The sequence below is a fragment of the Brassica oleracea genome, chromosome C1 (assembly GCF_000695525.1).
Source record: "Brassica oleracea var. oleracea cultivar TO1000 chromosome C1, BOL, whole genome shotgun sequence".
In the NCBI taxonomy this organism is placed as follows: Eukaryota; Viridiplantae; Streptophyta; class Magnoliopsida; order Brassicales; family Brassicaceae; genus Brassica; species Brassica oleracea.
In genome coordinates, this window is record NC_027748.1 from 643247 (window position 1) to 712434 (window position 69188).

Sequence of the window (69188 nt, forward strand, 5' to 3'; positions counted from 1 at the left end):
AAAAAAAGAACCATATATGTACATTATTTACTGTTGACTTTATCTATAGAATGTCTACTTATTGTTTGATGCAGACTCTGATGGAGAAAGGTTATGAACTTGTTTCTGGTGGAACTGACAACCATCTAGTTCTAGTGAACCTGAAACCCAAGGTCATTTGATCTTTACTTGTTATATAATCTTCTTGCTTAAAACTCCTTTTTTATTTATTTATCTGATTTTATTATTTTTTTGGTTTTGCAGGGAATTGATGGATCTAGAGTTGAGAAAGTGTTGGAAGCTGTTCACATTGCATCAAACAAAAACACTGTTCCTGGAGATGTTTCTGCAATGGTTCCCGGTGGAATCAGAATGGGTAAGAATCATTTACTTAATGCTTTATGTTTTAGAACCTTTCCCTGAAACTTTTCTGCCATTAGGTACACCTGCTCTCACATCCAGAGGTTTTGTTGAGGAAGACTTTGCCAAAGTAGCTGAATACTTTGACAAAGCTGTGAAGTTGGCTCTCAAAGTCAAATCTGAAGCTCAAGGTTGATTCATTTCTCTGATTCAAATGATTCTCTATGGTTTTCAGTTCATATAAACAAATGCTAGATAACTTGTTTGTTGTGTTATAAAAAAAACAGGAACCAAGCTGAAAGATTTTGTGTCAGCAATGGAATCATCTTCAGCCATTCAATCAGAGATTGCCAAGCTGCGCCACGACGTGGAGGAGTTCGCTAAGCAGTTCCCAACTATTGGGTTTGAGAAAGAAACAATGAAGTACAAGAACTGAATATGTATTTATCCCTACAAACAAGTCTTTCATTATGATGATGCTTTGAACTTCCATGTAATGTATAGATAATGATGCATGTACTCTATCTTATGGTATGTGAAAAATATTGAACTTTCAATATGGATGCAAGATTTCTTAATATCAGTATGGGCAAGCCTCGGGTGCAGTTCAATACTAGCATCATTGAAGGTGGTGGAAATATGGTCAGACTCAAAATGAAGATGCATAGTTAAAACAACTCTATACCAAAAAATAAAATTATGTACAATAGAGATTACCTAAAACATATTATACTTTTGTACTAGATAAGACCTGCGCCTATCGTATGGAACAAAATTTATATTATTGATCGAATTAATATATTTGGCTCTTGAACAATTTTTTAAAACTTTTTTTGTTAATTACATAATTTGTTTACTAATGAATTGATCCCATTTTTAAAAATATTTTAGGTCAAAAAATTATTTATCATATAAAAACCTAACGTTTAGTCCGAATAATCTCATGTCTACTATTTGGTTACAATGAAACTATGTCAGCTCGATTTTATATCATGATTTAGCAATTTTAAAATTAATTATGGTTAAGAGAAGTTTACGTCCACGTGTCAATCCTATCTATCTTCGATATTTTTTTCTTTTTTGTATCATTTTGGTTATTGCTCGATATAAATATTGATTTTTGAATATATTCTCATTTCTTTCTTTTATTTTGGCATGAGATTTAGAAAATGTTTAAGATTCAAAATTATTAAAGAGATACATACTTAGGTTAAGATTTGCGCCTTGTGCAGAATAAATACTTATTTTATATGTTTCTGCAGATTATAAAATAATAAAATAATAATTATATATTAAATAACTAAGAAATCAGATAGTATTATGTAATAAATTGGCTTGCACATATAAATCATGACCGCTCTTGTTTATTCGCAATCATTTTAGAATAAATAAATCAAAACAATCAATCTTATCTATCGTACATGATTTATAATTAAATTTAAACGATATAAAGTATATATATATATATATATATATATATATATATATATTAATATAAACAGTTAAACACCTATTAAAATAAAATTATTTATTTATATGATTTTATTATTATTGTATCTTATTATAGAAAAAAATTTAAACATTGATCACAAAAGTTTATGTGAGACTTTTAACAGTTTTAGTAATTTATACTCGTTTTGAAAAATTCAAAATACAACATATAAAAAAAAACTAAAATTTTAATATATAATTAATGTAATTGTGTAATTTATTTTAATAGTAAAGAATTAAACAAAAATGATAGAAAGTATACAGATTATTAGCAAATCTCTATTATCTAAAATTATTAATTACTATATATATCATAATCACATTATGTAATTCCATAGGTTTTATTTAAGGAAATAATATATAATAAATAGCCACTTTGCTTTAGTTAATATCATATGATATCATATAGTTGGTATTAAATGTTTCTAGTGAGATATAAAAATCGAATTGGACCAACATGTTTTTCAATTTCAATGCGATGCTGACACGTAAGACTAATTAATTATCTAATTGATTGACACATAAGCAATAAATATTTTTTAATTATTAAAAATTGAGGTTATATCTTTTTCAAATGTTCTTCAATATGGGTTTATGAAATGCTTTTTATAATTCAATTATTTGTCTCTTCAGGTGTTACTATATTACACTTTTATAAATTTTAAAAAGATGCAAGTTGTGTTAGTATTCACAGTTCTGCCCCAAAAATTTGTAAAAGATTACAAAAGATTTTTTTATTTCACAAAGACAACCCGTCTCTCTTCTTATCCTCTGCCACCAACGATCCGAGAAAAATGGCGAATTTACTGGAAACATCAATCTTCTTCTCGTCGGCGGATAAGTTACTGTCTTACCCTCCCAGTAATCCTCAAACCCTTCTTCTCCCTTCCTCTGCTTTCATCAACGGAGGAAGAAGGAGACGCAAAACCTCAACTCTCACCTTTGCTACCGACACTGTCAGCACCACTCCCAGTAAGCTCATAAAGTTCTCATCTTTTCTGCTTAATTACCAATAAAGTTCTTTCCTTTAAGTTCCAATTTAAAACATCTGTGGATTCAGACAAATGGGTTTTGTCATATTACAGAAGATTTTTGATAAAGATGAAAATGGTGTTTTAGGTACGGAAGTGAAAAATACTGTTGAGGTTATTGTTGAGGATCCGATGGAAGCTGAGGTTGCTGAAGGCTACACGATGGCTCAGTTCTGCGACAAGATCATTGATCTTTTCTTGAACGAGAAGCCCAAAGTTAAAGAGTGGAAGAAGTATTTGGTGTTAAGAGATGAGTGGAACAAGTACAGTCTCAACTTCTATAAGCGTTGCAGAACACGAGCTGATACCGAAACTGATCCTTTGTTGAAGCAGAAGCTTGTTTCTCTGGAGAGTAAAGTCAAGAAGGTTGGTGGTATCAATCTCTATTTTGTAAAGCGTTTTATTGTAGTGACTTAGGAGAGCTAATGAGAGTGTTGGTTTGCAGATAGATGAGGAAATGGAGAAGCACAATGATCTTTTAAAGGAGATTCAAGAGAACCCAACTGACATAAACGCAATCGCTGCCAAGAGACGGAGAGACTTCACCGGAGAGTTTTTTCGCTATGTTGCTTTGTTATCAGAAACCCTTGATGGCTTAGAAGACCGTGATGGTATGTAAAACACTAACTATGGGTGTGAATGTTACAGACCGTATCCGTACTGTAGTTAATAGTAACAAAAATCTCTATATATATATATATATATAGCTATGTATTTATGTTTTTTTTTACTATTACGACCGCACCGCGGTTGTTCCGCAGTTGTCATGTTGCTATTAGGACGGTTTCTACAGTTTCATGACTGTTTTTGTTCTGTTTGATGCAGCTGTTGCGAGGCTTTCAGCTAGATGCTTATCTGCAGTGAGGGCTTACGACAATACACTGGAGAACGTTGAGACTTTAGATAACGCTCAAGCGAAGTTTGATGATATCTTAAACTCTTCTTCCGTGGATGCTGCTTGTGAAAAGATCAGAAGCCTCGCTAAGGCCAAGGAGCTAGATTCTTCGTTGATCTTGTTAATAAACTCTGCTTACGCTGCTGCTAAAGAGTCTCAAACCGTTACAAACGAGGTAACAAAAAAGATTTGATCTTTACAATCTTCTCATACCTCCAAAAAGATGAAGAAGCTTTTACTCTTTTGTGAACAGGCAAAAGACATAATGTGTCGATTATACAAAGCTACAAAGAGCAGTCTTAGAAGCATAACGCCGAAAGAGATCAAACTGTTAAAGTACTTGCTCAACATAACAGACCCGGAAGAACGTTTCTCTGCACTAGCAACAGCGTTCTCTCCTGGGGATGACCATGAAGCCAAGGACCCTAAAGCATTATACACGTAAGTAACAATCAACATTCCAAAACCTTGATGTATCATCTTTAACCAATGAACACACACACACAGGACGCCAAAGGAGCTGCACAAGTGGATAAAGATAATGCTTGACGCTTACCATCTCAACAAAGAAGAGACTGACATTAGAGAAGCTAAACAGATGAGCCAACCCATCGTCATTCAGCGGCTGTTCGTCCTCAAAGACACCATCGAAGAGGAGTATTTGGACAAGAAAACGTTTGTAGCTGATGGAAACACGAAGAAGGAAGAAGACACTACTACTTCTACTTCTGTTGATGAATTTTTGAACTGAAGGGGGGGGGGACAGTGTAATTTTGTAGAATAAACAGCGATATTTGAAATTACGTCTGAATACAAGGACTTGCTTTAATAAATTAATATTTCTGATGGGCCATGGCCCATACTAATCGTGGAGAAAAGTCAACATGACTTGTAGCCCACGAATATTTTTGTCCTATATATCACTTAAACCCTACGCGCAGCCCCACACATTCACATCTCCGACCTTAAACCCTTACTCCAAGCTAAAGAAATGGCCTCCGTCGCGATTCTACGCGCTTTCCGCCGCCGTGAAGTCCAAACGGCGTCCGCCTCTGCGTTTAGATCCGTATGTGTTTTTTTTCCCTCTCGATCTTTATTTTTTGCTTGAGAGATCACTTTTTCGGATCTGTAATCGGAAATGGATTAGGGTTTGAATGAAGTTATCAGATGGATTGAATCGGTTTCTCAGTGATTCGGATCTAGAAGCTTAACAGTGTTAGTATTGGATCTGCAGATTGCTTCAAATGGAAAGACGAATTTGATTGGGAAGTTAGGTCACTTGGCGAGGCCTTTCTGGTAAATTGAACCTCTCACTTTATAGTTATCTCTCTTTGGAGTGTTTGCTTCTCATTCTCTTTGTTGTTTTTGTGAATCCAGCTCGAGGCCTATTGGGAATGATGTTATCGGTATTGATTTGGGAACCACCAATTCATGTGTAGCTGTGATGGAAGGAAAGGTATTGACTTTGTATTTTTAGTGTTTTTGAATAAAAAGGAAAGGTTTTGACTTTTGATAACGTTTGTGTGTAGACACCTAGGGTTATTGAGAACGCAGAAGGAACAAGAACCACACCATCAGTGTTTGCTATTAACCAAAAGGGTGAGCTTCTCGTCGGAACACCAGCTAAACGTCAGGGTGTTACCAACCCAACAGGCACGATTTCCGGGAGCAAGCGTTTGATCGGGAGAGGTTATGGTGATCCCCAGACGCAGAAGGAGATGAAGATGGTTCCTTACAAGATTGTCAAGGCGCCGAACGGTGACGCTTGGGTTGAAGCCAACGGGCAGAAGTTTTCTCCCAGCCAGATTGGAGCTAACATCCTCACCAAAATGAAGGAGACCGCTGAGTCTTACCTCGGGAAGACCATCACCAAGGCTGTTGTTACTGTCCCTGCTTACTTCAACGATGCGCAGAGGCAAGCAACGAAGGATGCTGGGAAAATCGCGGGTCTTGATGTCCAGAGAATCATCAACGAGCCTACGGCTGCTGCGTTGTCGTATGGGATGAACAACAAGGAGGGTGTGATTGCTGTCTTCGATCTTGGAGGTGGAACTTTTGATGTTTCTATCCTTGAAATCTCAAGCGGTGTTTTTGAGGTGAAAGCTACAAATGGAGATACCTTTTTGGGAGGAGAAGACTTCGACAACACTTTGTTGGAGTATTTGGTTTCTGAGTTCAAGAGATCAGACAACATTGATCTGACCAAGGACAAGCTCGCCCTCCAGAGGCTGAGAGAAGCTGCAGAGAAGGCGAAGATCGAGCTTTCTTCCACGTCTCAGACCGAGATCAACCTGCCTTTCATCACCGCTGATGCTTCTGGAGCGAAGCACTTGAACATAACCTTGACTAGGTCCAAGTTTGAAGGTTTGGTGGGCAAGTTGATTGAGAGGACAAGAAGCCCGTGCCAGAACTGTCTGAAGGATGCTGGAGTCTCGATTAAGGAAATCGACGAGGTTCTTCTTGTTGGTGGAATGACACGTGTTCCCAAAGTGCAAGATATAGTCTCTGAGATCTTTGGAAAGAGCCCTTGCAAAGGTGTTAACCCCGATGAAGCGGTTGCCATGGGAGCTGCTATTCAAGGTGGTATCCTCCGTGGTGATGTCAAAGAGTTGCTTCTTTTGGATGTGACTCCTCTCTCACTAGGTATCGAAACACTTGGAGGTATCTTCACTAGGTTGATCAACCGAAACACCACCATCCCCACCAAGAAGTCTCAGGTAAAGGATCTTGGAGAAGATAATTGTTGGAGATTGTATCTTTTGATTGCTAATTGTGGTTTGCTTGTCAGGTTTTCTCCACAGCTGCAGACAACCAAATGCAAGTGGGAATCAAAGTTCTTCAGGGAGAGCGTGAGATGGCAGCTGACAACAAAAGTCTAGGAGAATTCGATCTCGTTGGGATCCCACCTGCGCCTAGAGGAATGCCACAGATCGAAGTTACGTTTGACATTGATGCAAACGGTATCGTGACTGTCTCAGCCAAAGACAAAGCAACGAATAAAGAGCAACAGATCACAATCAGATCTTCAGGCGGTCTCTCAGACGATGAGATCAACAGAATGGTGAAAGAAGCTGAGCTCAACTCGCACAAGGATCAAGAGAGGAAGCAGCTTATCGACCTTAGGAACACAGCTGATACCACGATCTACAGTGTTGAGAAGAGCTTGAGCGAGTACAGAGAGAAGATTCCTGCTGAGATTGCCTCTGAGATTGAAACTGCAGTGTCAGACCTCAGGACAGCAATGGCTGGTGAAGAAATCGAGGACATAAAGGCTAAGCTTGAAGCTGCAAACAAGGCAGTGTCGAAGATTGGAGAACACATGTCCAAGGGATCCGGTTCGTCTGGAACCTCTGGTGGTGAAGGTGAAGGTTCAAGCGGGACTGAGCAGACACCTGAAGCTGAATTCGAAGAGGCGAGCGGTTCAAAGAAGTGAGGTAGCGAACCGGTTCATACGGTTTGTTTCCAAATAAGTTGACATGCATTATTATTTAATCCCTCACAGATTTGATTATTTTTGTGTATTTTAAAACGTCTTTGGAGAGATTATTCTTGAAATCTCTGATACTCAATGCATTATTTCGGATGTACTTCTTGGTTACTTTGTTTGGTTTCTGGTTTTTATCATCTTTAACCGGTTAAACCGGATTGGATAAGGCACCTATTGAATCAATTTTCAGATTATTCGAAAGTTTAATTATTGGAGCTGATCCGTACATTGAACTACTCTCTTCAGAAAAGCTCGTTCATACCAATGTCTGAAGCCAAGAAGAAAAGTTACAAACTGAATATTGAAACAGTAGTAAGCTAATTTTGGAAATGTAAAGAATTTCTATATTTAGAAAGTTGGAACAAACACAAACACGTTCTTATGGATGGGATGTCCGAATTATCTAAAACTTCCCTGATGATTTTTGTACATGAAAACCTTCAACGAAACAGAACACAGCAATACATTCCAACACCAGTCAGAAGTATAACTGCTTGCACCTTGTCGAGTCTATATCGGTAGGACAATAAGGACACTTGAAAGAAGTCTTAGCGCCATTCTTCGACATTCTGGTGATAGTCTGCTTGCAAAGCACGTGGCCACAAGACATCATCATCGGAGGATTATCCTCGCTCGACTGTTCCTTGGAGACGGGGCAGACAAACACCGAATGAAACTGAAACTCCTCGGGCAGCTCCACGGCCACAGGAAGCTGCTCCACACTCTGCCAGTCGAGCTTCTTGTTCGCCATCACGTTAATGTATTTCAACAGCACAGGCAAAGCTTGCGTACCAGCCGTTACCGTTACACTCAACGGACTCTCAGATGATTCGCTGAGTAGGTTGCAGTACTGCCTTGTCATCTCTCTCACCGCGTTGTCCCACAGAACGGGAGAGAGAAACTCCGAGTACGGCGACTGTTCGAGGTTCTTGTCCCACAAGAGAGAGCAAACGAGCTTCTGGATTTCATAAAGACAGCTATCTGCGTACACGGCGAAATGCTTTCTCGCGTAGCTGAGAGCCTCTTGCGAGTTTTGCCCTTGAGATATCTTCAAAAACTGTAAGCTGTGAAGCTTCATCTCCAGATCAGACCTCGCTTGCTTCAGCCTTTCAGAGTTAGCCCCTGCCCAAGTAAGAGCCGGTTCAAGATCTCTCCTCTCCATAGCCTCCAGTATCTCATACATCTCCACGAAAGACTGCCTCGTAGTACACTCAGATTCGCCAGTCTCGGCAACGAAACAGTCACCGATCTCAAACATCCCCTGACGGTAGAAGAAGTTAGCGATGATCTGGTTCACGATATGAGTATCGAACTCCGCATTGGTTCTGTAAGCCTTCGATATCTCGGGGTTGAGCTGCTTCTCGAGGACTTTGGGGTACTTGGTGAGAGCCACGTTGAGTTCTTTCTCAGCGGATTCGAGCTGAGCGGCTGGAGACTTCTCCGTGAAGAGTTTCTTGGCGTCGACGAGGATAGATTTGTGATCAAGCTGAGTATCCTGCATCAAGCTCAACGCCTTGTCGAGTTCTTGAGAAAGCATCTGAACGATCTCGTGCGTTTTGGTGTACGAGAGCTTGTGCTTGTTCGCAACGCGATCGAACGCGTCCTTGATGCTCTTTAACTCCATCCGCAAGATAATCAATGTTAACCTGAGGATCAAAGATTCTTCATCGCAATACTACAAACGTTTCGGATCTAAAATGAATCTTCAAATCGAATCTAAGCATCGCTACGAAACTACAATCGAAGAACGATAACAAGAATCTAAAAGGAATCAAAAGATCTACGTCGATTTCTGTATAAGCGATTCACGGATTAGGAAGTCATCGAGAGGAAGATCAGAGAGATTACGATACCTGAGATCGATCGAGAGGTGGGGAGATGAAGATGGTGTGGATCAAAGTCGTAGAACCGTCGAACGAAGGAGGAAACCAGATTATTATTATTATTTTATCTTTACGGCTTGCAAGAGACGATAACGTGCAATGTTATTGGTGACGAATGAATCTCAACCGTTGGATCAATCTAATGTTTTTGGTCTGGACTGGTCACTGGGCCATTATTTATTTTAATAAGCGGAAGAGGAGGCCCAAATGTTAGTTAGAGAGGCCCAAACACTTTGGGTTTTTTTTAACTTTTTTTCAGTCTATGTTTTTGTGATTTATTTTAACTGGGAGCAACCCTGAAAAAGTGAAAACGAAAACTCTCTCAACCTCCCTCTTAACCCATACCAATCTTTCAGAGGGATTGAGAGTTTTTCTTTGTTTTGTGTAACATATTCGATCTACGATCGATTTTTATGTTTCCGGTTGCGGAATTTTGATTCGCTAGGCGAGTTTCTCTTTTTGTTGTGTTTTTTCAAACAAATCTGATCTTGTTCTTCATGCTTACATCTTCTCAGATTTAGTTTGAAACTAATAAGGTATCTGATTTTAAATCGGATTCCATGAAGTTCTGATCTTGATGATCGGATCTGGTAGCAGCTCTCGGTGATTCCACTTCCATCCCGTCCGATTTCTTTTTTAATCGATGAATCTCCTTGTGCTATGGAGGTAACTTCGTGCTAGCTTCATCAATCAATCCTTAGTGGGGATGTTAAAAAGTCTCAGTGCTTAGTTCATCGGAGACGGCGGCATGTTTTCCATCACTAGAAGAAGAAGATTGAACAAGAGTGAAGAAGGTGACAGACGAGGAGCTGCTAGAGTTGTGGTCGGAGAATTAGAGGCGGAGGAGAAAGGGTTTGAATCGATTTGAATTCATGGCGGAGAAGCTCTGGTCGGAGAAGGAGCGTTGCGGAGGAGAGACAGGATCACTCCATGATCGACGCATGTCATATAACGTGGCAGTTGACTCTTCACAAACGGAGCATGTGAATCTTTTTTTTTTTCGTAAGTTTTTTTTCATTAAATAGAAAAGGGCCCGGCCCAAGATCCTTACAAAAAACAGCCCACTGTCCGATTAACTAAACCAAAAACAAACTAAAAGATTGGGTTTAAAGCCTAAAAGCCTATCACCGACACTGCCCAGATCCAGAAGCACTTGTCGGTTTATCCTCTTTTTGTCTCATCCCGGCGGTTCCGCCGAACCTTGAACGGCTCTACACCATCGAACTTGTCACGGAGAGCGTCATCGGACTTACCGAGAGCTCATCCCAATCATCACACGCCGCCTACTGGGCATTTTAAACCCGAGACTCGAGACCTCTGCTTTCCTTCTCTTGTCGTCGTCGCCGTCGATGGAGAGCTTCATCTTCTACCGAGATCTCATCCATTCTGACCCAAACAACCATCCTGGCGACAAGAGCCACAACGCAGCTTCCACCAAAGCCAAACTAGTAACCAAACCCCAAAAGACTACGGGTTCCAAAACCGACAGCGTAGAGCTATGTGATCCTCTACCCTCCGGAGCCAAAACCGGCGAAGACGGAGCAGAGAAAACCTCTCCTTCCCGGGAACTAGAACCGGCGGCGGCGAAGCTGAGGGAGCCTCCACCTCCCGGAGAAAAGCAGGCGTCGGCGGATCTGTGATAGCCTCCATCTCCCGGAATCACCACTTGAACATGCAAGCCTATCTTCTCACGCCATGAGCCTCCACGCGAACGTGTCTTCTCTCCAAGCGAGGAATCACCGTTGGAGAACGGCTCCAATCCAGAATTCAGACAAGGCATTCGGTGAGAGACGACGAAGAAGAAGCAAAAATAAACCTCTTTGAGAGTAGGAGAAAGGTTCCGGCGACGGCACGAACGCTCACGCGCCGTCCGTACGCTGGATCCGATCTCAGATCTCCTCTCTCCTCTCTCTGTTTTCTACTCTTGTCACTGACCAACGGAGCATGTGAATCTTTAAGTAGGTTGTTTTAAGAAAGTAATTTTAATTTTTGTTTCCTTGTAAACTCTTATTGGGCTTTAAAAAGTAAACATTTTGGCCCAACTTGTAATGGTCTTTGGACCCTTTCATTTCAATGAAATGATGCTGTCGACAGAAAAAAAAAAAAAAACTCATGAAAAATAATGCGTTTAATTATGACATCGGTAGAAAACTCTTTTTGTGTGCAGTGTGAAAATTGAGATATCCAAGAAAAGAAAAAAAAGAGGGAAGAGTGAATAAGCCTCCCCCGCAAGGAGACAAACTTGGAATCTGTAATGGAATATTTACAAGTTTACAATTTAATATGAGAAATAACCAATGGAAGAATCAAAAAGTTAAATTCAGAGTATATACATAATAATACTACTAACCTACTCCATTCCACATGTTTAAGCGTTGGATTCCATTAACAAGTTTCAAGAAGATATTCATGATCAAGATGGAAAATAACTAGGAGTATTGAACTCTTTACTTTTAGGTTTCTATTATTGGTTCAAAAAGTACCAATGCCCAATAGTGAGTGCTGTTTAAAATGCTTTGTCCTCTTTAGCAAAAAAATGCTTTGTGCTTAGAAATTGTGTGGTTTAAAATAAAACAGAGTTCACATGATAACATTTAAACGTTTTATTTGTTGTTAGATTATAATCTATAGTCTTTACCATTATGTAAACGAGTTTAAACTCATTTAACCTACCTAGTTACTTGAATATAAGAAACTAGAATTGAAATAAGAAATTTTTAATTTTATTATACAAGAAACATGAATCATTTATATACATACCTTCACTATGGATCTTTATAAGAAACTGTCATTTAGCTATGTTAATCATTCATAATAGAAAATGTAAAAAGAAATTTGGTTGTTTTGGTTAGCAGTTTTTTTTTTTTTTTAAGTTTTAATGTAGTTTAATATGTTTCTTAATTAATACAAGGATATTAACTATAGTTACCAAAAAAAACTATAGTTACCAAACTCAATACTTTTTCAAAAGTTGACAAAATATGTAGCATATAGCTTTCCTAATATATTCAGCATTGAATTAATATTCAAATTAATAATAACTTTTTCTTTTCTTTTTTAAATTTAGATCATTGATGTGAGCATCTATCGGTCACGGCCAAGACCGACAACCAAAAAAAAAATTCATGGGACTCTCTCTCTCGCGTTAGTTGTGAATTGTGATCTCTCTCCATCGCGATAACGTGTGTGCCAACCAGAGACTTCTTCTCTTTCCTTTAACAACAATAAACTCTTATGCATGGAAAGCTCAAGTCCAACGAAAGACTTTAATCTCCCTAAACTCTTCAAACTTAGCCCCATATAGTCATTGCGGTAATTAAAAGTCTATAAACATTTGTATCTTACTAGATATTTATGCATATTCTTATAGGTAAAGATAAGTTGTCATACAAACATCTCTGTCATCAAAATGCGAACCCCGTGTTACATTGTGATATTACGTAGCGCCTACTTTATGACAATTACATACACCTTTTTTCATTTCACAATTAATACGAATTTAGCCATCACAAGACTTTTATTTGTTTGTTTTAAAATCCGAAGGGTAGATTCTTGGCCCCAGCTATAAACTATTTAATCATCGATTTTCTCTCCTCTTCTAGACAGAAAGTTCTCTCTCAAACAATCTTCCTCTCTTATCTTTATAAAAAAAAAATTCAGAGAGATTAGATATTGTCTTGAGAGTGAGAGAGACCGTCGGATTTTTTGGTTTCCGGTTTCGGTTTTATCCGACCGGCTCTGCCTCCGGCGTTCTCGCCTTCTTTTCTGGCGATGGACGGCCGGCTTTGTTTCTGGGAGGTGATGGCTCCTTCAAGCATCGCCGGCTAAAGTCCGGGTTTTTCTCTTCTTTTGGGCTTTATGTTTTTTTTGCTCTGAGCTTTAGTCCCTTTATAATATTAACGGATGGAAAAAAAAAGATTCTTGGCCCCAGCTTTTTGAAATGGTTACAGTCCGTTTATTATCTTGTACTCATTACCCTGCGCCCATGCTTGCATGCAAATTGCTACGTCTCTGATAACATTATTCTCCTTCACTTTTTGGGCTCGGAAAGCTATACTCTATCATTACTGATAATTGATACAATCAAGTGATTTGACATAAACAATCAAATACCAAAACTACACGTGATGAAGGTACTTGTAATTGTAAATTAACAATCATAGCGTAACCTTGTACTTGTATGTTCCTGACATATCGAATTACAGTGCGAATCTAATTATAAAATTAGTGTTCGTATGCATCTATGTGTTTTCAGCCTTGCGTGTCTTCCTATGAATCCACTTGCTTTGAGATGCGTGCCCATCTCCTAAAACATAATTGTTTTTGATATTCCGCTTTTTCTTCCCTAGAATTTATTAAATGTACATAGCCCAAAAGACAAAACTCAAAAACACGTTACAAAGAGGACAGAGAACCCAACACAAAGGGCAAACGAAAAGACTATAGTGGGCCGCAGCCCAAACCCCAAACCCGTAAGCGCCATATCGCACCATGCGTATTTCGTGGTCGGAACACGTGTTAAGATCCTCACCAGCGAAGAATACGTGTCACAAAGCCGCCACCTGTTATCGAAACCTCCACTCGAGGGCACGTGTCATAAGATCAGATTGCCGCCGCTCTTCACCGACATGCAAGACTCTGCCGACACACTAAACGACATCCACCGGAAGCATACCGGAAAACAAGATGCCGAGATCGGACACCACGCATCGGATGGTGAAGAAGATCTTCCACCATAGTCGGAGAAAGGCGCGACCCAACACCGTCCTCAAGCCACCAAACCCACCGCCGATCCACGCTTTGAAGAAATAAATCAATCATCTACGATCAATCCAAGAACAACCAACATGGAGTCTCAAATCAAGAGTCGATTGAGCGAAGAAGAACAAAAGCGAAGATCGCAGACCGAGAAGCCGGAGAAACAACGGTGCTTCTAGAGCCACCGATTCCCGGAATCGTAAGCCGACGAAACCGATGCTATCGTAGCCACCGGTTCTCGGAAACTAAGCTGGCGACGTCGGTGTATAGGAATCACCGCCTCCCAGAATCGAACCTGATAGACTGGAACCGGAACCATAAGAAACTCCGGCCAAAGTTTCATCTCCTCCTTCCTCTGTGTCAGATCGTAGAGAGGGAACAAAGCTGAAGGAGAGAGCTTCTACTTTCATTTTTTGTTTTTGATATTCCGCTTAAACGATCAAGCGAATTTCAATACTATTTTACTTTATCAGTATACAGTATAACCTTTTTAAATTAATAATCTATAAATTAATATACACTAAAAATCTAAAATAATATAATTTTATAGTCTCAAATTGAGTTTTTGGTACAATTAGTATATCGATAAATTAATATCTTTATAAATTAATAAAAAAATTATAGTTTTGATGTAATCCCAACATTATTAATTTGTAGAGGTTTCACTGTATATGATGAATATGACAAGTCGAAATATAAATACTATTTTTTGAACATTAAAAAAAAAAACTGAAAACTATTTGGGAACAATATTAGTTTCTCTTTCATTTTGTTGAAGTCTATTAAGACATAAAGTCTTCTTAAAATCATGAAAATGGTTTGATAAAAAAAAAATCATGAAAATGATTTCACATGCAATTGTATAGTCGTTTTACTGTAAATAGCAACATTAAAATTCAATATAAAGTTTTTTTGCTAAACTAAAATAAAGAGTTACTTTCTTTTATTTTTTTGGTATCGAGCCCAACGTCAAGTTGCCTATGATTTGTCTTCCTTTAAAGTCAGTTAGGGTTGCATACATTTACCACAAAATGATCAGATTGGCAAAATATCACGGTAATGAGCATAAAACGGATTGGTTTATTTGATAATGATAGCACACTCAGGGGCGGATCTACAGTATTAGGTATGGGGGCACGTGCCCCCGACTACTTTATCAATTTACTTAGTTATCTATTTGCATATTGAACTTTGGTAGAACAATTGGAAAAGATGCCCCTGTTAAATCTGGCCCTTGCAGAGTTCGAAGCTCCATCTTTGTATATTTTTCTTTTGGCTGTATAATTAATGTGTGGTCTGACACGTTACTGTGCACCTTTCTTTAGTTATTATAACATCATTTTTCTACATTTTGTTTTGTTGCTAATACTACTCTTTTTGTATTGTTAGCATATCTTTTCTTTATTGTTTTTCATAGTTTCTATTACATTTTCATGTTTAGATTTCAATTTGTTTTGAAACACATTTCAAGGTTTTAATAGTAGACATTCACAATTGTTAGTAAATGAACAAGTCTAGTCAATATATAAATAATAAATAATTCATCATTTCAATTTAATTCTTAGAGTTTAGTTCTCTAAGGTATAATGACATTGACATAATGTTATATATATATATATACAATAAAATTTGAAGACCTTGTTTTCTGTATATTTTTAAATTAATTGTAACGTGTTGTAACTAATAACATATTTTAAAAATATATAACTTTAAAAATTAAAACGAGTTGAATATAAATAGTGCTATTGTTGTTTTCACAGTTTAAAGTTGTTTATCTTTTATTATTAACAGTTTAAAATATTTAATATTTAATATTTTTTTATTAATCTAATACTAATATTAATTATGTTCTCCCGTCAAATAATTAGTCTGCGTCAGCCACTGAGCACACTTGCGATATCAGGAAACAACTTGATAAAAATGACGCAAAATTATTGTATAATCAATCAAACTTTCAAGTAAAATCATTGCAACTCACAGTTTTTTTTTCTATTCCTTTTCTAAAACAAGTTGAATAAAACCAAGTTGCTTGCTTATTACACGTTAACTTGGTTTCTTAAGGATTTATTTCCCATCAAAACTATTATAGATAAATATCTTTTATGTATGGTTTAATAATAGTTAACAAAGTCATATCTTATTGTTGATACCCAAACTAAAGTTGAATTTCATACCAACTACGTGGATTTCAACCGTAGGAAAGCTATCAAGTTTTTTCAAACAAAAAATTTTCACCAAAAAATTTAGCAAAACTATCTTACATTATCATCCGGACTTGATAGTCCAGTGGTACTTGGACTTCCGTCTTGAGCTCGGCTGGAGGTTGGGGGTTCGAGCTAGGCTGGAGGACTCTTAAGCGGGGAGGCGTGTCCAGGGCTCTAACCGGTACAGGCGCAGGCTGGCGTCGGGTCTACGTGGTAGACTGGCCGAAGGCTGGTCTAACACCTGGTTAATCAAAAAAAAAAAAAACTATCTTACATTATCTCGTAGGGGCCCATAATAAATGGTATAGTCATCTTTATCAGACCAGCGGCTATGATGTTAAGAAGAGAAAATAAAATATTAAAAATGGGCTCCTCCTAGGATAGATCTTAACTATAGTTAACTCTCTCAACCATTGATCAAAGGTTAAATTCTAACCATGGTTTAAAAAATCTAACCTTTAAAAAGCCCACTTTGGCTTCTCTTCACTTCGCATCATTTCATCGTCTCTTCCATACACTTCAAATGATCTTCTCCTCTAATCATTAATCTCTTTGATCTCTCTCAAGTCTTCTTGTTCGTGATCTCTCTTCCTTCCCCCGGTAATAATAATTAACGTCGACAAGTGATTTTTAACTACAGTGTAACGTTCAGACTTAGGAGTTAATATGTTTTTGTCTGTTGTTGTAGGTAACGGAAAAAGATGTCGGCAGGTAACGGAAATCCTAACGGTGACGGAGGCTTCAGCTTCCCGAAAGGACCAGCGATGCCGAAGATAACGACGGGAGCTAAGAGGGGTAGCGAAATATGCCACGATGACAGTGGTCCGACGGTGAAGGCGACGACGATCGATGAGCTCCACTCGTTACAGAAGAAGCGTTCTGCTCCCACAACACCTATTAACCAGAGCGGCGCCGCCGCTTTCGCCGCCGTCTCGGAGGAGGAGCGCCAGAAGATTCAACTCCAGTCTATCAGGTCCATTATTTATTAACACATGACGTTACAAATTTCTATAACCATGTTTTCTTTGTTTATTTTTAAAAAAATTATATCGAATGAGACAAGATATTGCGTTTTCGTGTCCATCATTTTCATATAAAAAACAGAACAAAATCAGGAGTCTTGTTTTCTTATTTTTAAAATTGTCTATAGCCAGATATATTTATATTTAATTTATTAAAAAAAATAGCTAAGCGTTACGTTTTTTACTCTATGTTATTTATTTTGTTGTAAGGATTATTTAGAGAGAATTTAATGCGCCACAACGACTGTTACCAGATGAAATATTTAAATACATGACACGTGTAATAAATTGATACGTAGAAATTAACGACGTGTGACACAGTGCATCGTTAGCGTCGTTGACGAGAGAGTCTGGACCCAAAGTGGTGAGAGGAGATCCGGCGGAGAAGAAGGCCGACGGTTCCACTACTCCGGCGTACGCCCACGGCCAGCATCACTCCATCTTCTCTCCCGATCTAGGAGCCGTCAGTGACAGCTCATTGAAATTCACCCACGTCCTCTACAACCTCTCCCCTGCAGAGCTCTACGAGCAAGCTATCAAGTACGAGAAAGGCTCGTTCATCACTTCTAATGGAGCTTTGGCGACGCTTTCGGGGGCCAAGACTGGTCGTGCTCCGAGGGATAAGCGTGTCGTTAGAGATGCCACGACAGAGAGCGAGCTTTGGTGGGGAAAGTGAGTATCCTCTGTTTTGCTCTGTTTTACTCTATTTATCCTATGTTATGCTCTGTTTTGCTCTGTTTCGGTGTATGATAAAATCATCAAAGATTTGATCTTTTTCGAAATTTTGAATTAGGGGTTCGCCGAATATCGAGATGGATGAACATACCTTCATGGTGAACAGAGAAAGAGCCGTTGATTACTTGAACTCCTTGGAAAAGGTATAAACTTGAAACACAACCTCTGTAAGCTTTTGAGTTTTGGTCTTAGTTAATGAACTTGCTGTTACTGTTTGGGGTTGTTAGGTGTTTGTGAATGATCAGTTCTTGAACTGGGATCCAGAGAACAGAATCAAAGTCAGAATCGTCTCAGCTAGAGCTTACCACTCACTCTTTATGCACAACATGTAAGTCCAAAAAAAACCTTTCCTTTATTGTTTACAAACAACAATGTGTGTCCCTCTTGATTGGTGAGGGTTGGCAGGTGTATCCGACCAACTCCTGAGGAGCTTGAGAGCTTCGGTACTCCAGACTTCACTATATACAACGCTGGGCAGTTTCCGTGTAACCGTTACACTCACTACATGACTTCCTCCACTAGCGTAGACTTGAATCTCAGTAGGAGGGAGATGGTTATACTGGGAACTCAGTATGCTGGTGAGATGAAGAAGGGTCTCTTCAGTGTGATGCATTACCTTATGCCTAAGCGTAGGATCCTCTCCCTTCACTCTGGTTGCAATATGGGGAAAGAGGGAGATGTTGCTCTCTTCTTTGGACTCTCAGGTATAGTGGTAGTGTGGTGGTGAAGGGGAAAGATAAGAGACTGCTGTTGAGATTGATGGTTGCTTTGTTTTTTTGTTTCAGGGACTGGGAAGACAACGTTGTCTACTGATCATAACAGGTACCTGATTGGAGATGATGAGCATTGTTGGACTGAGACTGGTGTCTCGAACATTGAGGGTGGATGCTATGCCAAGTGCGTTGATCTTTCGAGGGAGAAGGAGCCTGATATCTGGAACGCTATCAAGTTTGGAACAGGTAAAGAACACACAAATCTATTTGAATTGTTTAATTTTGATAATTCATCACAATAATTATACAATTAAACTTAAAAACTAAAGTATGTCATATAAATGTATAAAATATATAAAATAAATCTACGATTTGCTAACGCATAGGCGCTAGTCCTCTATAAAACGCAGAGTTATTGCCTAGCTACTTTTAGAACATCGGAGATAACAATAAGAGTTTTTTTTTTTAATCTTTGTATGCAGTTTTGGAAAATGTTGTGTTTGATGAGCACACTAGAGAAGTGGATTATTCTGATAAATCCGTTACAGGTAAAGAAATAAATAGTGCTTTTTTTTTTTTAACAATTTTTTTTTTAATAATCAACCGAATGATCATCGTTGATTCTACTTGTGTTGCAGAGAACACGCGTGCCGCCTACCCGATTGAGTTCATTCCAAATGCGAAAATACCTTGCGTTGGTCCACACCCTAAAAACGTGATACTTCTGGCTTGTGATGCCTTTGGTGTTCTCCCGCCTGTGAGCAAGCTGAACCTGGCGCAGACCATGTACCACTTCATTAGTGGTTACACTGCTCTGGTTGCTGGAACAGAGGACGGTATCAAGGAGCCAACAGCAACATTCTCAGCTTGTTTTGGTGCAGCTTTCATAATGCTGCATCCTACCAAGTACGCAGCTATGTTAGCCGAGAAGATGAAGACGCAAGGTGCTACTGGATGGCTCGTTAACACTGGCTGGTCTGGTGGCAGCTACGGTGTTGGAAACAGGATCAAGCTGGCGTATACTAGGAAGATCATCGATGCAATCCATTCAGGTAGCTTGTTGAAGGCGAACTACAAGAAGACGGAGATCTTTGGGTTTGAAATCCCAACTGAGATCGAAGGGATACCTTCAGAGATCTTGGATCCAATCAACTCGGTTAGTATCTACAAAAAAAACTCTCTTCAACTTGTTAGAATGGTTAGCTGATGAATGATATTTGTTTTTGTAGTGGTCTGATAAGAACGCACACAAGGAGACTCTGTTGAAGCTGGGAGGTTTGTTCAAGAAGAACTTTGAGACGTTCGCTAGCCACAAGATTGGTGTGGATGGTAAGCTCACGGAGGAGATTCTCGCTGCTGGTCCTATCTTTTAAGAGAAAACTCCTATCATGTTGTCCAAACAAACAAGAAGAAGATATTATCAAGAATAAAATGTGACTTGTGTGTTGTATCTCTGTGTCCGAGTTATTTTATATGAAGTGGTTACTTTCGAGCAAAAGAACTTCCAAATGTGGTGGATATGAAATATGACCTTATGTTATTTGATTTTCATATATTCTTCTGTTTTATTTTCCAATGAAAAAAAATTTAAGAGGAAAATTAGTTTCACCGTACAAAGTAGGATAATGAAAGTATTAAGTTCTGGTCCATTTTAATAAATGCAAAAAATAGATAGTATAAGTATATATATAATTTATTAATCACATTATATTATGTAAACTTGTATAATTAAAATATATAAAAGTGATTTATAACGTCATTATCACTAAAGAAAAGAAAAGGAAATTGAAAATAGATGTAAGTTTTAGTAAAAAGGAAATTCTTGGGCCTATAAATAAAAGCTTCACCATATATATATTTGTTTGTATTTTCTTGTTTTCTCGCTCACTCTCTCGCGTCTTGACTAAAATAATCTCCTCTCCCCCAAAAGAAAAGAAGAAGCTTATTCGATTTTCCTCTTGAAGAACAAGCAGCATCCTTCGTGTGGGATTCGTTTCTCAAAGTAAGTTAGTTTCGAGCTTTGATGTGTTAAGGAAACAGAAACACGCTATGGTGTCGTTTTTGTCTAGTTGATTGCTGCTGTGACGTAGAAACCCTAATTCTCTTTTGTTTTCTTGGTTTCACCTTCTACTCGTAGATTAAACTTCTTGTTTGTTCGATGATGTTTTATGTGAAAATATTGAAATCAAAGGATCTCTCTTAATTAGGTTTCTACTTACTTACTTGCAGGGCAATCACTATGTCAACAAGCTACCTTAGAGAACTTAAGCAACGTTCTGAAACGGAGTTTCTTGAATTTCGTCAACGCATTAAGGAATCCATCAGGAACAAGACTCAAAACGGAAACGATCTCGCTCCAACCTCAGACTCAATGCCAAGAAAAAGAAAACTCCCGTACGAGTAAGTTATATTTCCTCAATGCTGCTTTGTGTTTTATATAATTAAGCAAGAATTGAACATTTCTTTAACTCTATTTTTCCTCTTCTTATAGGTTTGGTTCCTTCTTTGGTCCTTCTCAACCTGGTATTGCTTCAAGAGTTTTGCAAGAAAGCAAATCACTCTTAAAAGACGAGCTTCTTGCCACTAACGCGCTTGACTCGATCCAAACCGTAAGTCTCATCACATTTACATTTCAACTGTTTCTGTTTCATACTTTTTGCAAGTCTAGTTAACATGCTAATAAAATTGCTTTTGTGTAATGCGTGCAGAAGAATAAGAGTTCTTGTCCAGCGAGTGCTTTAGAGGCTAATGAGGTAAACTTTCCAAACACAATCATCGATTTTGATGTTTTGCTTAATAAGGTAAACTTTTTGCTAATATAAAGTGCCTTTTATTTTTTGTAACAGTTGAAAAGAAAAGCTAAGGAGCTTAAAGAATCAAGAGACTACTCTTTCCTTTTCTCTGATGATGCCGAGCTTCCTGTTTCCATTAAGGAACCACCTTCTTCTCTTAAAGCTCCTGTTCCTAAATCTAGACCAAGTTCCATAGGAAACCACTCAAGACCAGGTTCATCAACTAAAGGTCAACCACACACAAAGCCTGGTTCTGCAATAAACTCTCAAACGCATGAACCAAGTTCCAAGTTACGTCCCCAGAGACCAGATCCTACAAGAAAATCTGTAATGGACCACAGAAAGAAGCCGCATTCCTCATCAAAGCCATTGTCATCTGATCCTAAAGAACAAAGGGTAAAACAGAGGAAGGTTTCCACCGAAATCAAGAGGTCTTCTCAAATGGTTCCAAGGCAACAAGCATTGCCTCCTTTGAAGCACCACCGGATGATTAGCAAACCACCATTGAAGCAAGCTCATCAACTTAAGAAGAAGAAGAAGGTGACAGAAGAAGATGAAGAGGCGTTGAGAATGGTTAGAGAGATGTGCAAGACTGAACGTTTTGCTCGGCGTGATTTAGATGATTATGATGATAGAGGCATGGAAGCTAGCTTAGAAGATATCATCAAAGAAGAGAAACGAAGGTACATATTATACATTACCAGCAATGGTTACGATGTTTTTTAAATATTTTCACGGGAAACCAAAGTTCATGTTTGTTTGTTTGATAACAGTGAGAAACTTGCGAAGAAAGAAGACGCGGAACAACTACGGTTGATAGAAGAAGAGGAAAGGCGAGAAAGAGTCTTGAGAAAGGAGAAGAGACAGAAGCTGAGCCATTAAATCACTTATTGTTTATTACATACATCACTTTTATTTTCTTGTGAATATGATTTGCTATAGCAGAAACAAAGCCATAGGAGCTCATCAAATGACACGTAGAAATTTTCAAATTTGGGATCTTGTGGGTTGCTCAGTTATAAATGTTGGTCAGTGAGAGATCAATACAACAAAAAAGAGAATGAAGAAGAAACACTTCTTGGTTTAAATTGATTGATCAATATTACAGTATATTAGCTACAAGTCAGTTTCTTGTTCCCCTGTCACAGAGAATGCTATACCATTTTTTTCTTTCTCTATTAATTATAGGGATCAAATTTCAAGCTATCCACTCGCAGCTGATTAGAGGTCATTTTCAAGTTTGTTAGGTTTAACATTTGAGGATTAGGATGAAACAGTGACATCATCCATATCAAATCCATAAATTATATGGTCAATGTGCTCTGAATTCATCAACCAACATATAATTAATGATGGCTGTGGAAAAATAATAATAATTAAAGAATCAAGTCTCAGAAAAGAGGGTTACTTGCATGACATATGCAGATAATGTTCTCTGTTTGATTCTATTACCCATTTGTCTGTATCTGTTTGTTTCTTTTTCGTTTCCATGTTAGGGTTTGACTTCATAAAGTAATTACGCTCTCGCAATTTAACCAATGATACGGATTAATTCTTGAGAAATGAAATAAGTTTTAAAATCATACGTTAATCATATATATATAGTTGGAGCTTTGAAAAGTTGTGGTACTGGGATATTATATTGAAATTTTTATGTAAATTATACTTAGTAAATACGATCTTGATTGCAGTTAGCCAAGATGCTTCCATCATGGGGCTTAGTAATGGAGAAGAGAGAGAGATTTGCTGTAAATTAACTGGCTTTTGTTTTCTATTAGTTGATTTGTAATAGCCCACGTGTTTTTTTCCTTTGCCTAGCGCATTTCTACGTGGTTCTTCAACACTTAGGATTGTATTTTAATTTATTTCCATTTTTTTAACTTGGTGATTGTGTACAACTCACCTCTTTTACTGTATTCAGAATAGCACGTTTGCACAAGACACAAGAGACCCATGCCATGCAAGTGTCCACATGTGTCTCCATGTTTCTCTCTTGATAACTACTACTATTTACAAACAATGACATTCCGGTATTTTATGTCTAGGGTTCTAAACAAAAATCAAACTAACCCAAATTAAATGATGATTATTAGATAAAACCAATGTTTGAGAAAAGAGTTGCGCATTTGTGATGAGACATCTTTAAATAGTTTACATATAAGCAATGCTGTTTCACCCGATTTTATTGAGCTTGGACTCAAATTCCAACAAGTTTCTTGATCAGTGCTTTGGTTGATTCAAATTTTACTGAACAGTTTACATCGGGCTAGTGCTTGTTTGGTTATATGTATTCAAAATATGGTTTTGCTCGTTGAAAATTTTAGAGAAAGATTCGAGGTCGTAGTTAACGCTGCCGAGGCGCTTTTGAGGATCCAGTTAAAAAAGGGAAATTGGACTGTATATCGCAAAAAAATGGTAATTCACTGACTAACCAATTGCCCTATTTTTTCACTGTTTCTTGTGCTTTTTATATAATATTGCCATATTACCCTTGATTACAACCGGTAAAACCTGCAAGTCAATTTTTTTTTAATAATGTTAGGTTCCAAAAATTCTCCGTGTCCATTACAGAATCACATACCTTCACATATTTTATTCTCCCTTTCGAAGTGCGTTGCAAAGGGGACATCATCTCCGCTTCTGAAATCTATTGCGAGACGACGGTGTTACAATTGAAGTGGCGAGAAAGAGCAATCCGAGCATCTTTTCCTTCTCAGATTTGTGGGATCGTTGATGAAATTGTATTGTCTATGTTGATGGTGAAGGGGTGTAGTGGATAATAGAGTTTCAAAGACGAGTGGTGTCTACAACAAAGTTGATCGGAGAAGATGAATTGTATATATTCTGTTACTATACTATTTTATTATGTTCTATTCCATTTGATGGTTACTAAAAAGTGTTCTATTTTTTTTAATACAGTTTTAACTTTTTTAAGTTCTCGTTACATATTTTTGAACCTGTAAAATTCGCACTATGATTTATATTGTATAGTTTAATATTGCATAATAATATAATATAGTTTAATATTACATAATATTATGTAATTTATATATTTTGATATTTGGGTTTAGGTTTTATATTTAGGTTAGAGTTTAGTGATTATAGTTTAGGGTTTAGTATTCTAGAAGGCGAAGGGGTATGGTTGGGATTAGCATTAACTTCTTCCATGCGATCATAGACATTTCATAACTTCACCAGTAAATACTATGTCATTTATTTTTTTCCATTCTATTTGGGTTTAAGATTTATATGTGGGTTAGGGTTTATATTTGGGCAGGGTTTAGTGATTAAAGTAGGTTTATATTCGGGTTTAGGTTTTAGGACTTATTCCTTGCAATCATATATATTTCATAATTTCACCAATATGTACTATGCTATGTATTTTGTTCATACTATTTGGTTTTATGGTTTATACTTGGGTTTATGATTTATATTTGGGTTTATAGTTTAGTAACTAGGGTTTAGAGTTTAGTAATTAGGGTTTAGTAATTAGGGTTTAGAGTTTCTTATTTATGAGTTGGGGTTGGGATAGTATTTAGTATTTAACGATTGTGGATGTTGTTGCATCCTCCTATACTATTTTGGCGATATGGAATGGAACACTACGTACATATGTATGTGGTCAATAAACGTGTAACGTGGATGTCTCTTTTCTTTCATATGACATAGTTTTAAGTCACTCCTCACCATATATTATTTGTGATATGTCATGTTTACTGGGTAACTGTAAGTAGAAAGGGTATAACCGGCTAATTTTGGGTGTAAATGTTAGATTCTTCGTTATGTCAAAATCAATGTTATCTACCTAATTTCACTTCTAAATTTGGTTAGATGGCAAATAAACCCTTAAAAGAAAGCGTATATAAATCAGAGATCATCTGTATAGTGATGTGCGCAACAGAGGTCATGCTCAAAAAAATGTTTACACGGTATATAGGATAATCTGATGAGTTGACGAAGAATGTTTGCACTATCTTGTTTGGTTGATTTGTGTGACGACAGTTGAAGGAAGCAAATGAGATGCAAACAGAATCCAATGTCTCTTGTGGAGCTCCAGTTTAGGATCTTGTTGCAAGTGGTTGTCTTTGTAATGAACCAGGCAAAGTGAAGACATCAGTACAATGAAAGAGAATAAAAGGTATCTCAAAGCTTCTATAAATAATGTTTATCTGTTTTAATTCTACACATATTTAATTTGTCTGTATCTGTTTGTTTTCTTTCGTTTCCATTTAGGGTTTGACTTCAAAAATAGTTAGGCGCCCACGTTAGCCAATGATACCGATCCAGAATAATATTATATATCAGAAGTAATTTAGTATATAGATCTGGAGATATGAAATGAAATTTAAAAGCATATCCTAATCATGTATGTGTACTTGAAGCTTTTGAAAAGGAATAAAACTGATTTAAAATTGTAAATAGTAAGTGTAAACCTTTTTCTTTGCAGTAGCCAAAATGCTTCTATCATGGGACTGAGTAAATGAATGGGGGGAGGCAAAGAGCGAGAGAGATTAGCCCGTAACTGAACTGGCTCTGGTTCAATACTCCCTCTGTTTTATAATATAAGTAGTTTTGGCTAAAAATATGAAGATTAAGAAAATTATTATGTTTTAAAAAAATATTTTATAATAAATAGGTTAAATATAATTTAACCAATAAAAAATAAGTATATTTAATTTGATTAGTCACACTGTATTCAATAAATGTAAAAGTTACTTAGAAATACGAAAACTACTTACATTTTGAAACAAAAACATTTTTTTAAAACTACTTAAACAGAGGGAGTAATTAATAGCTCACGTTCCTTTTAATTTTGTTTGCCTAGCTTAGCATTTCTATGTAGTTCAACACTTTCATAAATATTTAATATATTTTTATATTAAATAATACTAGAATCTTAACATTTTTTTCCTAAGTGATCTCATGATATATGTAAACTTTTATAAAAACTATATTCAGACTAGCACGTTTGCACAAGACACGAGAGCTCAGGAAACTCTCCACATGTGTCTTGTCTATCTGTTAAAGACTATATACAGACAATAACATGTCAATGATTTATATTGGTCCATATAGAGATCAAACTAAACTCAAATGATGGTTTGGTCAAACCAATCCTTAAGAAAGTATTACGAATTTATTTGAGCGGCGATAACGTTTAACTGACGCACATATGCATATGCAACTTGCATATGATAAGCAAATGTTTTCTCTCTCTATATATTCTTTTGTATATGTCATTTCATTATTTAAACTCAGTGGCATCTTTTATTATTATGATCACACTCAATAACCAATAGGCGAAATTTTCTAAGCTCAACTAAATTATATTTTAAACTTAATTAATACCTGGAGAATCAATCCTAATATCTTCCGCCGCTACGCATGAAGTTTCCTCCCGCACCAAAACTCAATTCAAGCTCGTTGGGGGTCGCTTGAAAAAGGCAAATGCTTGTGTCGTTAATATATATCATCGACTATCTATGATGCATGTAACGTCTGATTAGCAAGATAGTCAATCTTAGTGTACTGTCATGTTTAACCTAGCCGTGTATGAAGAGCTGATTGGAAACTTAGTGGTTAAAAAGTTGTGTAGATTCATTTTCAAGAAACACTAATTTTCATAAAAAGTAAAAGGATTACACCTATTCAATCATATATGATTATAATTGGAAATTAATATTACTGTTTTGTTGTTGTCCTATATATAATATTCTTTTACTTTTTGTTTGAAAAGAAAATAATGGAAACTAAATAGCTTAACAATGTCTAACCAATACCATAGAAAATTCCCACAAAATCCCAGGGAGATCTTTGGTTGGTGCCCTCCACATTTAGTTTTACACAATAAAAGTAGAGATTACTAAAGTATTGGTTTATAACTTTAGATATATTCAATTGTATTGGACCCACCATTTGCTTTGGATTAATGTAGAGTTTCTAAGTCCCCATATGTCTATTTTCTCTTATTATAAGAAATGTTCTATATTTGATCAGGAAGTTGTAATGCATTCCTTCTTAATTGGTTCTTTTAGGAACAAAAATATAACATATTTGTTTTACTACGGGTTCATATGTGTTACCGATGTTTGATGATATAAAACGGAACAAGTATTTTCACGGGTAGAGAGAGCGGTGTTACCTGATTAAAATTGTATCAAAAGATAAAAAGGGTAGTGGTAAAGGATACGTATGGTACGTAAATTCAGTACTGGGTTTCTAATCAAACCGAATGTGTATATAACTACTAATACAGTTGTTATTATTTCTTCAAAAAATATAGTTGTTATTAGAAGTAATATAGGTCACATATGGATATCTCTGATTGATTAGTTATGAAACCCAAAAAATGGGAGAAAACGGAATATTCTTATTTAGTAAATTCATTGCCCTTCACACGTGCAAATTACTCCATACTTGTGTTGTGTCTATATATACATACATACAACTTCTTCACACACACAAACCCCTCCAATACCTCTCTGTCTCTCTCTCCACTTACAAGAAGAAGGTGAGTTTCAATTCAACATTCTCCAATTTTTTTTTTGTTTCGGATATAACCTTCTTCAATTTTCTAGGGCTACACCAACTAAACGCCTTTCTTTAGAATTCAAGAAACATAATCCCACCAATTATTAATGTTTCTTGATCCCGGATTTATAAATGTCAGATCATGTATATGAGTAAACCAAGATCTATTAGTTTACTTACATTTTCTTTAATACAATTTTTTTGTCTATTTCAGATTCTGATTCACTGATAAGAAGATGAATATGTTCTCCACAAGATGGTTTTCTGAGCAGGTATACATACACACACAACCGTATATATATATATCAAAAATCATATGTGGTCATCTATAAATCACCATATTATTATATTTTGTTGTGATGATATAGGAATTAGAAGAAAATAGCATCATTCAAGAATACCAGATAAACTCAAGAGTAGGAGAGATCCATGAAGCTCAACACGATCTTCCACACTCTTTCTCAACTCTTATGGCCCCCACAGATGATCCTTCTTACGATGATTTGATTGAAATGAAACCATCAAAGATCCTCAAAACAACTTACATAGCACCAAAATTGCCACCACCACCCTCTTTTCCTCTTCCTCCTAACTCAAAAACTTATCTTCATCATCAGCCTTCCTCAAGAATTCTCTCCTTCGAGAATGCCTCTCCAAATGGTATGGATCATGGGTACGCTCCCACCTATCTAAATTCAATCATGAACCCCAAAGCTGAGGATGGAGAGCCGCCAAACCGGATGAATGAGCCGATTAATCGAAAAGGGACCAAGAGGGCTCAACCTTTGTATAGAAACCAAACTAATGCGCAAGATCACATAATGGCCGAAAGAAAACGTAGAGAGAAACTTACTCAACGATTTGTAGCTCTTTCTGCTCTAGTTCCTGGCCTGAAAAAGGTACATACCACATCAAAATCTCCCTTCCTAGATTATTTAAAAGAATATTTTTGTTTCTTTGAAATTATGTGTATAGATGGACAAGGCTTCTGTGTTGGGAGATGCACTAAAGCATATAAAGTATCTCCAAGAAAGAGTGGGAGAGTTAGAGGAGCAAAAGAGAGAAAAAAGATTAGAATCAGTGGTTCTTGTGAACAAGTCTAAGCTGATTTTGGACGATAATAATCAATCATCTTCGTCTTCGTGTTGTGAAGATGGCTCCTCGGGCTTAGAACTTCCCGAGATTGAAGTAAGATTCTCGGATAATGATGTTCTAATCAAAATCCTTTGCGAGAAGCAAAAGGGCCATGTTGCCAAGATTATGGCAGAGATTGAGAAATTTAATTTCTCAATAACCAACTCAAGTGTTTTGCCCTTTGGACCAACACTTGATATCACCATTATAGCTAAGGTATGCATATATATCCTCCGGCAGACATATATATAAACGAAGAACTTGGTCTATTAGTTTTAGAGTAATACAGCTTAGTGTGAATGTATTTTTGCAGAAGGAGAATGATTTCGACATGACACTCATGGATGTTGTAAAGAGCTTAAGGTCCGCTTTATCGAAGTTCTTGTGATTTGTTTCAAATTTCATGCTAAAACGTTGATTTCTTTGGGAGACTTATTTTACATATCGAAAAATCGCAAGTGACTTTTGCGATGAAAAAGTTAAATTTTTATTGATAAGTTCGATTGGAATAGCTGAAGAATCATTCCTCTCATACGTATTGTTATCTGAATTTATAAAGATGTAAAACACTTTCATTTGTCTAATTCAGTGTGAGACAATGTTGATTTTTTTTTTTTTGACATCTATCTTTCATGTTGTATATGTTTCCTCTTGTGTATTGTATCTCTTTTTAAATGTACAACAAATTACTTAATCTTGTGTTAATATTTTGTTATGTATCGGCGATCTAGAAATATACATATTATCTGTAATATTTACATTTTTCTTCTATAAATTTTAGGGGGAATAATCTCCTTTTTTTGTTACTTTACGAACCTATAACGCGGCAAGATAATAATATTTGCTTTTGTTCAAGTCAACTTTGATGGATAAAGACTAAAGTAGCTATCAAACCTCTATTTATTTTATTTTTTTTCGGAATGCTCTGTGTATTTTATTTGATATAAAATAAAATAAAATGAGAAATAGGGAGAAGACAAAAATAAAATAAAATAGAACATCACTTAAAAATCATTAAGCTTCAAGATTAATTCAAGATCATCATGCTGATCATGAGAAGAATTAATACATATCCACTGTTTCAAAATATAATAATGTTGGCATATGTTCTGTGGAAATATATGGAATACATGTTAGAAGTTTAGTCACTACTGTTTACCTATTGATTTAAAGTTTTGAAATATTTTTTTAAAAAAGTGTTTTATACTAAGATCCGCGTCACGCGGAATTAGCATAGTTTTTTTCACAAATTATTTTTATGTATTATTACTTATTTTATGTTTATTTAAAAATTATAAAATTATAAAATAAAATAATAAATATATATTAAATAACTAAAAACAATAAATACTGCATACATAATTAAAGTAGAATGAGTACATAAATCAAAACAATCACTTTTATTTATTTACAATCAATCATTTTATATGGTAAATAAATTAAAATAATTACTCTTAATTATTTTATATGATATATAACTAAATTTAAATAATAAAAATAAATATATAATCTTTCAATCTAAATGAGACTTTATATTCACATGACACTATGATAATTTAAATATTTTTATAACAAAATTTTAAAAATCGTTGATCTGAAAATTTTAATGTGGAAATTTTAATCATACGACATCTACGAAAAATCTAATCTTTATTATATGGTTAATGTGATTGTTTAATTTATTTTAATAATATTAAATCAAACAAAAGTGATAGAAAATATATGAATTGTTATCAAAATTTTATTATTTAATATTATTATTTTTAATATTTATTTTAAATCACATTAGATAATTCCATAATTTTTATTTAAGAAAAATATGAGGAATATTTTTTGTGAATATTTGATTAATAGATGGTCCAATATGTTATATAGAATAAAGATTCTTTAATATTTCTAAAAACTTAAATTTCTTTTAATATGGAATCTGTAAAAATCTATAATAATATTTAAACACTGTAGATAATATTACAACTTAAAAATGTGTATATATTAATATATAAAAGATATCATCTCAACCGGATAATGAAGTCAAGGAATGCGCGCGATAGGACGGACCAAGTCTTTTCTTCCGTTCCGTGATAGGACAAGAAGAGGATGGATACCGCTAACAAATTAGGAAAAAAATCATGCATTAGGAATGTGGATAACCTCTCTTTATTTCAGTTATTGTTATTAAATATTTTTTACATCTGTTATGTAAAAAGCGCTATAAATATGTAACTCCAAAATGAAAAGTAATAGTTTACTAGGTTTTATGTAATCGCCTTGTAGTATACACATCCAATAACTTTGCTATAATATAAGCATACCTTTTTACCAAAAAAAAATATAAGCATACCATCATTAATTTATGAACCCATGGTCTATAAGGGAGTTTTCTTTTGATTTTTTTGGTAAACGTTTTCTTTTGATTTTAAAATGAAAAGGCTAAACTTATTAATAAGTATAAATTATCAGAAATTATTTGTTTGTGTCGTTCCGAACTTAAAAACAATTGGTCAAATTTTATATTTGTTTTGTAAGTACTTTATTGTTAATCATTTTGTTATTTTCGTTTCTTATCGTTTAATTTGTCACCCCAAGAATTTTATTTGTTTCGTTTATTTATTGGACAAAAAAGAATTATATTTATTTCGTTTGATTCGTCTAATCTGATTACTGTTATCACCTGAAACCTACATCCAAGTGGAACTTACTGTAGATGTGTATACATTTGTCGCAATATATAGTATGATCTACTGAAGATTTAGGTGAATCTAGCTAACTCGATAGATGTATACAACAGAAAGTACACTACTTTATAGTTAAAAAGATAATGACATGCTGGACATAAATCTACTGTCAAATCTATTAGGAACTCTGCTCAAAATTATTAATAGATGATGTTTAGTTATGATGCTTGTTTTAGTATTATTTTCTTATTAGTCTTATAATTATTGCTACTGTTACTATTATCATCATTATTAACTTTGTTTTTAGAAGAAAAAACAGTTTAACTAACACTATTATTAGAGATACATCCAAATTTTTTTAACCGTATCCTTCCCATTTTCTTGTAATACCGTAAATTAGTGTGTGTTAAACAATTTAGAGTTAGTCTTATACTTGGTCTTCATTCTCAGATGCAGCTTGGGACTCCTCTTCAGGTAATTGCGGTTTGGGCTGGCAACTCCGAGACTCTACGGATAGTTGCACAGAACAGGGTTCCTCTCACTGACGTTTCGTTCCCTCGGCTCTTGTGGCGGAGGCGCTGGCGGTTAAGGCTGCTTTGACGGCAGCTACATCTTCTCAGGTCTGTAGCATTCGTGTCTACTCAGACTCAAAGTCTCTCATCAAACTCTTGAACTCTCAGGATTGTGATGTTAGCTTGAAAGGTGTGCTTCATGATATCAATTAAAAAACAATTTAGAGTTAGATGGTGGATTGCTTGAGCAGGATCAAGTTGACATTGATGAGCTATATACACACAGAAGAATATGTAAAACATAATGCATGATCTATGTATAATGAAGAATTATATGCAATTATTAGAATTTATATAGCTATGTAATTTGTTAGAATCTAATATAGCTAGCTAGTTTTTTTTTTTTAAAGAATTTAATATAGCTGGATAGCATTTTTTATATACGTTACTAGAAGCAAGAGACTGAGTTTTCGTTATCAGGAAATTATGTTTTAGAAGACTTTTACATGACTCTTCCAAGTTTAGAAGTCAGAATATTAAGTTGTTGACTCCATCCTTCACGTGTTTCATGGAATTTGGGTTGCTGTCTAAACCCATTGTTCATCCTTCACGTGACAACTCACCTATCTTTTTTCTGTCGTCAGTTGTGATAACTCTCTGTTCTCTCTCTGCCTTTTAATATTAAAACAACTAATTTGATTTAATAGAAAAAGAATAGACGAATAAACAAAGGGAAATTCCTTAAGAACCGGGTTACCAAATACATATTAAATTGAATCTAAAACGTGGGATATCACTATTTTAGTATATTTTTGTTTACGGGCTCGATGATGTCAAATTAATGTGAAACCAATAATACATCTGCTGAGTTCGGATATTCCGTTGTTGGTCCAGACTACTCAATGGTGGTAAATGGTAATATATAACCCAAAAATGAAAAAGAGTGGTTCAACTCAATGACGAAGTAATCTCACCAATACTTAATTAAGATGCAAAAATTATAATTATATGATGATAAAATATAATTAAGCAAGAACATGACGCACCGTCGAGATTTGTCCTTATTGTTATATGGTTTTTGGACGACGTATCCTATCCAGATCGCACTATCAATCCGTAACCATTACATCACTTTAACCTACAATATATATACTAAAGTTATGGTCTACTAGACTACTAGTGTGTTTTTTTTTTGAACAAACCTTCATTAAATAGATTCATCATCAAGCCGAATTAGAATTTCATCAAAGCTATCTTTGAGAGAGCATCAGCTTCCACATTGAATAGCCTTGGTACATGGGAAAACAAAATAGATTTCAACCGAACTTGAAATGGGCAAACATTACAAAAATTACGTTTCATCAAAAATATTCTCAAACTAAATTAAATGTTATCGTATCAGGTATATGAGTCTAATCAATGTTGTTCAGAGTAAACCACTCAAGGTGGGCTAGTGGTAGGAGGGATTTCAGGCTGAGGGTGCAATTCCCAATACTCCTGGGTTCGAATCCCCGCGGCTGCAAACAACTTGAGTGGCCACGAGGGGATTTACATGGGCTCCTCTCGCCCTCCAGACCGCTTCGCGTAAACAGGGGCCCTTAAGTGGACGCTTAAAAATTCTGTAATGACATGGGCTTAGGCCCGGTGGGTTAGTCGATCGCGCTTAGCGGTCGGATACTGGATTATCAAAAAATGTTGTCCAGAGTATTTACCTATTGTATATGTATTTATTGGTTGAAAAAGTAGAGGATATTAAAGAACGTTATATATTTGAACTAATGAGTTTAATTGGGTTGATCCATTCTCTAATATCTTAACGCCTTTGCTTATTTCCTTCTCCCTGAATCTGTGCTGACCACAACGACTCTATAGCTCAACGAATATTTATGTCCCTAAATTAGGCGTGAAGCGATAGAATGACTGTTCTAAAAGTGGGTATCACATAGGAAAAAAAACGATAAAATTTCTTATCGTAAATTATATGGAGTCCATAAAGTGAAGGTATATTTGGTTTTAGCGATGCGTACGGCTAACTACTTTTTTAATTCTTTGTTTTTGAACAAGTACTTATGTCTATGGATTTTCGGTTCGGTGGCTATAATTTGTTGCAATTTTTGGATATCAAATCATTTATGTTTTTTTTTTTTTTTTTGAAACACATACTTTCATTCATTCAATGCTCTAAACATTGTTTGGTGAGACCATTAAGGCTAGCTCGGCAGACAAAACCTGCTTAGCCAAAGAGTCTGCATCTCTGTTTCAATATCAAAGAAACAAAATCAAAAGATAAAGCAACGGCTTCAATATCAGCTACAATGCCGTAGAGTTCTGCCATCAAATCATTTATGTTTGTTTCTTTCTTTTTGTGATGAGTTTAATAAGAAGCTGATTATTACACATGTTAAGTGGTAACAGACTGGCGAGAAGGAGTAAACGTTGTGGTGTAAAGCTGTAAAAAAGAATCGCGTGTTTCATGTGACTCTAGTTAAAATCAATGCATAACATTTTTTTAGTTAGGACTTAGGACCTGATCAAAATTATAAAAACACTATATAGTTACAATTTTTCTGAATATATTTATAGTCTAAATGTCAACATCCACAGCCGTTTGATGAAAAAAAAAAAAAAAAAAAATGTCAACATCCACATGCTATGACGACACGCTCAATAAGACATATCACGTACTAAAGTAGCCAATCGCATTACATAACTGAAATAATAACAAAGTACGTAAATGGGGAAGTACTATTTCGCAATATATAAAAATGGAATGAAAACGTGGAAAATTCCTATAATTATCATTACCAAACCGGGGCACTTTGCTCTGTATATGTATCAATTTAAATAAAATATATAACGTGAAACTATACATTAATGTTAATGGTATGATTCCTACTGGTATGATTTGACCATGCACGCTCATGCATAGCTTTTCTAGTTTAAAAAATCATACTACTGCAAAAGGGATCGTTACAAAGCTCGTTTTTTTTTTTTTTTTTTATAAAAAAACAGTGCATTTTATTCATAAACTTTTTACAAAATTGGGAAAACGCCCCAACACAAAAGCAACAATCCAGACCGGAAAAGCCACAGACGGTCCATCTAACTAACCTGATTCTCACTCAGTTCCAAGCACTCTACTTCATCAAAAATCAAAGAACAAGAACCAAGCTGCAAGCAAGGAGTTCTGTCCTGGCTGAACTACCTGTCTCCGAATCAGTGGATCCAAACGGAGTCTCACTATCTGCTGAACTTCACTAATAAGAGTACCTGGAGGCTTCTCCACAGCTGAATGTATTCTTTTGTTCCTTCCCTTCCAAACCAGATACACTACTGCCTGAAAGATGAGTCTAATCATCATGTTCACATTGTTATCTCTCGACGGGGCCACCAACCACCTCAACACTTCCTCAAAACCTCGCGGGGGATTAAGTTGTAAACGTGAAACAAAGAAACCCCACACTTAATTGCTATAAGCACAATCGAAGAATAGGTGCTCGCGGTTCTCTTGATTACTAACGCATAACATGCAGGCAGAAGGAACCGTCAAGCCCCATCTTAAGAGTCTATCCCTTGTAACCATTCTATCCCTTGCTGCTACCCAAGAGATGAAAGCATGCTTCGGTATTCTCCCGGAGAACCACACTGCCTTATGCCATACTACTTCTACTGGATAAGGATGCAAGGCCCTCCATGTATCTCTAGCTGAAAACGTACCTGTACCTCTCCCCGGCTCCGGATACCAGACGTACGTATCATCCACTTCAGAGCTCATAATCTCCTGTGCAATGGTAAGTGCGATCATCATCATTGATCTCATGGCGGTCCGATCTAAACTCATGTCGTATAGTCAATTATAACATCTAAGCCGTAGCAGCCCTGATACCAAGCATTAGAAGCTGGAGCTTCGGGCCCAAAATAAATATGTGTTTTACCGGCCGTATAATTACCTTTGCTCGTCTATAGTGCAATGGTGGTGATGGTGTCACTTAATCTAATGGTAGTGACTTTTTTTTTTTTTTTTTTTTTTTTCTTTTTAACAACATTCGGAAAACGCCCCAACACAAAAGCAAACAACCAGACCTGATAAAGCCACAGACGGTCCATCTAACTAACCTGATTCTCACTCAGTTCCAAGCACTCTACTTCATCAAAAATCAAAGAACAAGAACCAAGCTGCAAGCAATGAGTTCTGTCCCGGCGGAACTATCTGTCTACGAGTCAGTGGATCCAAACAGAGTCTCACTATCTGCTGAACTTCACTAATAAGAGTACCTGGAGGCTTCTCCACAGCTGAATGTATTCTTTTGTTCCTTCCCTTCCAAACCAGATACACTACTGCCTGAAAGATGAGTCTAATCATCATGTTCACATTGTTATCTCTCGACGGGGCCACCAACCACCTCAACACTTCCTCAAAACCTCGCGGGGCATTCAGTTGTAAACGTGAAACACAGAAACCCCACACTTGATTGCTATAAGCACAATCGAAGAACAGGTGCTGGCGATTCTCTTGGTTTCTAATGCATAACACGCAGGCAGAAGGAACCGTCAAGCCCCATCTTAAGAGTCTATCCCTTGTAACCATTCTATCCCTTGCTGCTACCCAAGAGATGAAAGCATGCTTCGGTATTCTCCCGGAGAACCACACTGCCTTATGCCATACTACTTCTACTGGATAAGGATGCAAGGCCCTCCATGTATCTCTAGCTGAAAACGTACCCGTACCTCTCCCCGGCTCCGGGTACCAGACGTACGAATCATCCACTTCAGAGCTCATAATCTCCTGTGCACTAGGCAAACACTCCTTTAGTAAGGAAATTATTGGACTCCTGCTTCTACTTCGATCTAACCACCATCCCTCAGCCGTTAAGGCATCTGCCACCACCGCATCTATACTTAATCCCGTCACCTGCGGCCCCCTTTCTCCTACTAGATCAATCAAAGGTCCTAAGGAGGTCCAATTATCTTGCCAGAAGCTGGCGGTAATACCTGATCCAACCTCACAAACCACCATTGGTCTCGCAAGAGGTCTCAACTTGCAAATGGAACGCCATATCCAGCTCCTTCTCCTAGCTGGATCCAAGACCCAGAAATTTTCACCTCCAATTAAATTCCTCCTCACCCACGAAACCCATAATGAACCTCCAGCAGTAAAAATAAGCCAAATCAGCTTCAGACCTAGCACTTTATTCCAATCTGCTAGACGCCTCAAACCCAAACCTCCAGCTTCTTTGGGAGTACAAACTGAATCCCAAGCAATCTTTGCTCCTCTGGTTGAGTTAGGGGCTCCACTCCATAGAAAGGCACCGCACATTCGCTCCAGAATACTCACACACTCCCCCGGAATAATGAACATTGATGCCCAAAAGGAAATCGTTGAATAGATCACTGCTTGAATTAACTGGAACCGTCCAGCAAAGGATAAATGCTTGACAGTCCATTAACTGAATCTTGCTGCTATCTTATCCAAAAGAGGCTGGAAATCCGAGCGGGTCATTTTTTTTGGAGATAAAGGCACACCCAAGTACCTCAACGGTAGAGCTCCTTGCGAGATACCCATCTCATTCGCCAAATCTCGACACCTACTCGAGCTTCCTCCATCCAACAACAGCTCCGACTTCTGTCTATTAATCCTCAGACCCGAAATCAATCTGAACTCTTCCAAAATTTGCAAAATACCCCTGAGAGAATCCTCTGAGCCATCAAAGAAAATCAGAACGTCATCAGCGAAGCTAAGATGAGTAATCAGCGGCGCATCACACTCTGGGTGAATTCCAAATCTTCCTTCAATGGCTCCTCTGTCCAACATCTTCGAGAGCACATCCATAGCTATCACAAACAATAGGGATGATATAGGATCTCCTTGTCGAAGTCCTTTCTGCCCCGGAAAGAATCCTTTCAACTCTCCATTGATCGCAATGCTGTAGGAGGGAGTAGAAATGCATTCCTTTATCCATTCCACGAACATCTCTGGCATATTGAGAGCAGTCAAAACCTTCAGAAGAAAATCCCAATGCAGATTGTCATAAGCCTTTACTTTCTGTGGAAGCAAAGAAATAGCCGAGTGTTTTCAGATGCACTACACCACAAATTGTCTCCAGGTCAGTGGATCGTGCGATGCGTGACTGTCTTCTCCACCTCTCCGCTTCTTCTCTTATCCCATCCTTGTAACATTTCCTTTGTAAATTGTCTATTTGCTTGCTTTATCTTCTTTTTTTTGAAAAAACCTTTACTTTATCTTTCCCTATTTTATGTTGTAATAAGTTGGTTTCACTAACATCTTGTAAACTCACAAAATGGTATGAAATCTTAACATTAGTACTAAAAAAGACATCATACTACTCGAGTAAAAAATTGAGGTTTTGCTTTTATGATAATATATTCACATTTACATAGAACGTCCAAAATTAGGTTTTCCCCTCCTTCAATATTGCCATATTTATTGTTGTTGTTGTATAAATAAATTTATTAATATTTTAATATTTTCTATATAAATATCAGATATTTCGCACGTATTTACAAATGGAAATGTGGCAGGCATCGCACTCCCACCATGTGTGATACATCACGTGAGGTCACGTGCATATAATTAACCTCATATGCTATTGTCGTCTAAAAAGGTTTAGTACTATTTCTCATCATTTATATCTTTGTTTCAGTTTTGTGTATATCCTATTGAGTTAATGGGTGATTAGGATGTAAACATTAGCTCAACAGAAAAGACACAAAACTGAAAAAGACAAATGAATGAATGATGATTAATACAAACGAGTTAAAAATGTAAATGATAAATTAAATTTGTTTCAGATGAACAACCAATGTGACTTTTGTAGCTTGGGGTTGACTTACTACAACAGTTGGTTTTGTCATTTAAGTTTAATCAGCAGTAGCTTGGGGTTGACTTACTACAACAGTTGGTTTTGTCATTTAAGTTTGATTCATTTATATGATTTTTAGTTGACTTTCTTACAAAAGGAAATATTACATTTTGAGTTGATCAAAAACCATTCTCGGGAGAATGAGGGTGTGTTTGTAACCGAAGCAAAATTTACATGATGCCAGCCAGCTCCAACAGATACATAGACAAATCGAAATCAAACCAAATTTTAATAATATACTGCTATGTGTTTAATTACAATTAATGAGTTACTCTTTGCTTAAAACAGAAAAAGACCAACCATACTGATGATTAGAAAATAAAAATTAGTAAAACGATTTATCCGGTTTATAAAAAAAGAAAGTAAATAATAAAAAAAGTTGAATTATTCAAACTTGATACGCAAAACATGCTAACAATACTACATGAAGAGAACGCATCTTATCTTCGTGAGGTCACTAATGTGTTGATCGGAGAACGGAAAAAAAACCTCCATCGAGAAAATGACCAGGAAAGTGGTGGTGGTGGCCGTCACTGCTGCAACGGTTGCAGCTGCTGTAATAATAGGTCGGTGGATGCGGAGGAAGGAGCGGCGGCGGAAACAGACGCAACGCATTTTGAGGAAATTTGCTAGAGAATGCGCTACGCCGGTTTCGAAGCTGTGGATGGTGGCGGACGCAATGGTCGCCGAGATGACCGCCTCTCTCGCAGCCACCACCGCCTCGGAGAGTCGCGGTTCCCTCAACATGCTCGTTTCATTCGCCGGTTCTCTCCCTTCAGGGTAAGAAGAATCTCTGTTTTAGACAGAGAGTATTAGATGACCTAATTAACGTGTTTTAACTTGTAGTGATGAGAAGGGGTTACGTTATGGAGCTAACTTGCGAGGCAAGGAACTTCTATTGTTACGTGGAACTTTAGGAGGTAACGAAGAGCCTATTTCCGATGTACATAAGCAGGAGATTTCAATCCCTGAGGATGTTTTGAATGGTTCTTTCAAGGTATATAATATATCTAGATGGTTCCTTGGATTACACGCTAGGTTACTTGAAAGTTGAAACTGAAGTTTTTTTTTTGTTTTAGGAGTTGTGCGATTACATATCCTTGGAGCTAGTTAAATTCATTGGGATGAATCCTGGCGAAGAAACTGAAGACGTTAAGAATCTAGGGTTTACGTTAACACGCTATGTCGAGGAGATTAGGTCAGGTTCAGTCTCGGCGATACATAGAAAGAGTTTAGCAGATGGTGATGATGACAAGGTTTTGAAGGAGTTTGTGAATGATATGAATGAATCATTGGATAGACACGGTCTGAAAATTCGGATGAACTTGGCGCTGGTAAGCCGGTCTAAAGATATATAACTATTTTTCGATGATGTAATGAAAATATTGGTTTTGAGATCAGGTGGATGACACAATAGGAATATTAGCTGGAGGAAGGTACTATCACAAGGATACTGTGGCTGCGGTTACTTTAGGTATGGGAACCAACGCTGCTTACATCGAACAAGCTCAAGAGGTTTTGAGATGGAAATCAACGAAACCAAACGAGCCACAAGAGATTGTAGGTTAAGATACTTTCATCACACATTGACAAACCATCAAGTGATTGTGCATGGTACGATTGTATAGGTTATTAGCACCGAGTGGGGAGATTTCAGATCTTGTCATCTTCCTCTAACTGAATTTGATGCTGCTCTTGATGCGGAAAGCTTGAATCCAGGAAGCCACGTAAGAGCACTTATTGATTAGTTAACTCTTAGAAAAGGTCATTTTTGTGTGTGTTTGAGAATATTTTTGGTTATGCTTCTTCAAGGTATTTGAGAAGATGGCGTCTGGAGGATACTTAGGGGAGATAGTGAGAAGAGTGTTGCTAAGAATGTCCGTAGAATCTGCTCTATTTGGAGATATAGTGCCTCCAAAACTCAAAACTCCTTACATCTTAGGGTAGCTACTAAACTTTCTGAGACTCTTATACAAGACTATAACAATCATTGTGACATAATGCAAGATTTTTCCCACGTGTTTAGGTCGCCGGATATGGCTGCCATGCATCAAGATATATCTGAAGACCGAGACATCGTAAACAAAAAGGTCAAGGAAGTTTTCGGGGTAAGTATCTTAAGACTTGTATTTTCAAGTTTTTTTTTTTTTTTTTTGCGTTTGCGTCTATATTAATTAAAACGTAATATACTAGCTTTTATGTTTAATAAAGTTCTCTTTGCAATTTGTAAGCGCAAAACTCTAAATAAAAACTGAAGGGGAAATGTTACAATGTGTAAACTATGTTAAATTGATACCAAGAACTAGGATTGTGTTGAAAACAAGCAGACGTTGAATCTTTTTTGTGTGAACTACTCGCATGTGGGTGAAAACTCATAATTTGTATTTTATTTATGCATTTTAATATGAAAACCTGCTAAAAAAAAACTAATGGCATGTGTATATAATAACATGCAGATCATGGACTCAACTCTTGCGGCGAGGGAAGTAGTGGTTGAAGTGTGCGATGTAGTAGCGGAAAGAGCGGCTCGTGTGGCAGGAGCAGGAATAGTTGGGATGATAAAGAAGCTGGGAAGGTTAGAGAAGAAGATGAGCATTGTAATAGTTGAAGGAGGACTTTATGATCATTACAGGGTCTTTAGAAACTATCTTCATAGCAGTGTTTGGGAAATGCTTGGCGACGAGTTATCAGATCATGTCGTCATCGAACATTCGCACGGTGGATCTGGCGCCGGAGCTCTTTTCTTTGCCGCTTGCGATAACGTTAAAATCTAGATGTGAAACGAAAAATGACAATCAGGGCGAATATCATTGTTTATTTAATTCTATTTTAATGGTTAGCTTCTAATTATTATTTTTTCAATATCTGTTACATTTACTTGCAAGAAACTAAATGCTAGTATTAAAATAGTTAGTTTCAAATTTCTTCTATTATATTTCTACTTGTCCACTTGCACTATATTAAAAGTCTACTATCAGTCATTAATTTATATAATTATTATTCTATCCGATTCATAAAAAATGTCATTTACACATTTTTCACACATATGAAAAAATGATTGAAATGCATTAGTTTTTTTTTAAGTACATCTATTTAACCACTTGAGATAAATAAATTTATTAAATCAATGTATTTTACAGTTAATATTCAGCTGAAAATGTGTATAAATTGCATTAAAGAGTAATAAATTGTTTTCTATATAAAACTTAGATTTTTTGGATATAAAAACATTTAATGAACTTTTGGTAATAAAACCATTACTAGACTAAGCGAGATTCCACGTATCGATCAATGGTCAAAGTTAAAGATATGATTTTGGGCGCTTTGATGAAGCTAGAAGCCCACTCTGTTGTAACAAAAGTAATAATATGTAACTGCAAGCATCAATGGCGAGATGAAACAGCCCACAAAGCACAAAAGCCCATTGGGCTTTTCAAGTAATGTTTGTTTTAGGGTCAGCCCTTGACTCTACACTGAGAGATCAGAGAGAATGGCGACGGCGATTATACGCTCAGCTCTTTCCCGAGCAGCAATCACCGCAGCTCCGAGGACATCCGTTGCTCCAAAGCGAAGATTCTCATCTTCTTCCGGCCTTGACGATGCTTGTAAGCTCCGGGTTTCTTAGTTTCTCGGGTTCAACAAATCTTCGATTTTTATTTTTATTTTTAAAACCATAGTCTTGATTTTTTTTGGTTGTTGTTGTTGTTGTTTAACAGATGAATCTGGAAAGTGGGAGAGCATAGCTTACCTGGGCATTTTCAGTTGCACTCTTATAGCCGCCTATGTTCTATCCGAAGGTCATCAACACGGCGAGGATCCTCCTGTAAGCTAATAACACTTGTATTGGAGCTTTTGATGGCTTTATCTCAGTTCACATTATGGTTTCTTTGTTTACAGGCGTATCCGTATATGCACATCCGTAACAAGGAGTTTCCTTGGGGTATGTAACTTTGTTTATATTGGGTTTTAGATGTGACAAAGATTGTGTCATTTTTTTTTTTTTTCCATAAGTCTTGGTTCTTAGTTACTCTGTTCTGTTTTTTGCTGTTCTTAGGTCCAGACGGTCTGTTTGAGGTGAAGCACAACGAAGGGCACTGAGATGTTGCGTCTTTGACATAGTCTCGTCTTACTTATCGGATTTGTTTTATAACTTTTGTCAACTAAGAATATGCTACTTTTGTTTTGTGTCATCATTAAAGACTCTGTGATTTCTTCAAATCTCTTATGATTCAATCTCAGTAAACAAGATTGTGTCAGTAATTTTGTTTTGTTTTGATATGTGGGTCTGATTTGCTTTGCTGGATTGCTAGATTCACTCTTGTTTTCATCAGTAATTAGTAGATTCCACCAGCTCAGTTTTTTTCTCACTGTTGATGTAATTCTTCTCTGTAGCTTCTTCATTACTGGTCCCTGTAGTTTTTTTCACCATAGCCAGTAAAGTACTGGACCAGACCGGATCGCACTGCAAGTTTCAGCTCGTGTTGACGCTTCTGTGCAACGACTCTTCGTCAAGCCGTAATGGTCCCCATGAAAGTGCCCTAACAATGACCTATTTGCTCCACTCACGCAAATGTCTAGTGTTTTTTCATTTATTTAAAATTCAGCATTAAAATGTATTTTACATCATTATTTTTTCCGATTAGATCAAGGATCAAGGAGATATTGGAGATTAAACAAAATATTACGATAAATAACATTTCTGACCCGTTACACTGGTTTTTTTAAGGATCAATTGCATAAAAGTACAACCTAAACGTAATTATAAATATAAACTAATTGCTTCAGTCTAACCAAATTACGTATACTCATATTTTATTAAAGTTTTGAAGATTTTTCATCTTACAGTGATATCGTACTCATGCAAGTTTTATTTTCTCCGTCTAATATAAGCTTTCAACTAATTTAAGAACCCTTCTTATAGCTTCTTTCAGAATTCCCAACCCATGTAAGCTTTAAGCCATGCACGTACGCATCGATTTTTTTTTTTTTTTTTTTTTTTTTTTTTTTTTGGAACATCACGTACGCATCGATTACCTCGTCCTTTTCATACATATAACAGTAGACAGACCGATCTAATATTGTCATATTGTTGGACATTTTTCAATATGAGTTGAGCTATGCTGTGATGGTATAGTTGTAAAAATGTCATGGAGGCTATACCATAAGTTCCAAGTTTTATCATGCTGTGTTCATTTATTTAATTAACCACAGGTGTGTCCACTAATAATGTAAACTTGGGAATGAATCAACGAATTGGTGCATATACATATTAACCGGCAAGATATATATATATATCCTTTAATAAAGAAACAAATAAAATAATAATATATATGGTACTGATAAAAAAGAAAGCATTGTTTATTAATATACATAAAACCAATATGTATAAACATTTGAGATGTTGACAAAAGAAGACACATTTGGGGGTTTGCTATTATATATAGATTAAAGACCAAAATCTATAGTGGACCATTGGAATCTCCTCCATTTATTTCCTGTAAGATTTGTCTTCAACTCTTTCAAAATAATTATTCTCTGCATTATTTAAATCAGTTTTGTCTAGATTACAAATATATATAGATATTATTGTGTATATATATATATTTATATTTATTTATTTATGCTTAAATGAACTTCTATGCTGTAAAATATTAACTTCATCCTGTGAACTACTGGATTCAAAACCGGATATATATAGTACGTATCAGAGTGATCAACTCTGCCTAACTTTTAGGTCATGACGAAATATGGTTAATGGTTGACCATTCATCCATATTATTTGAAGTAATGAAATAATCTATTCACGATCTCATATATTACTTCGATCGCACGTGGAAGCATTAACCATCTCATATATTATGATGAACAAAGGCATGTATCGTACAAGAACAATAAATTAGGTATGGAGCAATGGACGTTAAAATAGATCATTGAAACAGAGAAAGTGATTATGGATATGTCCAAAGTGCATCCACGTGATTGTACCTTGTCAACTGTGTGCTTTAACGATTTTATCTCCAATGGCTAAATCTCTAACCCTTTTATTTCATCCATAGTTTCAAGGAAGTAATGCAACAAAGAAGAGATCAAAAACAGTTGAACAAACGGTAAGAAACAGAAACAAAAAGAGATGGGAATGGCCATAGTATTTTATGCTTTGGAACTCTCATTTTTTCCTTCTCTGTCTCTTCTTTCGAGTCTTTTCATTTTGTCACTTTGCTTTTAATGGGTTCAACGATCGTGCGACAGTGTGCAATCAATCGTCTACAGAGTATAAACATATCATGTCGACGGTACGCGTATTAGCAAAAATGATTTAACAAAGACATAACGTTTTTTTTTTTTTGAAAAATAACAAAGCATAAAATTACATAAAAAAAGTTATATAATACAATAGAAAAATAACAAAGACATAAAGATACATAACAAATACAAAAGAACTAGAGTTCGACCTAGAGAAAAACTCTCTCAGGCCCGCATCCAAGACGTTTCCGATGGATCTCCCCTGCCACCGCCACGCCGCTCTTTCCTCCTCCCTCTGAAGTAGCTCTGCTCCTCTTATGGCCATGATGATGACTACTCCTCCGTCATGTCTCCGGCCCCTTCTAGATCTGCCGCGGTCACCGTGTTTGAACGCCCCGCTTGGATCTCTCTCTCCCGTCATCCCTCCGGAACCACCAGACCCGCTAGACGTTGCTCTCTTCCATGTTGTACATCTTCTCGCATGCTCCTCTTCTGATGCTGCTTAGGAATCTCGAAAAGTCTGCTTCAACTTCACTCCCTTTCACCACTGTCTCTGCTTTTACTCCGCCGGGAACCCGTGTCCCAGCTCTGTGAGCCATGACGTGAAGAGGATGAACTTCAGATCTATGAGTCCTGATGTCTCTGATCTTTATCTCCAAACACTCTCAACAAAGAACACTCAGTTTGAACACCAAGCTTCATCTCTAAACCTAGTCTCAAGGGCCTTGTCTATAGTTGTGCAAGATATGGATGTAAAAGTGGGTTTTTGGGTTGAAGAAAGTATCAGTTTCAAGCTAGTCTCCTTCCAGTACACAACAAATCAAAGTCTTGAGGACTGGCTTCTGATTTTTAAAGTACCGGGAGTGACTTGTTTTATCGATGTTCAACTCTTACCCTTATCCTCTGCTCATTGGCTCCTCTATCTTGGCAACATACCTCTCCTTGTTACTGGCGCATCCCTTCCAAACGACCACTACAACTTTCTCACTGTCGACATCCTCCTTCTGTGGTCAATAACCCAACGCCGCCGTCTCCATACAGCACCACTAGAGCCCATTAGCTGCATTATATTAGAGCCCAAAACCTGCAGGATGGCATCAATTTATGTGATCGGCGTGTCGGGCCAGCTTATGATTCTCAAGGACAAGAAGGTACTGTACCTCAAAATGCATCTAGTACTTTTCCGTTTGCGTACCTCTGGTTCACCTAGTCGTCCCCCTAATGGAGTGTTCCTTGTGATATCTCTTTCTCCACTGCCATGTGCTCTCATTCCAACAAATCGGAGAAACACTTCGATGTCCTGTGCAAGGAGACTCGACCGTACTGAAACACTCTGCCTCTTATCCTACGTTTGCTCAAACATGCTCAACCAGAGCGAGTGTGATGATAATATGCTCAGGTTTATCTCGGTTACAAACTATTGGCTTCGACACGGTAATGTTGAGGTCTGAAGTTTTGACACGATTAAACCATTCAATCTGTCATCTTACTCCATTGTCCTAAGCGTCCCTATGAAGGCTAAGTTAGCTTTTGAGATTTACCTAGTCTCGTTGAGAAGCATTGTTGAGTTTAAAACTAATCATGTCAACTTCGCTATCAAATCCAGTCATATAGGACTTCTTCCTCTTGGTGTTGCCCAAGGTCCTGGAGCTTCTCACCAAAAGCTTTTGGCAGGTAACAATCCAGCTGCTTTTTATTAGTGTATCAACGTCGATTCTGACTATCAATTGTTCTTGCAAACAATCGCCTTAGGGATTAGGGTGAAACTCCTCTTTGGGGTTCTTCGTCTTGCTGAGTTTGACTCGCCTCTTATAGGCTTTATCTTTCTATGTTTCATAATGCTTTCTACTTTCGTTGTACCGTCGAGCATGGGCTCTAGAATCTTCTATTTCAGTTGTAAACTCTTATGTTCCTTGAGCTTTTAATATAAGTTTGGTGTTAAAAAAAAAATACAATAGAATTAAGCAGTGATATTACAAAATGTTTTTATACCCATACTATGATAAATTGATAACGTGTGCTATAATTTCTGCATGTTAAATCTTATAAGGGACTCAAGATCAAAAATATCTTATAAGGGACTCATTTTGTGGATATCATATTAAATATTTGGAGCGGCGTTGAAGATTAGTTAAATCGGTAGCACTGTGGCAGGCGTATACTGACTCTGATTGACACAACATGGGTCTCCACCCAATTCCAAATATGTTTACTGATTATTCAACTATTGAGTTGCACTATTACTTAGTAATAAATGAAATGAAAACAAACAAAAAAATGAAGTAAAGTCATTCAAAGGAAAAACAGTAAAGAGATTCAGAACTGTTTGCTTTGCTTGATTTCTGAAATGGGTAAACCCCACAGACACAAACACACATCTTCTCCTTTTGTTTTGTCAATTCCCTTCGTCTTTCCACATGACCGATCCCATCATATCACACTCTCTAATTTTCCCTATGCCTAATAGTGTTTGTCCCAATCTCATATTAACTTCTACATGTTAATGTGTATATATTCCAGATGTTAAATCTGACAAAAACGAAAAAACATGCTATAACTTATGGCCTATAAGTAGAAATTAATCATTGACTTAAAAGTAGACATAATACCTATCATCGTTTTGTAATATGTAGATGCTGATTAATCATTTAATATGTCTCAATCTACGAACTATTGTATATATCATAGTACATCTATCACAATGTATCCATTAGTTTTCTTCCACTGCTCAATTAGTCAAGAGATCTTAGTTTTTTGGTTTCAGGTTTTCTTTGAATATTTCATTCAGGGAAATATAATAAATTACCAGCGGTCACTAAATAAATTACCAGTGGTCACTAAATAATTGAATCCTCTGCAGTTTGCACTACTGAAACAAGTACTAGGGCGCAGAAAATCCACCAGTGGTCACTAAATAAATTAATCTCTTTTTTGAGAAGATAAATTAATCTTTTTGATTAAAAAGTACAACCAAAATCCTATGTGATGACACAGTCGTTAAAACGGCGACGTTTGACGACAGCAAAACGACTGATTATTTGTCCATCATCTATGGAACTTTTTAATATTTTGACATCATCTCTATGGATATATGTATTATCGATGACAAAAACTAAGTATCAAGTATATTTGTGTGTTTATCAAATCAACAAATTTTTTTTGGACTAAACCAATAATGTTTCCAACCATAAAGCTCATATGAACATGTATAATGTATTTACATGATGCATACGTACGTGTGTGATGTAACTTTCATCCATAAAATTGGTATTTGTCAGAATCGTCTTGAAAATAGGTTTCCGTGCGTTCTGTTTACGATGCGTGTTCTTCTAATCATATTTCCTTTATTGTTAAAAGATTTTACTTTCACGATTCGTAAATTAAAACCCATTATCTATAATAACAAAAACAAATCAATTTTGATAACACAAGTTTTATTTATCTCTGTTGTTTGTTAACTACACTATAATAATAAACAACATCAGAATCAAAATAAACGCAGAATTTTTAGAAACTCTGAAGATTACAACTAAAGCATATATATATGTACACAGATATTTTAGAATTTGAACCCAAAAGCAAAGAAATAAAATGTATCGATCAAGAGTAAGAAATCTCTTTAAGGGTTATAGATAGAGTTACCACATTTGCATTTCCAGCTCATTGGTTTATAATTAGTACTGTCGTCTCCTCTGGTGTAATCAAGATTGATAATCTCAGAGGAAGGAGAGTGACGGAGCTTTGTTTGAGGATTAGTAGGAACTTGTATTGCTTCGCAGTGTCCACACGCACGACATCTCACTCTCTCACATCTTGGTGGACTTGATCCTATTAAACCTCTCATCAGCATCTTCAGGTCTTGATCACCTCCCTGTCCAAAATTAGTGACATTTTCAAAACCAATTTAATTTAAAAAAAAACTGAGGAGGTTGGAGAACTGTACAGTAGTGGTTTCATACGAGCTTGGCTCTGGTCTGCCTGAAAATGTCATAAGAAGTAAAAGAAGAATAAGATTTTGGAAATTTTGGTCTGAAAATATGGAAATGTGACGTTGACCCATTTACCATTAGCCATTAGACTGAAATAGGTCGAAATAAGAATCAGCAAAATCAGTAGACAACTTGACATTTTCCTGCACAACGCCATTTTCAGACACAAGGTCGGTTTGCAGTTTACTGGAGAAACAATCGGACTTTCTCTCTCTTCTCTCTCACTGCGTCTTGATGCGTAGAAGAAGATTTATGTAAGTAGGGAAACAAAAGGAGAGTGATTATTATCCTTTGAAGGGAATGTTTCCTTAAACTATACTACACGCACGGACATATATGCATGTAAGGGTTCTACATGACTTGACATGATATATATAATATATGAATATGATTTATACTTTTTTGTATCATCACATCGTCAAAGATATGTATAGAGAATATTTAAAGACGAAAAATTAAATCGTGACAATAAAAAAGATGAAAAATAAAAATATACCGGGACCCCCATATTTTATATACACTGTTTAAATTATATTGGGTATTACTTACTCCGTATCATTTTAAGTGGTGTTTAGGGATTTTTATTTTGTTTCATATTATGTGATGTTTTCGTTATTCTAGATAAAATTTAATATCATTAAAATGTTGTGACCAATTATAAAATATTGTATTTTTTTTTATTGGTTAAACTAATTTTGTTTAATGTTACTTTTATGTAATTAAGATAAACTTCATAAAATTTTGTATTTTTTTAATTTTTGTGTAAAAACCTTAGACACTAAGTAAAATGATAGAGAGGGAGTATAGCTTAACGAGAGTCGGATTCTATTAAATGTGTATGTATAGTTTGATACGTATGGCTAAAAGTTTCCGATAACAAAAATAAGGTGAAAAGGATAAATTACGTAGGTATAAAAGAGCAGGGTGAATAAATCTATTTTGACGTATAGAGAACATTTAAGATATCAAATAATTAACCAAATAAAAATACTAAAAATACCTAAGAAAGCTAAATTAAAGTTTTGAAACGATAAATAGATTAAGTTAAATTAGTATACAAATGAGACCATTATGAATCTAAAAGAAAACAAGAAATTGAAAAGATAAAGGTCAAAAGACAAGGTTGCTCAAAGAAAAAAAGGGTCAAAAGACTAGAAATTTGACGGGATGAGTCAGCTCTACTAGTTAGAGTTTTGGGGGCCAATTCCGAGTTCGACGCTAGTCGGAGGCGAACTGCTCATCCCTGTCACAAAAGCGGGTACTAGGCCTTCGGGCTCAGGGAATACCCTCCCGGGTGAAGCTGACCCGTTGCCTAACCGGGTCTATGGAATGATCCGCGAAGCGGGGAACCCTGGATTATAAAAAAAAAAAGACAAGAAATTTAAACGAAATTTGTTATTTTTGTAAACTTAAAATAAATATTCAAGGATTTTAATAAGAACTGACATTCTTCCACAGCTGTTTAGATTTTTCTTTTAAATTACTAAAGTACTTTATATATTATATTCTCAGTAATTTATAAAATTGAGTTGCTTTTTGAGTTCTGGTTTCTGCGGTTTCTTGTGGTAATAGACTGACTGGAGCAGTAAAAGGACCCACCTCACCTGACCGGCCAATGCAGTGCGTCCTTGCCTTTTCGCACTTTTCTCACCAAAATTCTTACATATTCATTATTTAAATAATTTCTGACCAAAAATAAATTGATTAAATAATATTCATATAGAACCGTGTCATCACGTTTCGCTTACTCTTTTTTTTTTTTCCCATCTGAATTTATCAAAGGAGGTTAAAAACCCAAAAGGTCAGGGCCCAAACATTACAAAAGCCCAAATACACAAGGCGAAAAAACACAACTAACATTATGGGCCAAAAGGCCCAACTTCTGAAAACCCTAGCTTGAGGAGCGCCGCTCGATCCGTGCGAAGCGCGCGCCTCCCTCTCTTCTTCCTTCAGCTCCGGAATCCGCGATACGACGGCTAACCGCGACGCCGTCATCGAATCTGAGCCGAAACCATTCAAAACCAACTTTCCACCGCGACTCGTATACAACCAACGCATACCGAGAATCATAACTAGTCGGATCTACGAATTTAATAGAGAATAAAACCGCCTACAATCGATCATCATCTCCGACATTCATGCATGCAGAACCAGATTCAGAAACGAGAGGCGGATTAACAAGAGAGGCTCAGATTCATAGATCGATGTGGGGTAACTCAAGAAACCAGCCGGCGCTAGCGGTGCTAAGAGAGCCACCGCCTCCCGGAACCAAAAGCCGGCGATCTCGGTGCTGAAGAAGCCACCGTCTCCCGGAAACAGAGATCGGCGAAGAAGATGCTGAGAAAGCCATCACTTCCCGAGACAAAATCGGACGGCCACCGTAGATAGGTGCGCCGCCGAGACTAAATCCAACAGATCTATAACCTAAAAACATAAACCCACGTTTAAAAGAAACTTGAAAAACAAGACCGGACCGACGGTGGCTAAAGGAGCCTCGCCGTCGGCCGGAAACCCTCTCTCAATTTCTCTCTCCTCTCTCTAACCCGGGATGGGAGTTTATGCGACACATATATTTCACGTTTCGCTTACTCTTCCCAATTCTTTTTTTTTTCAATGGTTAAAACAATTATATTCTCAATCGCTATGTGCAGTTAACCGCTGTTAAACATTTTCTTTTTTAAATCAAGCTTAAACATTTTCTATTTTAAACTTATGAAAACATGGTCGCTTACAAGTTACAACCAATAAATAAAAACTCAAACCCTGACCGTAATTGGCTTAAAAACCATAAAAGATACTGATATTAGGTACATGCCCATAACAGTAAAAAAGAGAAAGTTTGTAGATAAGATCGCCGGAGAATGACTATTATAACCCTATATAGGGCTATTGTATGCTCGATTGTTATTAGGAGATCACAATAGTATCCGTTAGAATATTTTAAAAAGATATCAAAAGATTATGTAAAGATTTGGGTTAGATTTATTTGGGTCACCTCGATATATGAAGAGTTATAGTGAGAGTTTTGCTTAAACCCCAGCCACATGTTTACTACTATTTTGTGTAATGACCATGACGATAACTCAAGCAGCATCGACAGAGTGTTAATCCTTTCTCTTTCTTTATATAACGGCGTGATGTTCATGAAACTTAGAAACGCTATGAATTTGGTTGTAAGGAAGAAGATACATACATATATTTTATATAAATATATATATATATATATATATATATATATATATATTTCAGATTCATCGGCATTCAATTGTTCACGTTCTAGTCTAGCATCTGATACTGGATTAATCCCAAGCTCCAAGTTTGATGAAATACATAGATTTGTGCAATCAAACAATTTTTTTTTTGAAATTAGTTAAAATTTCTCAGCAATTTCTTGAAACATTTCCAATACATATCCAACAAGATTGGAACTGTCGGGTTTTGATTTATCAAAATCCATCGATGAGTATTCAAGAATTATTCTGATAAATTTTCTGCGCACTCGTTATATCGCGAGATTCAAACGCCGACAAATCCACAGTTGTCGTACAATTGTCGGAGTGACCTAATTCAGACTATCCTCCGTTAATAACAGTTGTTGGAGTGCAGTTTTATTCTTTTAATGTAAGTGTTACAGTAACCCACGAACGAAGTTGCATTTCTTGCTATTATAATGGTTAGCCATCTAATAATAGATTTGGGTGCTACTAATTTTATTAACAATTTTAATAAAATGTTATATGCAATTAAAATGTTTATCTATGTGTATTCTTTGAAAATGTCAAATTGTTGGACAGCTAATATAATATATACACGGTTATAAAATGAGTTATTTGGGATAAAAATGATTTGTAGGGTAATGTCAGGTTATTAGACGGTTAATATAATATTTACACGGTTAACAAATAAGTTATTTGAGATAAAACTTGTTTGAATTCTGTATATCACATTTTTGATACTATAAGAATCAAGATCATAACTATAAGACCACGATTATCGGTGGGTTTTGATAAGTTTCTTATGCCAAAAGTCAAGTGTGGAGTCCACATAAAAGGAAAAACCACTCAGAAAAGATACACAATAAGGATCGAATATAGAGAGGTTTTGTCACTATTTGTGGGCCTTAACAACACGTGTCAGCTCTCCATTAATTTGATATTTTTTCAAATTAAAAAAAAAAAAAAAAAAAAACTAAGAAACTTTGAAAACGGTTTTACCGTTAAAGATGCTCTAACATATGAAATAAACATATGTATATTGTTTAAGTATGTGTGTTCATTGGTACTTGTCAAACTGTTGGACAGGTAAAATAATACTTACACCTTTAAAAAATGAGTTACTTGAGACTAAAATTGGATTTGTTGGTAATGTCAGATTGTTATACAGCTAATATAATATTTACACAATTAATAAACAAGATCTTCGCTTAAATGTCAAACCAAAGAATAACATGTGGTTTAAATAAGATTGAGGTTTAACATGTAGGTACCATACATATTTAACACACACACATGTATATATCAGACAGAGACACGATGAGTTTGCCATTATCTTTATCTTCTTCTTGATCTTCCTTTGTCATTGTCACAATGAGTTTCTCTATTTCAGCTTCCATATCTTCAACCTTGAGACAAGAAAAGCCTATCTCATGATCTTTCTTATCCTGATTGTGATTATCTATTTCAGATTCCATAGTTTCAACCTCGAAAGTTTCACTGGAGACGCTGCGGCTGAAAGATTCACCGGAGACGCAGAGACGGAGAGCTTGACTGGAGACGCAAAATCCGCAAGATTCACCAAGAGCTTCATAAGGGACGCAGCTGCAGAGAGATTCACCGGAGACGCAGCGAAAGTGGCGAGATTGAGATTTCAGTACACCACCAGAGCTTGAGTTTTTTCAGTGCACTGCTGGAGTATGATGCTTCTTCCTGCATATCAACCATTCATCCAAACAAAAAATGTCAAACCAAAAAAACATGGACTTGACATGAGAAGATTTGTGAACGGTTGTCAAAACGGAGAGAAATGATAGAAGATGATTCAAGTAATTATAAGTTGGAGCAGGTGAGAGAAGACGGGAAAGAAATATTTTGAAATTTTAAAGTTTGGAGCAAGAGAAAAAGATATGAATGCAGAGGATAAGATCTCATTAAATCTTTTGCAAGATATCACCTATTGAAATCGTAGAGTTCTTTACATCTAAATAGGGGTATCAGAGTCCAAAAAAAAAGCAAACAGTGTCCAAACAGTAGACTTTGGTATATAGCTAATAACGCATAAATTCTTTGGTGTGAGTCCTAATTTCTCATTACAATAAATAATCTACTTTTCAGAATATTTCAGAAAAGGTGTGGGGCTGAATAATTAATGATCCTAAGCCCATTTTTCGTGGGCTGGCTATTCTACTGCAACAATCATAATTCTACCCGGTTCGTACCATTCGGCATTTTGTAAAGACCATATTTTAGTCTCCTAGATGTGCGTTCGTATCCATGTCATGTGCCTGTTATCGGCTTGTTTCCAATTTATAGAGACCAAATAGATTGGGTAGTTCCACAACAGATACATAATAAGTTGGGTCAAATATGGAATACTATAAAGGCAGCAACACCTCTTCACATGGGCCCATCAATAAATTTCTAGAGATAAAGTTTCAAGCAAGTCTCTTATGTTGATATTTATGGCGGGATAGGTAACGCCAATGATGAGGATGGCAAAATATGATGAATGTGATGGGAACTTGGTTTTCTCTTTTCTAACGCATATGAGTTCTCGTAGTAGTAGCTAGTTTTAATTGTGGCACACTTGTGATGTAAGTCCCATTTTTGCATCCTTCGGGTATGTACCTGTGTTAGCAATTAATGGAAATTTATATTTAAAATATATATATATATATATATATGATGAATGTGATGACAAAAGTATGATGGTAATTAGTGGTTTATGATCATATTGTTAAGCTAGATCGGTCTTTGAGCGTCAATCTCAAAAGGCAAGAATCGATGGACCGACTTTAGGCTGGATCGATAATGGATCGGATTGGACTGCATGGATCGAGTTCTGATACCATGTTAAGCTAGATGGACTTTCAACCTAAAACCAATTGGTGATAAATGGAGTGGTTCATCTATCTTATATATTAGTAAAGATCCCTTCCAATATCCGATGTGTGACATTTATCCCTAAATACATACGAGATCAGCATGGGAACCACGAGTGGCTACAAAACAGGGCTTGATTTGATCAAAAAGTAAGTAATATTAGGTCCATTAGAGATAACTGGAATGGTCCAAATTTTTATATCTTCTCTCCGGGGAGAATTGATGAGTGGTAGTGGCTAAGCATCTTATAAGCTAATGCTTTCTCTTTTCGCTTCTTTTATATGCAACTTGAAGCTTCCATAATGACAGGTTTTTTGGCTGCTTTCATCTTTTATCAGATGCTTATAACATAGTTTATATATTCTTTAATTAGTAAATAGGAGAAGGAAATGAAAAGTGATGATGTAATTTGATAAACAGAAACTATATTGCAACAGTTCACAACTGTATGGAAGTTGGGACTTTTATGTATAAATTGGTTAAAAAACTTTACCTTCACCGTCCCATTTCTTGCTTTTATTTTCTTAGTTTCTTTACTGTTTATCTTAAACAATAGCTACTAATCTTAGACTCAATGTGAATAACCTAAAAGACAATATTTTTTATAAAAAACAAAATAAAACCATAGACAAAAACCATACAAAAACCTAAATCAAACCTTATTATACTGAAAGAAAAATCTAAACGAAACAATAGCTCTAACAGAATTCACACATAAAAAGAGATGAAAAACAGATTCCTCACTTAACTTTCATCTCATATATAAAAGAAAATTTATGCAGAAGAAATTTAATCAAATATCCACAGCAAAAAGAAAAATGAAAAAAGAAGAATTGCCACGATACCGCACATATTATTATAGTTTCTGATGTGTCAATGAATCAAAAAAATTATCTTGATTCAGTCCATATAACGTCACAGTCGCATGCGTCTAAAATGATAACAAGTTAGTAATAACAGCAGAAACTAACTGAGAAATCTTCCTTGCTAATCCTTTTTTTTGTTCAACTCTTCCTTGCTAATCAACAATCTTTTTTTTTGTTCATTTCGTTATCAATATTGGGATTTTATGGTACATCAGATGTTTTTGGTTTCGAAAAGGATTTGATATAATTATACACAATATTTTGTACTCCAAGTTAGACTAGTTAAAATTTAGACGTATTTTCTAACTTTATATGCATATGAAAACAGTATTATTTTTCTTTAAACACCAAAAAGAGACAGTGTTCTAAATTCTAATATAGGGATGTAATTATTAGAGGAACATGAACGCCCACAATTTGATCTTGAATCAAAAGGAAGTGTTCCACGTGTCCACATATCTACCAAAGATAAAATGGTTTGACTAATAGGATCATGGAATTCATGGATCCAAGTGTTGTTTGGAGATTTGAAACGATTGGAATACGTGATGCAGCAGATAAAAAGTTACTTCCTCTTCCTCTTTATGTTCGAATATAAGATGTTTAGAATAATTTTTATGTTCGAATATATAAGCTGTTCTAATCTTTTTAGGTAATTTTACGTTTATCAAAAACTGGGTAGTCAATCAAATTTAATAGTTCTATTTTGTAATTAGTTAAATAGTTTTTAGTTTATAATTTTAATGATACTTTCTACGTAAAAAGTAATTTTCTTAATAAATGTTTACTATCCAAAACATCTTATATTTTAGAACAAAGAGAATATAGATCAAACATAACAATACATATCAAATACATTAGACAAAACAGATTTAAATCAAAAGATTGTGTATAACAAATGAATATCTAGCTAATCAAACTGATTTACCGAATCATTATGTTTGATTGGATATTGTATTTTTTTTAAATAATGTAAATTTAATATAAAAATATATACTAGTTTAATTAAAAAATAATATTTACAAGTATTATAATATATATATATATATATATATATATATGTTGGAAACGAATAAAAACAAATAAAATAAAATAAAATCATATATGTGTCATAATATATTTTTAAGGAATGGGTAAAAAGTTTACTGAGTATTATTAAACAGAAGCTCTAACTTATTTTAAAATACTAATTTTTATAATTCATTGAAAAAACTAACTAAAAGCATACCGTAATTTTTTAAATTGTTTTTAATGGATGTATGTATATGAATCAACTAAAAATATAAAAGAACTAATTATGCATAAGATAAAAATACTGCTTTTAAAAATATAAAATTAATTAAACAAATGTTGATAAAAATAATTAAATGAAATATGAACATACATATATATGTCATAATATATTCGTAGAGAATAAGAATTTTTTTTTACTTAGTATTATTGAATATAGAGTCTAATTTATTTTTAATCAATAAAATGAAATATTACATCATTTATAGATAATAAATTAAAAAGAAAACAAAACAAATGCTACACAACCATTGGTCATCTGCCTATCCATATCTCCCTTCTGCTCCCCTTTATATGGAGCACAAAAATATAACACACAAATAATCTGTATGCAGTATTATATTATTTTATTAATTATTTTTAGTTTTGCATTTAATTTATGAATGATTATTAAATGCAGTCTTTTCTGCATTGCTGCTTCTTTTAAAAACTGAAAGATATGTAGTTTTCTTTTGCAATTAACTTCTAGAGAAGTTTTTTTTCCAGTACAATATTATTAAAAACCACGACATAGATTATTTCCAAATTACTCTCTTTATTTTATATTAGATGATATTTTATATCAATACGTATATATTAAAATTTTACTTCTTTCAAAACTAATAATAAATAATAATATAAATATTATAAATGTAATTGTTATACGGTTTTTAATAAATATAAATTTACCTACATATGTGAAAACCTCATCTATTATGTAACAACAAAAATTGTATAAAATATGAGCATATTGAAATGGAGGGAATAAAAAAAACGAATTGGATGTTGTTTTTCTTATACCCAAAAATGTGATTCATGATTAACTAATTAGATTTTAAAAAGTCTTCTAACTATGATACTTAGATTAACGATACAAGCTTCCCTTATATGCAATAAGAAACAGAGAAACCGCACAGTACAAAATTGCCTCCGATTTACCTATACTCCAAGAAACCACTCGTATAGTTAAACCAAGGTTTGAGCCTCTTACTTGAGTTTATTGTTTCCTAGTTTTCGTTTCTTTATAGTTGTATATTCTATATTTCAGTACAGTTTGTAGTTTTGATTAACAAAACAACTTTGATATCTTAGGTTATATTAGATAAATTATGTATACCAAAATTAATATATTTTAATAAAAACAACAAAAGGTTAGAGATTGTTGTAGAATTGACAGAGAGTCCGGAGGAGGAGGGACAAAATCACATGGTTCTCCACATTCTATGCATCAATCAATTACTTAAAAGGGTTCAAAGTTCTTTTAACACGGCACATCACAAGTGAAGCAAAATGGGCATACACTACCATATATTTTGCTTTTTGACTAATCATATTATATGTTATCACATGCAATGAGCCGCATCTAGTAAATCTACTATGTTCCAATTATTCAGTAGTCCCATCTCTTCTTTCTCCTTTATGGAAAATTTAAAACTCATTTTCTCCGCTATAACCATAAGTAATGCATCTATCCCCCGGATATTATCGAGAAACGTTACAATTTATTTTTGTACCCACGTATTATCACTACGATAATTCTTATAATCATTAAAGAAATATGCTGATACATCTAATTATATAATAAGTTTTTTATTAAACTCACCATAAATTTATTATTAGTGTTCTTTATTATTTTTTTAAATAAAAATTACGCAATTGTCTAAATAGGTTGATCATTTGTATAAAATACATAAATATTTTAATTTCGAAATTTACTTTGAACAATATTTTTTGATAAAAGCTTTGAACAAACATTAACAACAATGGAACAGAAAGAATGTCGACATCGATGATATATTTGCATACAAGATAGCACTTGAACTTATGAATTTAAACGAGGATCATGAACCCATGTCTATTTATGAGTGCACTCAACGATCAGATTTGATCAAATAGAAAGAAGCTATAAACGTGGAGCTAAATTCTTTAAAGAAAAGAGGTGTCTTCGGTCCTATAATCCGAACACCCTATGATGTTAAACCAGTTGGATACAAATGGGTCTTTGTGAGGAAAAGAAACGAACATGGTGAGGTAGTGAGATATAAAGCACGGCTCGTTGCACAAGGATTCTCACAGAGACCAGGAATATATTATGAGGAGACATACTCCCCTGTGGTGGATGCTACGACCTTCAGATTTTTAATGAGTCTGGCCGTGAGAGAAGGTCTAGATTTTTGGTTAATGGATGTTGTAACCCCATACTTATATGGTCCACTGGATAATGAAATCTATATGAAAGTCCCAGAGGGTATCTGAAAAACAAAGCAAGTTCTCGAGAACAACACTGTATAAAGTTGAACAAGTCACTTTATGGATTGAAACAATCAGGCCGAATGTGGTACAATAGGCTAAGCGAGTACCTAGTGAAAAAGGGCAATAAGAATGATCCGATCAGCCCATGTATCTTTATAAAGAAATTCGGCCAGGGCTTTGTGATCATAGCAGTGTATGTTGATGATCTGAATAGCTTAGGAACCTCTGGAGAAATCTCCCAAACAGTTGAATATCTTAAGAAAGAATTCGAGATGAAAGATCTAAGAAAAACAAAGTTCTGTTTGGGATTACAGCTTGATTACATTAAAGATGGAATCCTTGTGCATCAATGGCATATACAGAAAAAGTACTCAAGAGATTCAATATGGCCGAGTCTCACCCATTGTCTAGCCCCATGGTCGTGAGGTCTCTAGGCTTGGACACGGATCCGTTTGGTCCTGAGAAGGACGATGAGGAAGTACTTGGTCCCGAAGTGTCATATCTCAGTGCCATAGGAGCTTTGATGTATCTGGCCAGACATATGCTTTGCCGTGAACCTACTATATAGGTTTAGCTATTGTCCGATCCAAAGGCACTGGAATGGGATTAAACATATTCTTCGTTACCTGCAAGGAACGAAAGACTTGAGTTTATTTTATACTAACCAAAACAAAGAAGGATTAGTTGGTTTTGCTGATGCAGGTTATCTTTCGGATCCACACAATGCTCGATCACAGACAGGCTATGTGTTCACACATGGTGGAACGGCCATATCATGGCGTTCCATGAAGCAGACAATCGCGACCACATCTTCAAACCATTTGGAGATCTTGGCAATACATGAGACCAGCCGCAAGTGTGTTTGGTTGAGGTCCATGACCTAACATGTTCGAGTTGATTGTGGGATGTCCGAAGGCAAGGACGCATCAACCGTGATGTATGAGGACAATACAGCATGCATTGCTCAGCTCAAGGATGGCTACATCAAAGGAGACCAGACGAAGCACATCTTACCGAAGTTTTTCTTCAGGCACGAGTTACAGAAAGCTGGCGAGGTCCAAGTAGTCCAAGTGCGTTCAAGTGGCAACTCAGCTGATCTATTCACCAAATCACTTCCTATCTCGACGTTCAGGAAGCTCACACATCATATTGGGATGCGTCGACTGAAAGACCTTCAGTGAAGTACACATCAGGGGGAGTAATACGTGTTGTACTCTTTTTCCTTCACCATGGTTTTGTCTCTTTGGGTTTTCCTGGTAAGGTTTTAATGAGGCAACATCCAAAGCGTATTACAATCTCTGTATAGTTATGACATCCAAGGGGGAGTGTTATAAACCATATTGTGGATGTCCATAACCGGCCCAATGCTAGAGAGAGAGATTCGGCATCCGCCTAGAGAGAGAGAGTCGGCCAGCCCCTTGACTTTTCTCCTTGGCTGATTTCCTATTTGCTTTAGACTTATGATTTGTACTCTTTCCATATTTGGATTTCGTTTTCTAGTCTTTCCATTATTCTATGACGGTGTAATTCCCTATATATAAAGCGTCCCTTATGTTTAAGATCAATAAGAATAAGAAACTATTCTCTTAAGTTTCACAACATAAACTACTATATACTATTTTTTGTTTAGCTTTTATAGGAAAACGTTATATTACACCGGTTATTGTTGATATGTTCTTTTAGCATAAATATGCCTAGCTCAAAACTCTAAAAGCATATATTTATGATTGATGTTTTAGACCATCTCCAATGTATTTCGCTATTTTCACCTCTAAAATACAAGAACTCTATAATAGAAGTGAGATATGCTACGATGTATTCATCTGAAATAGCAATTTCTAAATATAGAATAGAAAATACAGGAATGTTATTTCTTCCTCTATAAATAGAAGAAAAAATAGAGATCTCTATTATAGAAGAAGAAATAGAGGTGGATTAGAATAATTTTGCCTCTAAATGCTATTATAGAAGTGGAAATAGCAATGCGTTGGGGATGCTATGTGCGGATGCCAGAAAATAATTAAACACAAGGTCTCGGAAATAAAATCATGATGAGAGCATCTCCAAATTCCAATGGTGTTACCACCATTAGAGTCCTTAGCATTATTAAACTTTTTTTTTAATTTTTTTGAATAGTTAAATACTCTAATCAAAATTGTATGTCCAATGGTGTTCTCCAATTTGAAGTTCTTAGGAATTAAAAAGTATTAAATTTTAAAACATGTGAAATTAAAATTTTTATTTATTACATTATTAAATATAAAGATAAAATAAAATATAAAGATAAAATATTAAATTTTAAATTTTTTGTGAATATTAAATATATTTAACTCCATTAAAATTTTTTATTTATGACATGATTAAATATAAAGATACATGATTAAATATAAAGATAAAATATTAAATTTTAAAACATGTGAAATTAAAATTTCGACCGATCCAATGGCACGATGCCACGCCTCTAAGAACCAATCCTTAGCTAACTTAAGTTTTATAATATTATTGTAGTCATATTAATCTAGGATTTTGTGCTAAGGACTCGTGATAAACCTGATGTTCTTAGACCATGATTAACCCGGGTTCTTAGCGGAAGTTAAAAAACTGTTTCTTAATTTTTAACTAAAAAAGTTAAGAACCGATTCTTAAAGTCTTAACTTCCGGTAAGAACTCCATTCTAAAAACCCCGGATTACTCATGTTCTTAGATAGTTACTTGCCCCTTTAAAACGCAAGGAATCATGTTGTTCTTTTACCCCTTTAAAACTAAACTATTTACATAAAAGTCATATATATATATATATATATATATATATATATATATATATTCGTTTCGGTCGCTTGTATGATATGTGAAGTTAATTGAAATTTATTCGGCGTCATCTACCAACCTTTCAATAAACTCGCGCAATGGTGCGTTCTCAGGACGTCGTGAGCAAGCAACGTTGATTAGCTTCAAAAAAATTATCTTCGCGTTAGTAGCCCTCTATAATTTTGCCACCTTTTTAATTGGTTAATCTTTCTATGCCAAATATATTAACTGCAGTTATGTTATATTCCATCAGTTTCAAATACATTGTACTCTTTCGGTTTCATTAAGATAAAAGTTTTAAAAACAAAATTTGTTTCACAAAGATATACTCAGTTAATATAATTGCAAATTTATTTACTTAACAACATGAAAACGAGATGTATTTATTACCATATCTTGGAAGACAAAATGTTTCTTATAAAAAAATTGTAATTTTTAATAAAATTAATTGAATTTATTAAAAAAACTATTGGTTATAAAAAATATTAATATTTGATATTTTTTAAAAATAATGTATGATTAATATGTTTTTTAATATGTGTGAAAATACCAAAATATCTATCTTTAAAAACGGAGAGAGTATCAATTTAGCCTTTTAATTTTTTGTTTCATAGAAAAATGTTACTTTAATTCAGATTTTAAACAAAATTTATAGTTTACCAACTATTATTTTGATTTACTAATAAATATGACAAAATTATGCATTATATATAACGGCTATGTTGCACGAATCAAAGTTTTTGTAATTCGTGGGAAAACTCTAAACAACATTTATGTTGAATTGGATGTTATATAGGAGTCAGGACTATGCATTTTGGGACGGATGAGCATAGATGAAGAATTTCCTACAGCCACCATTAGTTACTACTTAAAATCAAACTAAATAATTGGTTAAAATATTACAAAATAAAGCAAAGTATATATACTATTATATTGATATTTGGTAAAGATAACGCGTATAAAGCTATGACACGATAGTTGTTACCCTAAGTTCCTAACTTGCTATTTCGAATATCAAATTTATTAACCTAATTAACATTCAAGAAATTAAAAATACGATTATTTTGGAGTCTTCTACCAAATTCATACTTATTACAATTGAAAAGTCGGAACAAGAGTTCGACAAACCGACAATGTAACCAGCAATAGACACGTGGCTTTTGCTAATTCCTAATACACTGATAACGTTCATGCACACGTAAGGCAAATCTACCAATCATTAAAAGGAACAACGCCATATAATTAGTCACCTGCATAAGTATAGTAATTAATAACATATGATACTAATCTTAATACACACTCATTTCAAAATAAAATACATGCCCTCCTCAATGACCACGTATATTTGAAAAGTGATTAATAATCTTCCAAGTCTGAAGTCGTCAAATGCTTAATGCTTATAGACTTATCGTAAAATATAGTTAGCAAAAAAGAATATTAGTTTCTGCTGATCCAACTACGAACCTTCACTTGCCACTATGCATGTAGATTGTAGACACACACGTATGAGGTGAACAAAAAAAAAAAAAAAAGACACACACGTATGATTATAAGTTGATGGGATAAAATAAATCATCTATAGAAAATCATGAATTAGATAAGTTGGGTTTTTTCTTGTAAAATGGCTTTCATAGATAAATTGGGTTTATAACCAATATTTTGCGCTGACATTTTTTTTGGGAACTTATTTGCGCTAAACATAAAATTAACAGTTATAGCAAAATATTAATACAATTTTTTGTTTTGGTCAACGGTAGATAAGTGGTTTTGTACAAAATATTAATACAACTTAAGCAAAAAAAAAAAAAAAAAAAAAAAAAAAAAAAAAACTTAAGACCAACGGTAGATAAGTGATTTTCCACAGAAAAGATAGTTCACAATCTATTTGACAGCAAAACCAGGTAAAAAGAAAGATAAGCAAGCAAAAACTTATATTTGCTTCAATCAAAAAGAATAGTCCCTCCGTTTCAAATTATATGTCGTTTTAGAGCAAAATTTTCATTTCAAAATTAGTGTCGTTTTATGATTTCAATGTAAAATTTATTGACTTTATATTCTAATCAATTTTTCTATTGGTTGAAATCTGGTTAGGTGTATTGGTAATAGTGTTTTTATCTAGTAAATAGATAAACTTAAATGTTTTATTAATTTGTGGGTCGAAGTCTACAACGATAAGTAAAATGAAACGGAGGGAGTATGAATTATATTTTGGGTAGCGTTTTCTCGGTTACTATTATTCTAAGCCTGGAAACTAAAAAGACTGCCACTGAAATGCGGATTAAGCATCATAGAGTTAAACTAGAACATCATAGAGTTAAACTAGAATTTGGATTAAATTTTCTTTTTTTTTTAAACACTTTTTTTTTTAAACACGGATTATATTTTCTTATCCTAACAAACCTAGAAGGGAAAGAAAAAATAAGAAAATGGGACACCAAAAGGGAACGAATCTGTGAAAATAGATTGAGTTTCCGAGAAAGTCACCGATTTTCCGGAAAGTCACCTCATCATTAAATGGTCCACCACCATAATTTCAGGGTCACCAATCTTATTATGTTCTTGGGTACACGCTCGTCATCTCATCCTCCTTCATCACATATGATTATAAAAATAAATTACAATCTATAATAATTACAATATGTCTAATTCATAATTATAATAACTATAAATTAATAGTAGAATATTTAATTAATAGTAATTTTATAAATTAAATTAGTCACGGATAAAATCAATTATCTTTCTCTTAAAATTGTTTAATAGTAATATTTATCTTGTAACCAAATAAATATTGTTCTATTAAATAGTACCTTTATTACATAACTTTCCATAAAAACATAGAGTGCATCCATATTACTTGTGGAGATCGATCTCAACCGCATATCCTTTTTGATTTGGGTGTCCTCTTTCACAGTCTATGTATATTAAATAATTTTATTAAATGTTAATCGTTATCAAAATCAGTTTTATTAGGTATACGGCACATCATGCACCACATGACAGCTGAGAATTAAACGGTTCGTTGCAGTGATATTATTAATTACTCCATCTAGATTTTAAATATTGATGTTTTCGGATTTACATACATGTTAATAAAAATTAAATACATATTTTAATTTATTAGTTTTTGTTAATTTTATTGATTCTGAATAAAGTTATACTAATCACATTTGCAGATTTTATTTATGTTTTAGATATAAAATAAAATGCATTAATTAAATGTAAAACATAAATCATTTGTATATAAAAGAAACTAAAATATCAATCATTATGGAATAATCATTTTTTTGTTTGCTTATCACTCCAATTTCTATTTTATTTTGCAGTAAATTATGGAGTGGGATTAGAGATGCTCTTGATGACAAAAAATAGAGAATATAAGAGCAGACATATTAGAGGATGTAATGGGGTTCATGAGCTCAAGTTCCTAGGCCCGAATTGATTTAAAAAATGAAAAATGACTTTAATTCATTGAACCGATTCTTAATAGTGAATTCGTATGAAGCGGTTCAGACCACGTGTCAATCAGTCACTGCCTTCTCTTTCCTTCTCCACATCCTCTCCTCGTCTCTTACAGAAGCTGGAGTTCGGTAATAAGTCTAGCTTTAGCTTCCTCCACTCTCTCTCCATCTCTTTCCATTGTTCGTCCCCTTCTCTCCTCTCTCCTCTCTCCTCATTTCATTGAGTCAATTCTTTCTCCTTTCATCTCAATTCTTCTCTATTTTTTATTTCTATTTTGTAACAATTAGAGGAGAATGGTGGTGGTCTGACAAATTGGACCTTATTTCTTGTGTATGTTTATTGAAATCAATATATCTACTTGTGTGTTTCTTCCTCGCAGTGGTGGTGGTCTGAGAACCGGCGCTTCATGTAGTTGGGACCTCGAGAAGATATGTAATTTGTTCGCGGTGAAGGGTCCGGTGAGAAGTTCGAGTGCCAAGCTGAGGTTCGTTTCTACTAAAGTTTTGATTTTTAGTCATGGGAACTTGATTTGAATGTGAAAGTTTGAGACTTTATCACTGGCAGGTGAGCAGATTGTTGGATTTGATAGTTCATAGCTTATATAGTCACAAGAATTGATTGAATGTGTATTTTGTATATGTTTACAGTAATGCAAGTGATGCTTTGATAAGCTGAGGTTCTTGAGTGTGACAGAGCCTGCTTTGCTTGGAGATGGTGGTGACAAAGGAAGAACTTATAGACTGTCTGTCTTGGAACCATTGCTCAGAGTGGTACTTCCAAATTCTCGAACGCTCTTAAGGTTTCATTTTGTATTCATGATTGTTGTTTGTTGTAATTGTAGATGCTTTAGCTGTTAACTCTGATGGTCGTTACTTGACGACTAGAGGAGTTGATCGCCATGTTCATAAGGTCCAATTTGTCTCAGCTTTTATGATTATGTGTCTACAGGCATTTACAGGTCACAAGAACACTGTTTTTTCCCTATGTTTCAGACACAGAACTGCAGAGCTCTACTCTGGTTCATTTGATCGAAGTGTCAAGGCGTGCACTTACGGTTGGGAGAGATAGAATCATGCAACTACACAAGGTAATATGCTGTCTTTTTTGTCTTCCATTGTTGGAGATGATGTTTAATGCCTGAGACAAGTCGTCCGATTTACCATGCACATCTGCCTCTGACTCTTTGCGTTCTATATAATATATATTCTGTAGTTTGTGTATTGTGTTACAGGAAGGTAGACAAGGCAGAGAAGCTTGATGGAGGAGAAGGTGGCAAAAGGGGTGAGTCATTAGTGGCGAGGACATTAGGTGTTTAGAGTGGAGAAGGTCCAAGCTCCGGTATGTGACTAGAAGACGGTGACGTTGGAGATAGAACTTTGGGTTTAGAATTTTAGGTGTAGGTTTAATTGTTTTTAAAAAAATTAGTTAAGTTTGATATACCTGTCATAACTATGTAACCAATTTCAATATATAAAAAATTTAATATAAATTTGTATTTCTATATTTTATATTTTTTTAAATTTTTAATAATGCCAATTATTGTATGAATAATCTTTGTATGTTCTTGAATTCTCAATGTATTGAATAAAATTTTTATGTCATTTTTATGTTATCTATTCTTAATGTATTGAATAAATTTTTTAAAAAAATTATAAAAGATTATTATATTTTATTCATGTATTATTAATTAATTGAAAGTTTAAAAAAATATAAATAATAATATTTTATTTCTATGAATCCTTGCTTGAAATTCACTAATGCAAGAACACAATAAATAGATGTTCAACACTATTTATGGTCCCACCAAAAAATATTAAAAATTTCTTATGAACCCCAAGAGAGGTTCACTGATGCGTATGCTCTAAGTTCATCATCATTGATAAGAACAATGCTGAGTCTATGTAAAAAAAAGTTTAATATTAGAAAAATGGTAACTAAAGAAAAAATGATAAATTACATTAAAAGCTCTTGAGGAGAAACGAGAGTAACTTTGGAAAGAGCTAAACATCGCATCTCTCTTACTTTTTCTATTTTTTCTTTATTTTAATGTTTGAGAAACTCAAAATTATTAACCAAAGCGCATGTCCTGTCCTAAGCCTATAAAAGGGTGTCAAAAATAATGTCTATAAAACAGTTCTACTATGTTCTAGCAAAAAAAAAATTATGTTTAGATTTTTTTTTTTTTTTTTAATTATGTTTAGATTTTGCATTAAAACAGTTCTAAAATACTCCATATTTATTATGGGCTTTTAGATAAACTAGCATTAATATGATACATTAATGGTGTTCACGAATCGAGTAATTACTTTCTGAATATTTCTCGCAGTCGTTTACGTAGATATATTAATAAATACATTTCGTCTTCATAGATAAATACATCTCGTTTTCATGTTTTTAAGTAAATAAAAATGAATATACGTGTATACTAAATATAAGTACACCATGTTGTATGAAAAATCATATAATTAATCCCATAGTATTTAATAACATGGTCGCGAGATGAAAAAACGAAGAGAAAATCACGTGAAGCATGCCCCACCTTACCCCTTAAAGACAGAGCATCTCACCACTTCAAATCTTCAAGAACAATTTTATACAGAATCGAAGATAAAAAAAGGTAAAAATAAAAAACAACCAAAAAGCTATGGAATTGTTTTCGGTTCTAATCCTGAATATGATGTTCATATCGATCTATTATGCACCTCTGCATTTAGTATTAGATAGATCTCATATAATAACTGTCATACTTCTACCGTATCTTATTTATTACTTATTTATTACTTATTTATTAAATAATTCATTCATTACTTATTTTTAGTTTTCCTTTTCCCTCCAAAACGTATCGATGTATAATTCTTATATTTGGTAATAAAATTTGCTATTCGAGCTTGATATTTTTGTTTTATACTCCCTCTGTTTCATTATAAGTGTCATTTGAGACTTTTGCACACAGAATAAGAAATCATTTAATTTTGCATGTTTTCCATATAAAAATATTATCCATACACCTACTCCTATTTAAACTAATAGAAAAATAATATGCTGAATAGAGTTAATAAATTCTGCATCGAAATACTAAAGCACACTTATTTTGCAAAGAAAATTTTTCCGGTACAACGA

The 69188-nt window shown here is 35.1% G+C and overlaps 11 protein-coding genes and 1 long non-coding RNA gene across 12 annotated transcripts in view; 8 read left to right on the forward strand and 4 right to left on the reverse strand.

The window, feature by feature from the left end:
* Positions 1-919, forward strand: part of LOC106314004 (serine hydroxymethyltransferase 1, mitochondrial) — a 3052-nt gene extending 2133 nt beyond the window's left edge. The window contains exons 12-15 of the mRNA XM_013751956.1: positions 75-152; positions 244-355; positions 420-530; positions 627-919. Of these exons, the coding sequence (XP_013607410.1) occupies positions 75-152; positions 244-355; positions 420-530; positions 627-775 (450 nt within the window). The 3' untranslated portion in view covers positions 776-919. The remainder of the gene's footprint in view (positions 1-74; positions 153-243; positions 356-419; positions 531-626) is intronic.
* Positions 920-2568: 1649 nt separating this feature from the next.
* On the forward strand, positions 2569-4589 carry LOC106304028 (uncharacterized protein At4g37920, chloroplastic). The gene is made up of 6 exons (XM_013740408.1): positions 2569-2802; positions 2950-3227; positions 3307-3472; positions 3687-3931; positions 4010-4197; positions 4264-4589. The coding sequence occupies exons 1-6, from the start codon at positions 2625-2627 to the stop codon at positions 4505-4507; spliced, it is 1299 nt and encodes a 432-aa protein (XP_013595862.1). The 5' UTR covers positions 2569-2624; the 3' UTR covers positions 4508-4589.
* Positions 4590-4675: 86 nt separating this feature from the next.
* Positions 4676-7410, forward strand: LOC106304019 (heat shock 70 kDa protein 9, mitochondrial-like). Its single transcript, XM_013740399.1, has 5 exons — positions 4676-4822; positions 4991-5052; positions 5134-5212; positions 5286-6473; positions 6545-7410. The coding sequence occupies exons 1-5, from the start codon at positions 4748-4750 to the stop codon at positions 7187-7189; spliced, it is 2049 nt and encodes a 682-aa protein (XP_013595853.1). The 5' UTR covers positions 4676-4747; the 3' UTR covers positions 7190-7410.
* A 112-nt stretch (positions 7411-7522) lies between these two features.
* Positions 7523-9208, reverse strand: LOC106304036 (protein RMD5 homolog A). The gene is made up of 2 exons (XM_013740420.1): positions 9097-9208; positions 7523-8889 (listed from the first exon to the last, which is right to left on the reverse strand). Exon 2 carries the CDS (start codon positions 8865-8867, stop codon positions 7722-7724), a length of 1146 nt encoding a protein of 381 aa, XP_013595874.1. The 5' UTR covers positions 8868-8889; positions 9097-9208; the 3' UTR covers positions 7523-7721.
* Positions 9209-16460: 7252 nt separating this feature from the next.
* On the forward strand, positions 16461-20098 carry LOC106308910 (phosphoenolpyruvate carboxykinase [ATP]). The gene is made up of 10 exons (XM_013746015.1): positions 16461-16688; positions 16777-17061; positions 17432-17782; positions 17904-17988; positions 18073-18173; positions 18251-18549; positions 18631-18804; positions 19041-19106; positions 19197-19714; positions 19788-20098. The coding sequence occupies exons 2-10, from the start codon at positions 16790-16792 to the stop codon at positions 19929-19931; spliced, it is 2010 nt and encodes a 669-aa protein (XP_013601469.1). The 5' UTR covers positions 16461-16688; positions 16777-16789; the 3' UTR covers positions 19932-20098.
* Positions 20099-20509: 411 nt separating this feature from the next.
* On the forward strand, positions 20510-22379 carry LOC106300909 (swi5-dependent recombination DNA repair protein 1 homolog). The gene is made up of 6 exons (XM_013737177.1): positions 20510-20560; positions 20788-20958; positions 21050-21167; positions 21267-21311; positions 21405-22033; positions 22124-22379. The coding sequence occupies exons 2-6, from the start codon at positions 20798-20800 to the stop codon at positions 22230-22232; spliced, it is 1062 nt and encodes a 353-aa protein (XP_013592631.1). The 5' UTR covers positions 20510-20560; positions 20788-20797; the 3' UTR covers positions 22233-22379.
* A 5440-nt stretch (positions 22380-27819) lies between these two features.
* LOC106301312 (transcription factor bHLH25) lies at positions 27820-29403 on the forward strand. Its single transcript, XM_013737680.1, has 5 exons — positions 27820-27861; positions 28096-28153; positions 28250-28780; positions 28857-29231; positions 29329-29403. The coding sequence occupies exons 2-5, from the start codon at positions 28118-28120 to the stop codon at positions 29401-29403; spliced, it is 1017 nt and encodes a 338-aa protein (XP_013593134.1). The 5' UTR covers positions 27820-27861; positions 28096-28117.
* A 6262-nt stretch (positions 29404-35665) lies between these two features.
* Positions 35666-36043, reverse strand: LOC106328561. Its single transcript, XM_013767033.1, has one exon. The coding sequence runs from the start codon at positions 36041-36043 to the stop codon at positions 35666-35668; it is 378 nt and encodes a 125-aa protein (XP_013622487.1).
* Positions 36044-39568: 3525 nt separating this feature from the next.
* LOC106301374 (probable hexokinase-like 2 protein) lies at positions 39569-41905 on the forward strand. Its single transcript, XM_013737757.1, has 8 exons — positions 39569-39863; positions 39930-40080; positions 40163-40417; positions 40485-40643; positions 40712-40810; positions 40896-41026; positions 41110-41191; positions 41540-41905. The coding sequence occupies exons 1-8, from the start codon at positions 39586-39588 to the stop codon at positions 41855-41857; spliced, it is 1473 nt and encodes a 490-aa protein (XP_013593211.1). The 5' UTR covers positions 39569-39585; the 3' UTR covers positions 41858-41905.
* A 463-nt stretch (positions 41906-42368) lies between these two features.
* On the forward strand, positions 42369-43434 carry LOC106299004 (cytochrome c oxidase subunit 6a, mitochondrial-like). Its single transcript, XM_013735135.1, has 4 exons — positions 42369-42688; positions 42800-42906; positions 42981-43023; positions 43138-43434. The coding sequence occupies exons 1-4, from the start codon at positions 42574-42576 to the stop codon at positions 43179-43181; spliced, it is 309 nt and encodes a 102-aa protein (XP_013590589.1). The 5' UTR covers positions 42369-42573; the 3' UTR covers positions 43182-43434.
* Positions 43435-48844: 5410 nt separating this feature from the next.
* On the reverse strand, positions 48845-49665 carry LOC106299398 (EPIDERMAL PATTERNING FACTOR-like protein 2). Its single transcript, XM_013735494.1, has 3 exons — positions 49391-49665; positions 49270-49304; positions 48845-49197 (listed from the first exon to the last, which is right to left on the reverse strand). Exons 1-3 carry the CDS (start codon positions 49470-49472, stop codon positions 48946-48948), a joined length of 369 nt encoding a protein of 122 aa, XP_013590948.1. The 5' UTR covers positions 49473-49665; the 3' UTR covers positions 48845-48945.
* A 4053-nt stretch (positions 49666-53718) lies between these two features.
* Positions 53719-54639, reverse strand: LOC106298568. The gene is made up of 2 exons (XR_001261498.1): positions 54485-54639; positions 53719-54240 (listed from the first exon to the last, which is right to left on the reverse strand). It is a non-coding gene; the product is annotated as an uncharacterized LOC106298568 (long non-coding RNA).
* Between the last annotated feature and the right edge of the window lie 14549 nt (positions 54640-69188).

Coding starts and splice junctions, on each gene's coding strand:
- LOC106304028 (XM_013740408.1), top strand. CDS start 2,625: ATGGCGAATTTACTGGAAACATCAATCTTCTTCTCGTCGGCGGATAAG. Junction 3,228..3,306: donor TGGAGAGTAAAGTCAAGAAG/GTTGGTGGTATC, acceptor GTTGGTTTGCAG/ATAGATGAGGAAATGGAGAA. Junction 3,473..3,686: donor TGGCTTAGAAGACCGTGATG/GTATGTAAAACA, acceptor TGTTTGATGCAG/CTGTTGCGAGGCTTTCAGCT.
- LOC106304036 (XM_013740420.1), bottom strand. CDS start 8,867: ATGGAGTTAAAGAGCATCAAGGACGCGTTCGATCGCGTTGCGAACAAG.
- LOC106299398 (XM_013735494.1), bottom strand. CDS start 49,472: ATGGCGTTGTGCAGGAAAATGTCAAGTTGTCTACTGATTTTGCTGATT. Junction 49,305..49,390: donor TTTCAGTCTAATGGCTAATG/GTAAATGGGTCA, acceptor TGACATTTTCAG/GCAGACCAGAGCCAAGCTCG. Junction 49,198..49,269: donor GCTCGTATGAAACCACTACT/GTACAGTTCTCC, acceptor AATTTTGGACAG/GGAGGTGATCAAGACCTGAA.
- LOC106308910 (XM_013746015.1), top strand. CDS start 16,790: ATGTCGGCAGGTAACGGAAATCCTAACGGTGACGGAGGCTTCAGCTTC. Junction 18,550..18,630: donor TCTCTTCTTTGGACTCTCAG/GTATAGTGGTAG, acceptor TTTTTGTTTCAG/GGACTGGGAAGACAACGTTG. Junction 19,107..19,196: donor TTCTGATAAATCCGTTACAG/GTAAAGAAATAA, acceptor CTTGTGTTGCAG/AGAACACGCGTGCCGCCTAC.
- LOC106328561 (XM_013767033.1), bottom strand. CDS start 36,043: ATGAGTTTAGATCGGACCGCCATGAGATCAATGATGATGATCGCACTT.
- LOC106301374 (XM_013737757.1), top strand. CDS start 39,586: ATGACCAGGAAAGTGGTGGTGGTGGCCGTCACTGCTGCAACGGTTGCA. Junction 39,864..39,929: donor GCCGGTTCTCTCCCTTCAGG/GTAAGAAGAATC, acceptor TTTAACTTGTAG/TGATGAGAAGGGGTTACGTT. Junction 41,027..41,109: donor AAAACTCCTTACATCTTAGG/GTAGCTACTAAA, acceptor CCACGTGTTTAG/GTCGCCGGATATGGCTGCCA.
- LOC106299004 (XM_013735135.1), top strand. CDS start 42,574: ATGGCGACGGCGATTATACGCTCAGCTCTTTCCCGAGCAGCAATCACC. Junction 42,907..42,980: donor AACACGGCGAGGATCCTCCT/GTAAGCTAATAA, acceptor CTTTGTTTACAG/GCGTATCCGTATATGCACAT. Junction 43,024..43,137: donor TAACAAGGAGTTTCCTTGGG/GTATGTAACTTT, acceptor TGCTGTTCTTAG/GTCCAGACGGTCTGTTTGAG.
- LOC106304019 (XM_013740399.1), top strand. CDS start 4,748: ATGGCCTCCGTCGCGATTCTACGCGCTTTCCGCCGCCGTGAAGTCCAA. Junction 4,823..4,990: donor CCGCCTCTGCGTTTAGATCC/GTATGTGTTTTT, acceptor TTGGATCTGCAG/ATTGCTTCAAATGGAAAGAC. Junction 6,474..6,544: donor TCCCCACCAAGAAGTCTCAG/GTAAAGGATCTT, acceptor TTTGCTTGTCAG/GTTTTCTCCACAGCTGCAGA.
- LOC106301312 (XM_013737680.1), top strand. CDS start 28,118: ATGAATATGTTCTCCACAAGATGGTTTTCTGAGCAG. Junction 28,154..28,249: donor CAAGATGGTTTTCTGAGCAG/GTATACATACAC, acceptor GTGATGATATAG/GAATTAGAAGAAAATAGCAT. Junction 29,232..29,328: donor ATATCACCATTATAGCTAAG/GTATGCATATAT, acceptor GTATTTTTGCAG/AAGGAGAATGATTTCGACAT.
- LOC106300909 (XM_013737177.1), top strand. CDS start 20,798: ATGTCAACAAGCTACCTTAGAGAACTTAAGCAACGTTCTGAAACGGAG. Junction 21,168..21,266: donor CGCTTGACTCGATCCAAACC/GTAAGTCTCATC, acceptor TAATGCGTGCAG/AAGAATAAGAGTTCTTGTCC. Junction 22,034..22,123: donor ATCAAAGAAGAGAAACGAAG/GTACATATTATA, acceptor GTTTGATAACAG/TGAGAAACTTGCGAAGAAAG.